Source organism: Pinus tabuliformis, chromosome 6 (assembly GCF_031772625.1).
Source record: "Pinus tabuliformis cultivar Carrire ecotype Pingquan chromosome 6, CPIR1, whole genome shotgun sequence".
NCBI classification, from domain to species: Eukaryota; Viridiplantae; Streptophyta; class Pinopsida; order Pinales; family Pinaceae; genus Pinus; species Pinus tabuliformis.
In genome coordinates this window covers 1782628354-1782700442 of record NC_142292.1, presented here as the reverse complement: position 1 = coordinate 1782700442, position 72089 = coordinate 1782628354, and the positions used below count along the sequence as shown (strand labels likewise).

Sequence of the window (72089 nt, the reverse complement as noted above, 5' to 3'; positions counted from 1 at the left end):
TAACCTTGACAGCCGTAAGATCGAGAGGTAGCAGATCTAGGGCTGAGGATGGTTGTGCTTGTTAGCGGTGGGACCGTGGCAGTTTTACCTCAGTTGTCCGGGTTATCGGGCATCCCCTGTAATGTCCCTTAATAATAAATGATAAATAATAATAAAAATAATAAATAATAAATAATATAATATAATATTAAACAGTAAATAAAAAATAGTAATAGTAAATAAATAATAAATAATAATAAAATAATAAATAACAATACTAAAGCTCTAAATAAATATAGATAGGAATAAAACAAGAAAGCAGTAAAAATCAGTAAAGCTATCAAAAAGTAAAAACAAAAGAAATAAAACAAGAAATCAATAAAGTTGCATATTGACACATGGAGTGTGTGCATGTGGTTCCCCTTCCAATGTCCATACGGTTCTTTTTCAACAAATTTTCCCCAAATTACAAAATTTCAGTTAATTTTCCTCGCCATCTAAATCGATTTATTTATTTTATTTTATTTATTTATTTATTTTTCTCTCGGGGGACAAAGTTTTGTGTGTGGTCTATGTACGGAACATACAACCTCCAATTAGTAGAAAATTCTTCAAATTTGCAGTGTACTATAGCAATCCTTTGAATTTTACTCAAAATTGCAACGTACGAATGAGTTCCCTATGAATTTCACTCGAATGTGCAGCATATGGACTCAATTGCAGTGTACTGTTGCAACCCCTCTAAATTTCACTCAAAATTGGAACATACGACCGAGTTCCCTCTAAATTTCACTCAATTCACAATGTCTAGATGCGTAAGGCTGTTTTCTTTACATGTTGGGCTATTTTCGGTTGTAAAGCAATTTCTCTGTCAGATCTGTAGTTGGAACAGTTGATTGGCAATGAGGGTTTGAAATCTAACCTTCTTCACTAAGGGCGTGCAAATATAGTTGGTTCTTTATTGTGCCTCATGACTTTTGTTGTTGGAGCCTACACAACTTGCACATCTTTGATGGAGTTGTATTGTAAGAGCCATTGCAGTCGTTGATTAGTGGCTTTACTTTGTGATCTTTATAAAAAAAAAATTGCAGACCAGCTGTATATTTGCATATTTGACTTAATTCTTATTGGATGAGTAGCTGATTTTCTTTTGCTAGAGCCATGGCATTTTGTTTTCGCCAATTCCTATCAGATTTATAGTATATGGACGTAATTTGGGCTTTGGTTGGTTCTTCATTGTGGCATTGTTTCATTAGATCCACACTTAATGCTTCGGCCTCTGTTTCTGCAGTTCAATTTCAATGCTTCCACCTCATCACACAAATGTGTGAAGTAACAAACGCTTGTCATTGGCCCCATTATTCCATACACCTCGTTGGCTTGGCTTGGCTGACAGTGATTATCCATTCCCTATCCAAATTCCCCGGTCTCCAGCCTAATTACAGTTACACCAGTGAATTACAGAGTTTAAATTGGTCTGTGTGTGTAATTTGTTTTGATTGAACCCTGCCCTTTTACGGACGGTCATAGGCAGTGTAATGTTTGCAACACGCAATTTGAGGATTAAAAAAGAAAATCACTCAGGGGATTCGGGAATTCCCCATTGCCAAGAGTCGTTCTACATTACAATCGATGGTCCACTTATTTTCTCCGTCGTGTTTATTTTCTTCCTCTGTTTTCATTTTCATTTTTTTTGCCCAATGGCGATTTCATATAGCGAAGGGTAGGTTCTGCTTTTTAATCTTCGAAACTCTCTATCACTTTCTCGCATTCTGCTTCCGCTTCCCATTTCTAATTTATGATTCAGGTCATCCTCCATAGCAATCCCTTAATAGAGAATATAAATTAATGTATCATTCACTATAGGAAGGAAGCCAATAACAGAATTCTTTAAATTAACAGAATTCGATAAATGCAGCCTAGAAGCCAAATTTTCTGCCGCGAAACCGATCCGGTTTTGCAATTTTCAACTCGATAATGGTGGTGCAGTGCCTACGATTTTGCAGTTTTGGACATGTTTTGAGTGTTTTCGCCCGAATTCGTTTCTTGAATAGAATGTTTTCAGCATCAAACAACTAAACTCGTGCAAAATGACTCGATTTAAATAGAATATTTTGAGCGTCAAACAGCTAAAGTCGTCCAAAGTGACTCGATAAGGAGACAGTTCACACAAAATTTAGGGAAAATTTTATGAATGTCTGCTAGAATTCATGTCTCGTGTCTTCTTTTGTCTTTGTGAAATCAAGGTTTGCTTTGTTATGTTTTTTTTTTCATCACTGATAGATGAGCAACATGTTATACTTTAGTTAAGAACTTCAGACCCTAGTGAGCAAATAAGCAGCACACCGATACTCTGAAACCATGAATTTGTTGGACTACGCTTGGATCAGTAGATCTATTTGAATGAGGTCTTGTAGTATGAAATTCATCACGTGTACAATATCACATACCAAAAATCCTGTTTGACAGTTTCACACTTTGATTGGCTCCACAGAGTCTGGATAGAATCTGTTGTTATATTGGAGAGGATTTATGTCATGCAATTAAGTGTACATTCTCACTATAATTCTCTGTGAAGCATCTTACAGTTTCGTGAATTAACTCTGGAGTCTTGAAGTAAGGAATCAAGATTGTTTTCATCTTAATATAATATAATTATTAATATTATATGTTTTTTCTCATGGTTGAATGAGACTAGGAATTATTGTTAATAAAAATCCTGTCCAAGCTCAAGAAGATAAGAAGATAACAAGACCAAAGTGGGAAATTTATAAATATTGTCAAATCACACTGCTGAATTGATAATTTGCATGATCAACCAAACAGTTTCAAATTTGGCAATGGTCTGATTGCATGCCATGCAGTAGGGGAAAAATATACAAAACAGGAGATTGAAATGAATCAAGAATCTTCAAAACTTTGTTGAATAAATTTGGCATGGTTAATACATATCTGGTTAAAAATTCACTGCATAATTATCACAACAATAATCTAAGTATCTTGGCTCTTATTTTATGCTTCTTCAGTGATGAATCTTGATATTGAGTGACTGATAGTATTATTACAGTGTTTGGTTGCATTATTCCAGTGGTGTTTTTTTAGCGTACAAGGTCTCTACATCAATTTTTTTTTTTTTAACAGTTCATCAACTTTCTTTCTCATCACATTTTGATAACTGATCTGGCTTTGGTAGACTGATATACTTGTTAAACTAGCTACAACCAGCTTATTTCTTTGATCTTACAGTAGAATCATTACAAAAGTCTGATATTAAATTATGAAAGTGAGACCTGAAATTCCAGGGGTATCACCATTTGTTTTGGAGGATCAACTGTAAGTGTTTGGCTATCATTGCATGCATATGCGGGTGACTTGATTTCACTGTTAGAAATCTGATATTTTTTTCAGAGGTCTGATATAGGTCTGATCTTGACATTACAGTGATATATTACCTTTGCATTTGGCACTAAGCTTGAATCTAGATCATTAGTACTCCTTATCTTGCATTCAGTGATCATTTGAGAAGTGATTTGGTGGACTGATTGGATCATCTAGTGACTCACATCACATTGCAGTTTTGCTTTAATTAGTTATTGAATTTTGGTATCTAAGGACTGATATATTCTTGGCAATAAGCTACAACAATTAGATTTCTTGACAGCAGACTAACGTTGGTATAACTTAAAGTTTGGTGCATTCATTAGTCCCTCATTGGTTTTCTCATGCATCATTGTGCCATTTTATAGACAACAGATTGATATTTGCATTAGTATTGGAATGAGCCTCCTTTCTTATTTCTTCTTTGGTTTGGATACGGCCTTTTCCTCTGTGGTTCTCTGCTCTCATTAGAATCTCATTGCATGGTAAAACCACTGATAGAAATCTCATTTTCTTGAGTTGTTTGTGCTTGCATCCTCTTACCATTTTCTAAACGTTGTTTCATAAAATGAACAGTGCTATAATCAACTACAACAGTTAAAGGTGTGACAGTGCTTCACTAATCTAAAAGTTTATTAATTCAAGGTGTTGCTCACATAGCTCTCTATGGACAACTTGTTTATCTCTAGCTACTTGTGCTTGTACACTTTATATTCCATTACAACCATATAACAAAGCGAAATTCTAAATGAGTCACATGATTAAAGGTATATAGTTTTGTTGTGACTCATTGATTCATTGGAAGAGGTTTTTTGTAATATGTATTGCAAGTGTTACTTTCACAAATTGGATAGCAGGTTATTCAATACTCTTGATCTACATTGTCTCATTAGAGCATTTTCATTGCATTTCAGTGTTGCATTTTCTGGTTGAATAATTGGTTTAATATTAAGGGCAAAGTCTTCTTTAGAGCAAGCATCCCTGTTTCTCGAGTTATTTAGATGAGAGTTTAGGAACAGTGTAGAGTATTTAAATCACAAGCATGAAACATATATTGTGCCCAGAAATGGTTCAGCCCCAAAAATACTCATTTATATCAGTCATAGTCAAAATATACCCACTTAGAATATCTTAGAAATTTCCACAAAGAAATCAATAAGAAGAGGCAACCTATTTTAGAACACAATGGAAGAGTTTGGTATAATCATAACTTGGTACTCTAAACGTATCACTATAAGGTCTATCTAAGGATGATGCACATAAAGAAGAAAATATTGGCAATCAACTAATGAAGTTGAATAATCATGGTAATAATGAAGGTCATTTTGAAGGAACCTCGAAGGTATGATGACATAGATCAAAGAAGTAAATCCGTAATAAAATTGATCAATTGGAAGAGATAAGTTGTGTGCATAACAACATCTATAATAGTTTTTCCCTCTAATGGGAGAGCCACATTGTAAAGTTTTCCATAGGTGACTAACTATATGCATGAATTATGGATAAAAAGATGTATGTGTTGGGCAATTTAGTTGCTTAAATTGCTTTCATTAAATTATCAACCAGGGAAACTCGTAAGCTTGTGATGGTGCCAGCAATATATATGCAGGAGCAGGCAACTAACTCTATGTCTAGCTAAATTATTTATGATTCAATATAATATGCAAGGGAAGAGGCTCCTAATTAAGGAGGTCCTGGTTGTCCTTCCCTATAGTATCATAGAGAAATCATTGATTACATAAAACCAAAAACTTGAAATGAAGACAAGAGAATGAACTTTAATTGTTGTTCAGATTCAAAGAGAGAGAAAGACTAACTTAGTCTCTTGATTTTCCCCTCATATACTAATCCAAACTAAACTAAGATTCATTCATAAGCATAAGAAATGAAATGACTTGAAACATAAAAGCAAAAGAATGAATTTCAATTATCATACAAATCAAATGGAGAGAGAGCCTAACTTAGACCCTTGGTTATCCCCTCATATGATACTTGAAACATAAAAGCAAAAGAATGAATTTCAATTATCATGCAAATCAAATAGAGGAAGAGCCTAACTTAGACCCTTGGTTGTCCTCTCATATGCTGATAAGATTCTAATTTAAAACTCATTCATCAATCACAAACAAATCCTCAAACATCTAAACAATTAAATGGAATAAGATCTATTATGAAATAAAATGTTTCTTTCATCCTTTTAGAGTGAGCTCAATTCTCCTAAGAACAAAGTGACAAATTATTCCATTTACTACACTAAGACAACTTATATCTAAAACTACATAATGGAAATATATGTAAAATGAAGCTTTATTCTATTCCATCATAAGTTGGATACATGCTCCAAGAGTCCTCCCCTTGGAATGGAGGAGGTACTCCTATTTATACAATGGGATGAGATAACAAACTCATAATGATGATCCACTAATCTCTCTTTAGTTCCATACATTTCTCAACCATCTAGACACATAACCCTATCCTCCATGATCTCCTCCATGAGGTCCATGATCTTCTCCATGAGATCATGATCTTTTCCATGAGGCTTATCTTATCAAATTCGAATTTGATCATTCAAGGCCACATAAAGATGCCCTGGAAGCTTCCTTTGTACCTACACATGTCAATAAACTCATTCTAATTGTTAGGTATAAGTATAAGCATATTATTTTCTAAAGTTTAGCCATAAATCCACTTAAAAATGTTAAGAATTAATAAACTTTGGAAAAGCATAGTTATGACCCAATAATGAGGTAAATGTAATGATGTGGAGGTGGAATGGAGGTGACATGAAGGTAAAATGTGAAGATATTGGGGAATAATGGAGTGAAAATAAGGACAATTTTGAAGCCCAACAGTATGATCAGGCAATTTTATTATGTTGATGTCTTAAAACAGGAAATGATAAGCGGATTACATTTGGTAGCCATCTTAATGAATTTATTTATAGGTTATTACCCTTGGGGAATAGTAACAACATTTCCAAAGTGTATCAATGCTATGCTTCTAAGAGAGGAGGAAAAGAAACGACAATGACTGTAGGTGAGAAATTAAAGTCAATTTTATAAAATAAAATGAAGCAAAGAAGTTTCCATTTTTGAAGCTAGTAGACATGGAATATTAGGAAATTAAGACTAGGAGAAAAATAAAAATATATCTATGAAGTTTTGTTCCCATAGCGTTAAAAGAGGTTGTTTCCACAGAACACCACACATTTAAATTTTTCATGGACAATGATGGTAGTAGTGTTTCCAACTGTTTCAAAATCTAAAATAAAGATACTATTTAATGAGCAAGAATCTCTTGTCCAACTTGAAGAAGGGTGAATTTATGATAAAGCAGTCAAGTGGTATTGAGATAGGAACTTGATGAGATAAGAAAATATTTTTGTGGATGAAAATGATAATTGTTAAGTGATGTATGTATAAGTCAACATGGATCAACAAACCCTCATGCAAGTAAATTAAACACGATATAAAATTAAATCATGATGACCTAGTGTTTATATGTAGTTGCATATAGCGGTATTGGAATCGATAAGCCAAAGGGTAAATGGATGTAAAACCAAGGGATTTTAATTTTGAGATAGATGATTTAAATAATGATTGTATAACTAGTAATATCTTAACAATGAATTTCACCAGAATTTCCTTGGGGAAGGAAGAATATATGACGAGAGATTAAGACTCAAGATGATGAGGCTCATGTGAAATTTAACGATGTACTTAGATGATTATACCTATGGTGTAAATGGTCAACTTCCTAGTTGAAAGAAGTGGAAATGATTATTGAAAAAGTAATTGGTATCTTGATGAAAACATAACACTAATAACATTGATGAGATAACATAGATCCTAGTTGGATGTTGAATAATCTTAGTTCATAGTTGAATGTTTGTAAAGTAAATGAAATTGATTTTTCTAATGAATCATGATAAGAATGCTTATAGAGTATTATTCTATATTTGATAAGTATTGAGATGTTTCTCATATTGATGATGTTTCATGATATGATGATATGAGGGTGATCATGCACATGTGGTTCATATTTATATAGTTGTTACAATAGTGATGATTTATCCTTATGATGATCCTGATATGCATAGGCATTATGATGTTATGTCAAGGTATATTGACATATTCATTTACTACGTGATGATAGGTATTTAATGTTGAATACTCATGATGGATATGATATGCATAACATGGCATAGGAATTATAATGCTATAATATGAGGTTTATTGACATGTGGTTCATTTATTATGTGAAGTCATGATATATCTTTGATGCAAATATGTTGATGTTATAACTTATGATGGTATTTCATGGGGTGAAGCATGTGATAGTTGCGTACAAATTTATGACATGCATGAGCATATGCAGTTCGTTATTATTCATAATGTTGCAATTAACAATAATGAATGTTCTCATGATGACATGCAAGACTTGGTATGTGGATTATTTTCTATGATACTATGATGGTATAGCTAATGCATTGGTTGCATGTTGAGGTGTGATGATTGACAGGACTCCACAAATGGGCCGAGAGGGACGGTTTATTTGATGATCTCATGTAAGCGGATACGCACAAGGGAGAATAAGTAACACCATATGGGTTGGGGACAAACTCAATCAACACTACATATGCTAGTGGTTCCTTTGTCTTGTGTAGCTCTTGATGGATAGCTCTTGAAGGGCTATGGGACCATCTTGAGGAGGCCAAGTGCCTGATGTTCTAGGCTAGGTGCCTGTTATTGGATTGGGATGCCGAAGTCTGGTGGGGGTGTAAGGACTTCGATGCCTGGGGTTGTGCGCCTTAGTGAGTTGTGGAGGGAGTGGGCCAACCTTGCGAGATGCCCAGAGTCATTGAGTACCGTACCAGATGCCTGCCTTGGGGAAGATGAGGTCTGAGTCGGGCGCGAGCCTTGGGGCCAGCCTTAGACTAAGATACAGACCGGGGAGGCTTATGCCTGGTTCCGAAAGTGGGAAAAGGGACAAAGATTCCTTGGGATTTCTCGGTTGTTGTGAAACTTTTGATGCCTGTTGGTTATACTAGTTCAACAAAGGGGTGTCGATAACATGAAGTAATAAATAACAAAATAAAATGTTAAATAATTCAACTTAACTTCGGGACGAAGTTCCTTAAAGTGGGAGAGTATGTAATGTCCCTTAATAATAAATAATATAATATAATATTAAACAATAAATAATAAATAGTAATAGTAAATAAATAATAAATAATAATAAAATAATAAATAACAATACTAAAGCTCTAAATAAATATAAATAAAAATAAAACAAGAAAGCAGTAAAAATCAGTAAAGCTATCAAAAAGTAAAAACAAAAGAAATAAAACAAGAAAGCAATAAAGTTGCATGTTGACACATGGAGTGTGTGCATGTGGTTCCCCTTCCAATGTTTTCTCTATTTAATAGATGGTGAGGAAGATGAGAGGCATTCCATCATTCCATGATTCCACCATCCATTCTCTTGGGAGAATAGTGTTGTGAGACAAAGGATACCCTGGCAATAGTACGTTGATTGAGGGCTCAGGGGTGGCTAGTTGTTGCAAGATTTTGTGCAATTGAGCCTAAGGTTGGGTGGAGAGTTGTCCCCAAGACTTTGTTGCAAGTAGCAAATTTCAACTAGCGTTCAACTAGCGTTCCACAGGTAAGTTGTCTCTCTTCACTCATATCTTTGTAATTTAATGATAAAGTGCTTGTTGATTATAAATCACTTGATTAATCTAATTAATTGTGTGTTGTAATAGTAATCGTAAATAAATGAAAAAACGAACCAACATACGAGCTCTGCAACTCGGCTCCCGCTGCAAACCCTCGAGCCCGCATCTTGCGCAATCGACAGACAGCGAGCGTGCCCGCTCTTGGCCGCCCTGTTCCCTGCGGGCGGGTCCGCCTGGGGCTCTCTTTCATCCTGCGGGCGAGCTGGTTCATGGAGGACCGCACTGTTGCCCGATAACTTTTGACAGGCCCATTCCCTAGGGCTTGCGGCCATGGAGGTACTGGGCACTCCCAAGGCGCCCCTTCCTTCTCCTCCGCCACTCTCGCCTTCTGAGGCCTTCAATCGGCTCCTGGCAGGGCTCCCAAAGAAGAAGATTTCTGAAGCCACGAAATTTGTTAAAAAGCTGGATGATATCCCTATGATCTCCCTCCCTCCAGAAACCCCGATCCAAGTTGCATTGTCTTTGGCCGAACGGGCTCTCATCGGCCAGTTCACTGGGCTATGGTCGTCTCCAAAAACCACTGAGAGCTGGGTCAACAGAAATTGGGCACCGTTGATCAAAGAAAGTGTTACCTCTTACTTTATGGGGAGAGGATACTTCCTCTTCGAATTCACTTCAAAGGATGACAAAGATCTGATCTTCCAAAACGGCCCCTACTTCATGGGTCCTCAGGGTTTGTATCTGAATAAATGGACTCCGGATTTCGATCCGGCAGTAGATGTGCCCAAAGCAGTACTGGTGTGGGTTAGACTCCCAAATCTCCCAGTGGATTGTTGGAATTGGGACTCACTGATGCACATTGGAAATACCCTGGGGAAATTTATAGACCGATCGAACAATAAGGACCAATATGACTGCACCAGGATCTGTGTAGAAGTAGATCTGGAGGTAGGGCTACCAGAGGCCATCAAAATAAATGTTGGAAGCTGGACTCACTTGCAGAAACTGGATTATGCGCAGTTGCCCTTCAAATGTCAGAAATGCCACCTTTATGGCCACTTCGCCAGAGGCTGCCCGACCAACAATGAGGTTGTGCAGGGGAAGGAGGATGGATGGAATCAAGTCAAGCGCCCCAAACCTCCCAAGTCACAGAAGCCGGGAGGCCCTAATGGCAAAGGACCTTATCAGTCTTCTGCTCAACAGATCCCGCCTAAGCCTGCTCCAGAAAATAAGTTCGATCCTCTTAGCTCGCAACCAGAGGACACCCAGGAGGCCGAGGTCCAAAAGGAGACAGAAGCTACTCAGGAGATCGAGAACCAAAAACCAGTCTCTCCAAGCAAAGGTACATCTTCAGCCTCCCTTAAAGGTACAAGTTCTGAAAATCCCAAAGGTATGACTTTAGAAGATAATGAAGAAGAGCAGGACACAGATGAGTCAGAGGAGGAAGGAGAAATAGGAGAGTCCCAAACCTCAGTAAGAAGATCTACGAGAGGCGGTAAAACTGACAAGGAAAAAAGAGAGCAAGAGACGTAGATAAACTACAGGGCAGCTAGCCAACTCTGGAAAAACTGCTAGAATCAAAGCCTAGGATGTTGAAAAATCAGCCCCAAGGCTCCAAGGGAGCCCACCAGAAACATAAATAATGAAGGTCATCTCCTGGAATTACAAAGGTATGGGGAGTAAAGTTAAGGAAGAAGCCATGAGAAGTCTAATAAGAACAGAAACTCCAGACATACTTCTCGTCCAGGAGACTAAGCTGGAAGACATAGTCTTCCTGCAAGCAAGCAAGAAACTTTGGTTTAAAAGTGAAGCAAGAGCAGTCTTTGCCAGGGGCGCCTCGGGAGGGATTGGCACTTTATGGAACGCTAACAAATTTGCAGTCATCTTTGAGGCTAGTAATACCCACTGGTTGCTACTGAAAATGCAAAATTTGGATACTAAGGAAATTCTTTGCCTCTTCAATGTATACTCTCCAGTCAATGCGGGGGAAAAAAAGGATTGTTGGGATTCGATAAGGCACCAAGCAGACTTAATGAACCTGGAAAATATTATTATTGCTGGAGACCTCAATCTCACCCTTCACTCGTCTGAAAAAAGGGGAGGTAGTGCAGTCCGAGATCCGGCAAGGGAATGGGCGGAGGATCTTATGCAGGATTGGGACTTGCTAGATATCAAGCCTTCTTCTGGTAAGTACTCTTGGTCTAAAAAAAGAGTAGGCCCTGGTCATATTGCTGCCAGATTAGACAGATTTTTCATTCAAAGCTCCTATTTGTTACTAGGTTTAGAGCCCAAAATGCACATTCTTGCTAGCAGTATCTCGGACCATAAGCCCATAAAGCTAGATCTTCTAGCCCATCCTGATCTGGGTCCTATTCCCTTTAGATTCAGTCCCCTCTGGGTCAAGGAGCCAGACTTCATGCAAATAGTCAAGGATTGTTGGAGTCAACCTATCAAAGGATCTCCTTTCTATATCTGGGAGGAAAAGCTTAGAAGGGTAAAAGGAGTACTAAAACGATGGGCTAAAACCCTGTCCAAACCTGATACAGAAATAAAAACCATTAAAGTCTCTCTTGCCACTCATCAAACGGATATGGAGAACGTTATAGTCACAGAGGAACTGTTAGGTCAAGAGCCCCATCTGCAATAGTGTTATCATAAGGCCTGCTTAGCTGAAGGAGAATACTAGAGATTAAAATCTCAAAATCTCTGGCTCAAAGCAGGGGACAGGAACACTGCTTTTTTCCACAAACAAGCCAAGGCCAGAAAATGCTTCAACACTATCTCTGAGATTAAGTAGGACAACAACACTCACAAGGATTTTGCAGACATTAAGAAAGTAACCTTTTCTCATTTTCTAAACCTGTACAGTGAAGAAAAGGATCAGCATCAATACTCAGATCTGTCAGACACTATTCCTTCTGCAATTTCTCCACGTATGAACGAGATCTTGGAGGCCAAAGTCACTAAAGATGAAGTTAAAAAGGCCCTTTTTGATATGGATCCGGATAAGGCCCCTGGGCCAGATGGCTTCTCTGCCAGCTTTTTCCAAGTTTGCTGGCTGATTGTTGAAAAGGACCTGCTCAAAATGGTTCAAAAGTCACAAAATACACAGAAAATAGGCGGCAGCACAAACTCTGCTTTCTTAGCCCTCATACCCAAGGAAAAAGGCACCAACAACTTCAGCAGATTCCGTCCGATTTCCTTATGCAATACTGGGTACAAATTAATCACCAAAGTAATTGCAAATAGATTGAAGCACATTCTTCCCAAAATAATACCGGAGAATCAAGGAGGCTTCATCCAAGGAAGGCAGATCATGGACAACTTCACCCTGGTTCAAGAGGCAATTCACTCAAGTCTTCTTTGAAAAGAACAAGGTATGGTGATTAAACTTGATTTAGAAAATGCCTTTGATCAAGTAAATCATAGCTTTCTTTTAAAAGTCATGAGCAAGTTTGGTTTTGGAACAAACTTCAATAACTGGATCCGGGCATGCATCTCAGAGCCATGGATTTCTCCCCTTGTAAATGGAAGAGCCACGGATTTTTTCAAAGCCACGAGAGGGCTTAGGCAGGGGTGTCCCCTTTCCCCTCTGCTATTTGCCATCCAAGCCTCTGTTCTCAGCTTCCTGCTAGACAAAAAGATGCAAGATCAAGATATTAATGGACTGTGTATTGCAAGAGGGGTCAAAAGCATAAATCACACCTTATTTGCGGATGACACTCTGCTTTTGGGTGCTGCCTCTCTTTCCTCTGCCTCTAAATTTAAAGCAGTTTTGGATGAATTTAGTGAGGCCTCAGGCAGCGTTGTAAATAAGAACAAATGTCACATCTTCAGCTGGAATACTTCGCCTAGATTGCTCTCTGCTATTTCTATATGTTTGGGATTTGCAGCCTCCTCTTCTTGGACTTCTTTCAAATACTTGGCCCTTCTTGTAGTTCATAAGAGACTTGCAAGCAAAGACTGGCTCCCTTCTCTTGAAAAACTCAAGTCTAGGATCCAAACCTGGGGTTACTCCTGGCTCAACTCTACTGGAAAATCCGTCCTAATCAAATCTGTGCTTTCCAACCTCCCTCTATTTCAATTTGTTGGGCTTCTCGCTCCAGCATTCATATTTAAAAAAATGGAAGAGTTCATGCGGAGGTTCTTTTGGAAGGGAGGAAAACAGAATGAAAACAAGATTCCCTTTATCAGTTGGGAAACCATCTCCAAGCCACTTGTGGGAGGGTGGTTTGAATTTCAAAAACCTTTGTTAGCAGAATGTGGTTATGGCAGCTAAGATTATCTGGAGGATTATCGCGTCCAAGCCTGGCTGGGCCCAATTGGCCCTCTAGAAAAAATACTTCAGAGTTCCTCACTCTAGCTGTTTAGACAATGTGATTCATTTGCCTAACTCGTCTTTCCTCAAGTTGTATGCTAAAGCTGATCCTTTAATCAAAGCGCACACCTACTGGATCCCAGGAAATGGCAAAAAGATCAACATCTGGACTGATAAAATCATGCATATGGACCCGATTGAAGACAGAGCCTCCATTAGAGCGTTGCGATGCTGGATGGATAGAGAGGGGTTGTGTTCGTTGTGGGATATCTCTCTTTGGAGCGATTCTGATTGGGCAGGATGGAAAAGAATTGAGGTGCCGGCCCATCTGACCAACGAATGGTCCACGTTGCTTGACCTTCTCCATGGATTGGCGCCCACGCACAGGAGGAAAAGAGATGCGAAAGGTTGGGGGCCGAATGCCAGAGGCTATACTGTCTCCACGGGATATGCCAAGCTGAATGAGAAGCCACACGTCCCCCCCAATCCAGCACCTTGGCAGGGGGTCTGGCGTTTCCCGTCATGGCCCAAAGTCGACTTTTTTGCCTGGCTCCTTTGCCATGGCAGAATCCTAACGTATGACACATTGCAGAAAAAAGGGTTCTACGGTCCCTCCATTTGCTCGCTATGCAATGAAAATGCAGAGACAACAATCCATTTAATTCTTGAATGCAACTTCTCTAAGCAGATCTGGTTCTCCCTTATTCACATCTTGGATCCCAATTTTCTGCTCCCTTGTTCCATTGCTGATCTTTTTTCTAATTGGGCAATCAGATATCCTGGCCCCCCTCCTAAAAACCAGATAATCAAAACTGCATGGGTATCCTTCCAAAGGTTATTTGTTGGCAGATATGGCTAGAACGAAACAGAAGAATTTTCAGAAATTCTAATCAGAATCACAAGGCCTTAGAAATCAAGATCAAATGTCATTTAAAGGAGTGCTTGACTGATATAAAAGATGATTCTAGCCTCAGCCAACAGGATATCGCTTGGGGATCATTCCTTGACTTGCAATTTCAACCAGCAGTTAGAAACGTCCCTCCTCTTAAAGACTGGCAAATAAGGAAATCTGAAGCTGACTTTCAAGACTGGCTCAAATTGCATTCAAGGCACTCTCTCTTTTTTGATGGGGTAGCTAAGGGCAATCCGGGCAAAGCTGGAGCAGGAGGTGTTGTTGTAAATCCAATTGGGGAAAAAATTCATTCTTTTGCTTGGGGGCTTGGACACTCATCCAGCATTCAAGCTGAGGCTTTGGCACTCTTGCAAGGCCTCAAGATCCTTAAAGAACTAAACATAAATGAAGCAAATGTTATAGGTGACTCCCAGATCATTATAAACACAATGGTTTCCAACTCCCCAGATGTGGATCTTAAACTAGCAAGGTTGATATCCAGAATTAAGGGCTTGGAAAATGCTTTTCAGAAGTTGAATTACTACCATGTGCTGAGAACTCATAATAAAGACGCGGACATTGAAGCCAACAAAGCTGCCCTCCTCTCTGCTGGGGTCAAGATGAAAGACGAAGAAGAATCATGGGAACCCATCCCATAAGCTGATTATTGCCATGTTTTACTGCTTGATCTTAAATAAATTTGTTTGTATCTCCAAGTGGGGAAAAATTTCGGAAATCGAATCTATAGAATCCTTATCAAGGAAGAAGTCTTCAAGTTTCAGCAGCATTCTCATTCTCAACAGTGAGACGCACCAGGATATAGACATCCTCAATGTAATCAGATTTTCGGCATTCAGGCCAAGATGAATATAAATACTCCATAACCGTTTCTGTCAAAAAAAAAATAGTAATAGTAAATAAATAATAAATAATAAAAAAATAAAAAATAACAATACTGAAGCTCTAAATAAATATAAATAGAAATAAAACAAGAAAGCAGTAAAAATCAGTAAAGCTATCAAAAAGTAAAAACAAAAGAAACAAAACAAGAAAGTAGTAAAAATCAGTAAAGCTATCAAAAAGTAAAAACAAAAGAAATAAAACAAGAAAGCAATAAAGTTGCATATTGACACATGGAGTGTGTGCATGTGGTTCCCCTTCCAATTTTTTCTCTATTTAATAGATGGTGAAGAAGATGAGAGGCATTCCATCATTCCATGATTCCACCATCCATTCTCTTGGGAGAATAGTGTTGTGAGACAAAGGATACCCTGGCAATAGTACGTTGATTGAGGGCTCGGGGGTGGCCAGTTGTAGCAAGATTTTGTGCAATTGAGCCTAAGGTTGGGTGGAGAGTCGTCCCCAAGACTTTGTTGTAGGTAGCAAATTTCAACTAGCGTTCCACAGGTAAGTTGTCTCTCTTCACTCATATCTTTGTAATTTAATGATAAATTGCTTGTTGATAATAAATCACTTGATTAATCTAATTAATTGTGTGTTGTTATTTCGGGGCTGTTACATCCCCAAAACCATAAGCGGATTTTCGGAAATGTCTCTGATTCCATTGTTCAAGTGACATGTGGCTCTAGACAAATTAAGAATACCGCCTTCATCGGGCGGGTAATCATCGTGCATTTAGACTAGCCAATATCCATCACCGCCGTCGGATCGGATGGCAGCAGATCGAGGGCTGAGGTTGATCGGGCTGGTTGGTGGTGGGACCGTGAGGAATTTGCTATTGTCTCCCAGGTAATTGGGCGTCCGCTTAACCACGTGCGAATTTTTGGAAAAGCTTCCGAGGCCATTGACCATGCAACACGTGGCTCCAGGTATAATGAGAATTCCGCCCACATCGGGCGGGTAATCCTTGTGCATATAGGTCGGCCGACATCCCGCTCAGCCGTTGATTTCTACGGACGGGGATCGACGACTCTAATTTGCTGTGTATGTTTTATCCGAATTTCTAAGGGAGCCACTCCTTAGCTTTGTTGGTTGTTAGGTGTGTTGGGCCCTTAGTCGGGTGAGTGCACATGTGGCTTAAGCCAGCATGTATATTATGTACCCTCTTTGTTGTTTTATTTGAATAGAAGGTATGATTCTTGCTTGAGCAAAAAAAAAGAATAGGTGATTGTGTTTCTGAAATATTTTTTTCAAAGCACTTTGTATATCCAAAAAGTTGAGTTGAGTGTTGCTCACTTTTTCCTATTTTTATGTTATTGATTTGAATCTCAAATACTATAACTAGAAGTATCATGCACTTTCTTTAGCTTTCTTAACGCATTTGCATTAATCTTTGATGCAATGGAGATAAACATAGGAGCAAAGATACTCAATCCTAAAGGGAGAGTCAATAGTGTCACTAGAGTTGGCCTCTAACTGATTTGGTTTGGAATAAGATATTAAACACACAATTTGGTGGAAAATGAAATCAAATTTATTATAATGATCACATGAATGATGTACATAATGTACATATAGATACAACAAAAAAACCATTGATTTAGTTTTCAGGTTTTCTTGGACTCTAATAACTAATCACCATAACACACACTAACCCAAACTACAATCCTGAGGATTAGGTGTCTAACATTCCCCCCTTAATTTGAAGGGATGTATCAAAGTCCAAGAATGAGAGCTAAAATGAAAAAATGCATGACAACCAATGGTTGAGTAATCTCTATGGTGGTTTAAGAGAAAACAACAAATGATACAAAAGACGAGAGAACTCAAGGTCTCAACCAGTGATAGTTTAAGGATGACCATCGACTCTGGAACTATCATAGCAATTCCTCAAACAAGCTAACTTTCGAACCATTAGTTCCTGGAACAATTCCTATCCTGACAACTTCTGCTAGTGAAAATGCTCCATCACAAATCTTAGCATGCCAAAAATATGCAATCATGTTCATAAAGTATAATGTTCATGGAGCATAAATCAAAACAACTTTGTCTACAACTTTGAATCTAATTTATGAATTCAAACTCTAGGTTGTAGCAGTAAACTCCGATTATCTCTGACTCAAGCTCGCTTGACAAATCTTTGAACCTGTAGCAGACCATCAATTCCATCGATTTCCCCCTTGTTAGATACAAGGTGAGAAGATGAAGTACTTTTCACTGTAATATTGGTCAATACTCTCGAACATAACCTGTGGTATGACCTGTAAATATTCTTAGCAATTTTAGACCAATCCCGAGAAGCAATCCATCCAAAATTAATTTTCTCTCTTGCAGTAGGTTTATGCTTGAAACATTTGTTTGAATGATGATTCTTCTTTCCACAATGTTCACAAATATTAATATCATAACAATGATCTTTCTCATGTCCAATTCTGTCACAATGTTGGCATCTTTGTGGGACAACATCATCCAAAAATCAGGCACTACGAAATTGTATAGGCTTGGAAAAATTAGGAACATGAAAAGAAACATCCTTATTATATCCCAAACCATTTTTTTTTGTGCATGATTTCTTCCCAAGGTCTTATAAAAGTTTTGGAAATAACAGGTTTCATATATGTATGTAAACGACCCTTGCATACACTTGCTTTGTTGGTGCACTAAACTGCTCCACTATCATTTTTTAACTATTGACTAATTTCTGATAGGTTGTTTTGAACAAAAACAAGTTCAGAATCACAATGCTTCTGCTGAAGTTCATCTTTCTATAACTGTGATTCTATTTGGAGAAATTCATCCATCTCTTGTGCATTTTGAAAACAATTTTTAATGTGAGACAAGGTGTGTTTATTAATTTAGATTATATCATAAACAAAAAAGATCATTAGAGTATTTAATAACTCTATCAAATCATTAATTCTCACCATTTTCTCCAACTCATTATCAGAAAACAATTTACTTTGAAAAGGTGTTAGCCCCCACTTATAATACAATATAAAATAGTATATGTAGTCAAATTTGACAAATAAAATAACCAGCTTTCAAAATAAAGCACCACTCTCATACCAAAAGGTTTCTTCTCATAGAGATCCTCTTGCATTTGAAGTGAATAAATTTTTATCAATCCTTAATTCATGCGCAAAATCTTAAAATCATCATGCAAATCCACTTGGCTTGGAATATTACCATCACTTTTGCCTCTAAGTTTAATCAATTTCAAAATTAGCCATATTTACTTTTACTTTCTCATTTCACTTTTCTTTAACTATTTTCTAATCAATTTTTACTCGAAAATTTTAAATATAAATATATTTTAATAAAAACCTACTATTCCCTAAAATATAAATATATTTTAATAAAAACCTACTATTCCCTACTTAATTTTTCAGTCTTTCATGAGGAACATTTACTTCTTTTAGTGCATTTCAAGAAAATCAATGTTTTACCATTGAAAATTTTAAGTAATATTCAATAAACCACTAATAAATAAATAAGTTTTTACTCTTAATGCACTAATTCATTCTCATCGAGCGATTAATTGATTTATGTCTGTTCGTCTTTAATGGTAACACAATAGTAATATTATATCATATGCCCGGGGTGCAGCGTGGGCGGAAGTCCAATTTTTATTTTTGTTTTTTTATAATGTATTTTTAATCATTTTTTTAAAGATTTTTTTTAATTAATTATGTTTTTTTTGAAATATGATTTTTTTTAATAGTTTTATTTTTATTTTTTTGTTTGTGAATTTGTTTTTAAATTATTTAAAATAGTTTTGAGTTTTTTATTAACTTTTTAGGTTTGTTTGTTTGTTGTTTTTTTTTATTTTTAAATCAAGCTTGTTTTTAATATATATATATATATATATATATAGGTTTTTTTAATAGTTTCTTTAAATTTGTGTATTTTTATTTATTTATTTTTATAGTTATATATATATATATATATCTATATTTAAAAAATAATTGGACATAAAAAAATTTAAAGTGTCAAAAAAATAATATTTAAAAAAAATATCCACACTTATTACATTAGAAAATTTAAAGTGTCTAAAATAAGCCCTCCAAAAAAAGGGTTGATGTTACATCAACACGTTTCAAAATCAGCATGAAAATCATTAACATTTAAAAACAAATATTTATATTTGCTACATAAGAAAATTTAAAGTGTAAAAAATATGCTCTGAAAAGAAGTGTATTCTGAATCATTGTTTTTCAAAATCGGATGATTTTTTTGCTACCTCAACAAAATGGGCAAACGTATAAGCTCCTGTTTCAAAGTTTACATTGTTAATAATATTGAATGCATATGGAGATATGAAACATTGCACGAAAAAAAGTTTATATTCCTTGTTCTATACACCCGTTATGTTGCAATTGTTACTATTACTTGTGTGAAACTATTATATACCACAATCTCAATAAATAGCAATTGAATATACCAAAACCAACATTTACATAAAGTAATGGAAATAAAGCTCGAAATTCCAAAACCATCTTGTCTATTTACTATGCACTTTGCTCCTGCTTTAATATCATTGATATATGTGTCATAAGAAACATAAATTATAATATAAAATAAATATGAATTACCTATGATCATGACAATTAACTAAGAGATTGCCAATAATAATTCTAAATAGAATATTTTGCAAGGAAAATCACAAATAAATATTATGCAGAGATGTGTTCAACTACCGTTTACCATGAATCGACTTGATGGTTGGCCTAGTCCCCATCACTATGTCGATGTCGATTCATTTTATCTGATATCAGATTGCAAAAAGAAATAAAGCCAAATTTGATTTATGAATGACCTAACATGTGGTTTTGAACATGACGATGCAAAGCTAACTGTCACAACATGTTCAAGCTAGTTGCATGGAGCCGCATACAATCCCCCCCCACATTTCTTTTGCATACTACCTCCAACACAATGTTAAGCCCAAATATTTGAAAATAGACGAGGAATTTTCTCTTTGCATTGACATTTTCAATGCAAAGACACTTAATTTAATATTGCATAATAATAATAAGTATTTAATACACATGTGAAATCACAAATGCACATATGATTCAGAAACCTTGAATACCAAGATTGGTTATCCGCTCTTTCTAGTTTTGAAAACCACAAAGCCATGTCGATAAATGTAATACATGGCTTGTTGTCACTGTCAGAGCATTAAATGAAGAAAGCCCCTCCTCCGTCTCGCACCCCTCCACGCTTATGTAAAGGACCTACTCAGAGCATTCTGTCAATGTCAGTGTCAATGCACTCACCCTCCCACCCCCTCAACGCTTATGTAAAGGACCTACTCAGAGCATTCTGTCAACGTCAGTGTCAATGCACTCACCGATGAATGACCACTCACAAAATCAGTTTTTTATTATTATTTACACTCACCGATGGAATGACCACTCACAAAATTAGTTTTTTTTTATTATTTTAAAATTATTTGTTAGGGATTAACAAATACCAAAAATAAATTGTCCTCCACCAAGGGAATTATGTTGCTCACTCACAAAATTAGTTTTTTTTTTATTATTTTAAAATTATTTGTGAGGCACTAACAAATACCAAAAATAAATCGTCCTCCACCAAGGGAATTATGTTGCATAAAAGCTTGCTCACCTAATAGAAATCAAAAATAGAATTTCCATAAATTAAAAAATTATTTTTGAATTTACAAAAAAATAGAAATATTCACTTTTCAGAAACCTTATTTAAAATTACAAAAACTCAACAAAATAATACAAAATCAACCCATTTTATAGCTAAAACCAATAAACTAATAAAATAATCCTCTAACTATCATAGTGATAAAAAAATAAATAATATTTATTCAATATCATTATATCATTAGTTAAATGTACCATTATAATAATAGTATTAAGAAATCTAAAAAACAATATTTTTTCAATGATTATCTCTTTATATCTTTACTTAAATGTACGTATTATAATAATAATAATATTAATTGTTAAATTTTTAGGAATTGATGTTTTGATGCAAATTGCAATATCATAAGCTTTTAAAATTCGGTAATCTTAGACGTTTGAAATAGATACTGACACTATTGATATTTTCTTATATTAAATATAATTCAACTTTTATTTAAAATTGTTTAATATTTATATTATTTATATGTTATAAATACTAAACAATTTTAAATAAAATATTTTAAAATCTTTAACATTAAACCTCTTAAAAACATCTCTAACATGATTATGAAACGTGTATCATTTCACGAGTCATATCTCTATATTCCTAAATATTATATTAAAAAATTTGGAATTTGTTTATACTTTACACAATTATATTGAAAATGCTAATCATATATTTTTAATTTTTTTTTATATTGATTGGTAAAAAATAGGGTTAATAAATTTTTATTTTTCTATGAATTATTAGCAATTTGCTTAAATTTATTTTATTTTTTATCAATTGCGTCAAAGGGATTAAATCTATTTTTATTTTAAAAGAAGTTTACATATTAAGAAATTTGATCTCATGATATTTGGTAGATCCGGAATTAAAATAGATCTAGATTAGTTTAATTATTAATTATAAGTAATTGTTTTGTTTTTTAGTTTGATGTACTTTGACCAAGTCAAAATGCTTTATTGATAATTGTAATTATTAATTTATTTTAGGTTGTTTGATTTTATTATGTTAATTTTTTTTGATCAAGTCAAACTGTTTACAAGGCATTACATTAACATCTCTATGGTACTATACTAAAAAGTGGCTCTCAACACAACAAGACTCAAGAGCTAGGTGGTGGCAATAGATTAGTTTAATTATTAATTATAAGTAATTGTTTTGTTTTTTAGTTTGATGTACTTTGACCAAGTCAAAATGCTTTATTGATAATTGTAATTATTAATTTATTTTAGGTTGTTTGATTTTATTATGCTATAATTATTATGTTAATTTTTTTTGATCAAGTCAAACTGTTTAGAAGGCATTACATTAACATCTCTATGGTACTATACTAAAAAGTGGCTCTCAACACAACAAGACTCAAGAGCTAGGTGGTGGCAATATCATTGGTTTTACATTTTTCACATAGACACCACGTAGCTTTTGTTTATTATGTCAAAATAGCATTTCAAAAAAATCTAAAATATATTTATTAAAAAAACACTTACTATAATATTCAATTTAATAAAAAAACATTTAAAAAAAGAAGAAGTTTGTATTGTTATAATAAGTTTAATATTTTATATTATTTATTTATTTAATATTTATTTACTTTTGTTGAATTGACGCTTCTGTGATCCATATCAATTTTATGAGAGATTTTTCGGCATAAATCACATGAAATTTCATTGTTGACGCGTTTGGAACCCACCAGTGTGGTTCATCGTCAGGACAAGTATGCATGTTAAATACTTAGAGCATAACATCCAACGGAGGACAAGTATGCATGTTAAATACTTAGAGCAGAACATCCAACGGGTATAATCTTTGACCAGGCAACGACTAACTTTGACTAGGAAACCGATAGTAAATTAAAAATTAAAATAAGTCAATTCAAGGGAAGTATAAATTTACATAAATTTTTTAATAATTTTAAAATTAATTTAATTTTTATTATATATGTATGTATAAATATATAATTATTAAATTAAATTAAATGATTATTAAATTAATAGTTAGTCATACATAAATTTATTTATTTTTGTTTTATGTCCAAAATTTACACATTTTAAATATAAATAAATGTTTGATTTTAGACTTTACTTTTTCAGTTTTACGTGAACATGCAGTGAAATCCAATCACCATGTCTGCATCGATGATTTTCGAGTCATCACTAGGGTTGATCACTTCCATCATAGGAAGCTTAGACAAGCCATTGAAATTGAAAAGCGTGGTATTAATCTTAACATGGATGATGGTTGGAAGTTAAGTAGAAATGAACATGCAGTGAAATCCAATCACCATGTCTGCATCGACGATTCTCGAGTCATCACCAGGGTTGATCACTTCCATCATAGGAAGCTTCGTGCTATTAATCTTAACATGGACGATGGTTGGAAGTTAAGTAGAAATTGGATCCCCGCCATCTTTTCATAATTTTTTTTATAAAATTAAAAAAAATATAATCATCAATAATTAATAATTTTACCTTTATATTGCAATATATATCTTCTTTGAGCTCCCTATTAAAATATTATCCAATATTTTAATATAATAATATTTAAATATAATGGTTGAGCATTATTCATTTTTAATAATAACCATATTAAACTTACTTTTAATTATATATTTACAAATATTCAATCCTTATTATATTATCATTAAATCAATACAACTAATTCGAATTCAATATATATTTAATTAAAAGTATTAATAAATTAAAATAAAACATAACAAAATAATAATAAATTTATTCAACTAATTTGGGCTGATTCCCAATAGCTATTTTCTAATGGCTAACTCTGGAACCAGATGCATCCTTGTTATTTAAACATTTTAACTGGCTGATTTTTTCACCTTTGCCATGAGTAAGAACCACATTACATGGTTCGAAAAGTTGACAAAAACTCATGATGTGATTAATCGAAATAATTTAATTAAATTAAATTTTTTATTTTTTATTTTTTATCATATATTTATTTAAAAAAAAATTATGTTATTTATATATTATATATTATATAAATAAAATTAATAATAAAAAATATTATATTTATACATAATTTAGTTATAATTTATATGGGTGAATATTAAATTATAATTTATATTGGTGAATATTAAATTAGTGATTAATACACAAGTCAAATCCTATCATTTTAATTTACCGCCATACCATAAATTGATCCTTAAAATCTACTAAATATACACACAATAATATAAGTAATATCCATTTATAATTTAATCAATTTAATTTTACATTTTCAAATTTATTTATTTAAAATTCAAATATTATATAATTGATTAAATCATATTAAATGATTTAACTTTAAAAAATTATAATAATGCTGCAAAACATTAAAATGACAGCTCTTCTTCTTTTCAATCTTTGGTATATTGCTTAAAATTCAAATATTATATAATTGATTAAATTATATTAAATGATTTAACTTTAAAAAAATAATAATAATACAAAACATTAAAATGACATCTCTTCTTCTTTTCAATCTTTGGCATATTGCATTAAATATAATATCCACACCAATTTATAAATATCAATTTCAATTTGTAATTATTTCATAATTTTACTTCTATTTACTTATTTTAATTTTAATTTTTAATTTTATTTATTCAAAATTTAACTACTTTATAATTTAAAACCTATTAAATAAATTAAAAAATATATTTTTTAAATGAGTTTCTAAAAATATGGGCTTATGTGTGAAAAGGGAGGTGCAAAATCCTTAATCAGATTTTTGTCTGTGACTGTTCACTCTGTATCTTTAATTTCGGGTCCCGGATGAAATCAGGGTTCAAGAAAACACGGGATAAATTTCTACTGCCCTCTAACGGGTAAATTGTCATCCGGTAAAATCTTTCTGTAACCCCTAAAAACATAGGGAAATATTTGGTTTTAAATTTAAAAAATACCTAAGATATATTTATATTATATTATATATTTATATTATATTATATATTTATATTATATTCCGTGTAGTCTAACGAAGTTGAGGAGTTGTTCGGAAAGTTATGAAAATTCTAGTCATATAAACATAGGGAAATATTTGGTTTTAAATTTAAAAAATACCTAAGATATATTTATATTATATTATATATTTATATTATATTTCGTGTAGTCTAACGAAGTTGAGGAGTTGCTCGGAAAGTTATGAAAATTCTAGTCATATTTAGAGAATATTTGGCAAGGATTTTTGTAAATCCAAGTTATAGTTGTTAAACTTCAAATTCCAGTTATATTTCCAGTCATATTTAGAGAATATTTGTCAAGGATTTTTGTAAATCCAAGTTATAGTTGTTAAACTTCAAAATTTTAGTTGTCCTAGACATTTTTAATGGCATTGAATCTATTTCCACCATCAAAACACAATTCAAACATTGCCTTTACAAAAAAAAATTAATTTTTTTTCCTAGATTCCAATCACTTTTAACCATCCATACAATTCCTCCACCTCATTAGACGACTCCTTTATATTATATATTGTAAAATTAGGTTTCAAGTTAATATTAATTAAAAAGTTGAATGTTTTTGTTTCACTCTCTCATGTTCATGATATACATAGTTCATATGTGTCACATACTTCTTTACTTAAAAAAAATATGTATTAAAGCACATCCATCAACATGGTTTTGACTTCCCTGGGTGTGTAAATAGATGTGGATAATGTTGCAATGGCTTCACCATATATTATTGTTGCTCTATGACATTTATGTTACAGATATTTGTAAAAGAAGTAAAGAATATATCGAAAGTCAGAAATAAAACAGCAGCATATTGAATTGAGCTAATCACAATCCCTTTTTCTTAAATTAGATTTCTCCCCCCTATATGTAGTCTTTTCATTGCATTCAATTGAAGTAAGTTAGTGAAAGCTTAGCCAATAAAAAATACGGAGAACAAACCTCAAAAAGGTTTCGTGTTCAAACGAGAAACCTTCCCATCAAGTATTAGCACAGAATTAGATGGGAAAAGAGTCGAATCAATCTCGTAGGTTGCAACAGCTGTTATCTTGTCATCTTGACAACATTATTGGTGGTGATCCATGTGTGAACTACGAAGTAACCTCCATATGCGGGGATAGCTCAGTTGGGAGAGCGTCAGACTGAAGATCTGAAGGTCGCGTGTTCGATCCACGCTCACCGCATTTTAACAAAAAAAGGCCGGCACTCATATTCAGATATCTGTGGCTCAATGATAGCTTTTAAGGCGCCGCCGTCTAAATAAAAAGCCGGCACCCACATTCAGAGATCAAGCCGGCCCTCGTATTCAGATATCTGTGGCGCAATGATAGCTTTTAAGGCGCCGCCTAAAGTCTAAATAAAAAGCCACGCGACGTGTGAGCAGCATTACGGTAAGTGGCTGAAAACAAGCTGATTACGCAGAAATCCTAACTAAAAAGCCAAGCCACGCCACGCCACGCCACGTATGAGCAGCATTACGGCAAGTGGCTGAAAAAACGCTGATTACGCAGAAATCGTAACTAAAAAGCCACGCCGCGCATGAGCAGCATTACGGCAAGTGGCTGAAAACAAGCTGATTACGCAGAAACCTAACTAAAAAGCCACGCCACGTATGAGCAGCATTACGGCAACTGGCTGAAAGCAAGCTGATTACGCAGAAATCCTAACTAAAAAGCCACGCCACGTATGAGCAGCATTACGGCAACTGGCTGAAAGCAAGCTGATTACGCAGAAATCCTAACTAAAAAGCCACGCCACGTATGAGCAGCATTACGGCAAGTGGCTGAAAACAAGCTGATTACGCAGAAATCCTAACTAAAAAGCCACGCCACGTATGAGCAGCATTACGGCAAGTGGCTGAAAACAAGCTGATTACGCAAAAATAATGGTATACGGTACTCTCATATTGCTGAAAACAAGTTGATTCCCAGAATAATGGTATACGGTAAGTTGATTACCAGAAATAATGGTATACGGTACTCTCAGATTGAGTGGTTTGAGTGGTTTATAGTGTGATTTATATTATATGGGAGTGTTTTTAGTGTGATTTTTTGGATTTTCTGATGTTAGAATTTGGTGGAAAATTTTAAAGTGAAATCTTGATTTGTGTTATTTAAACTGATTTATATATATATATATGGATTCAACACCCTAAAAAACTCTTAGGACACTTCGATTGAAGTTACCCATCAAGCTCGTGATTTCAATAAATTCCTACCAGATTTTAGAGAAATTAGACAGGGAAAACACACCAGAAAAACTTCCAAACAGTCTCACTAAAGACAACTGGTGGTGCAAAGTTTAACTAAAAACCAGTACTCATATTCAGAGATTTGTGAATAGCTACCTATAATAGAATTTGATGGATAAATTGAAAGGTCATTTACTCATCAAATATAATTAAAAAATTGTAAAAGTGTCAATTTTTCTTAAAAATGTAAAAATAAATGAAAGAGATGTGAAAACCGTCAAATTTAACTGATGAATTTTTTTGAAATTCTAACCTGAAATCCCCCCAAAATTTAAATAAAAAACCACTGTATGCATGTAAGAGGCGGGCGTAGGGCTTTTTGGTGTTTGTTTAGAAATTTTAAGCTTGAGTGCCGCCAAAAATTTAACTAAAAAGCCACGCCATGTCTGCATGTAAGAGCCGGGCGTAGGGCTTTTTGGTGTTTGTTTAGAAATTCTAACGTTGAGTGCCGCCAAAAATTTAACTAAAAAGCCATGCCATATCTGCATGTAAGAGGCCTGGGGCTTTTTGGTTTTTTTCTTTTCGTATACAAAGAAAGGGACATATAGATAACTAGCAATTGTCCCAAAAGGTACAAAGAGAGGCCGATAGGATTATTAAAAGCAAGAAACCTTTACAGATAGTGAAGCATATACAAAGCTTGCTAGTGACCAAGACAATAACCACCATGACCATACCAGCAGATTTCATACTAAAACAACAAAACCAAAACCAAACCATTCATATCAATATATTAAAACGCCTTCATACTAAAAACTCAATGGCAACACACTTTATTTTTTTAAATAAAAAATAAATTACACTGTTTTACATGATAGAGAAATTTGTGATTTGCAAATATTAAAACAAACCACTTACATACGACGAAGACATTAAGTAATTGTAATATGCTTTTCCACATTGTAATTTAATATTTTAAAATAACCACGCGTTATCTAATCTATTTCTATCTTCAACTTGTAAACTCATTAATTATTTCTAAAATTGCTGTCCACTTATACCATATATAAAACCACCTTAATTAATAATGATAACCCCTCAAGTGAATTGTTGAATTTCTATAAAAGATTAAAAAGTACAGGTATTTCTCTAAAAAAAATATTAAAAATAGAAAATAATGAATATTGGAAACCACATAATTAAAATCTCAATTGTATTGTCAATTTGGGTATTAGTTAACTTTTATACAAACATATTTCCACAATTGCAACTCTTCTCTAACATTGATTTATATTCTTCGTGAAACCTGCCACACCAGTGCACTCCAATAAGAAATATTTTAAAGAAAGGTTGAGAAATTTTTCTTTATATATAAATATATATTTTTAATATGTTTTGAATTTATTTAAAAATGAGCAGTTTGTATCAAATCTATCTATGCTTGTCCCAATAAGATACAATTTTGATATTTCATTTACTTAATTATTCATAAATCTTTTTAATATTTCTACTCATTATTTGTTCACAATGGGCAGTGCAAACCATTGTCACTATGAAGCTCTAACAAACTGTATAATTCATACAGCTAGGCAATAATTCTTAAGCAAATGCTATAAACTTTGCATGGTCTTTCCATAAAATTGACTGCACCGAAAATGAGATCCATAGATTTAGAGAAGCCTACACCACTGATTGAGAAAATCAATTCATGAAACTCTTCAAGAAACTCCATTTCTAATTTTTCATTTTTCAATTCCCGTAGTGACATGTAGCATATTTCCTTCAGGTTGGCATCTCCTCACATATCACCTTAAGAGGGGATTGAGAGAGTGTGAAGTTCAACAATTGTTTTTGTGGAATTCTGAATTAGGATCTTAAATATATTAAAGTAATTTTTATAAACCACTGCCGTTGTATATAATTGAATTAAATGTAAACTTTATAAACCACATACATGTTGTAAGTAATCTTAAAAGTAACGTGTAAAGAAAGCCTATAACGTGTGTAAAGAGAGCTGTTAGGATTGATAAATTGAAAATATGGTTTTTTTTTTTTTAATCAATATATTAAATGAAAGTTTTTTAATACACAATTTAAGTTTTTTAGTGTATTAAATTTAAGTTTCATAGTATAATTTTATTTATTTATAATTGATAATTATATATATGGTGAAGGTAGGCAAGAATAAAAAAATTGTAATTCTTTTATTTCTTGTCATTTTCGTTATTCTTTTATTTCTGGTCATTTTCAATTTTTTTTTATAGTAGATTTTAATTCATTTTATTCAAAATTATAATGTAAAATAATAAAAAAATAAAATTATATTTATGAGTTTAATAATTTTTTGGGCATATAATATAATATTAATTTCATTAGTTAAACAATTATCAATGTACCGAGTATAATTATTGAACAAACAATTAGTATTACTACATCAACTAAATTTAGTTAGTCACAAAATTCTAAGAAATATTTAGTCATCCATAAATATAAAAAAAAAACAAACAAACATGGGAATTAATTTAATCTATGAATAATTCTAAGAAATATTTAGTCATCCATAAATATAAAAAAAACAAACAAACAAAAAACATGGGAATTAATTTAATCTATAAATAATTATAGAGAATGTGTTAAACAAACAAACAAACAAAAAAAAACATGGGAATTAATTTAATCTATAAATAATTATATAGAATATGTTAAAATTAAGTTCTAAGTGATAAAAACTGAACTAAAAACTTATTATATTAAAGATACTTTGCTCTTTTAAATAAAAATACATTTATATTAAAAATAATTTACTCTTTGAAATAAAAATGCATTGTATTCAACAAATACAAAAGAAAAATATATTTATTTAATACACATATTGTGTAAAAAATAAACCAATTTTAAAAAATCAAATAAATAAACTACCAAAACAATTTATTTCTTTAATAAATCCTCTTTTCCCATATTTCAGAAAAAGTGGAATCAATACCTCTATTCTTTTGTCTTTAAATTTCAATTGTTAGTCAAGACTCAATATGAGATTTATGAATTTAACTGCAACGTAATATGTACAGCAATTTCTGTTTTTTTTAAAATATATTTATTTTTTACACATATTGTGTAAAAATTAAACCAATTTTAAAAAATCAAATAAATAAACTACCTAAAACAATTTATTTCTTTAATAAATCCTCTTTTCCCATATTTCAGAAAAAGTGGAATCAATACCTCTATTCTTTTGTCTTTAAGTTTCAATTGTTAGTCAAGACTCAATATGAGATTTATGAATTTAACTGCAACGTAATATGTACAGCAATTTCTGTTTTTTGTTTTTGTTTTAAATTGAGACACAAGATAACATCAATCTTTATTCAAATTCAATTATAAATAGCCTAATTCTCTCTCAATCTTTATTCAAATTCAATTATAAATAGCCTAATTCTCTCTATATATAAGTATTATAAGAGACTTTTAACAACTTTTGAACGCTTTTCCTTTAAAACTCTCTTCCAAAGGTATGAGAGGTTTCAGAGCTAGTATAATCTCATAACTCCTTTTAGAAGAGCACAAATTTCTTCTTGAAATGTTTTTTTAATCACAATTTAGATATAAATTAGATTATAAAATACATATAAGACTTTATACACAATGATACGAGGAATCAATCGAGTAGTGCTCGTCATTCATTTATGGTTGAATTAAGGGTTTAGAAACATCCACGTGTACCTTATCAGGTTTTATAAAATCAGAAGTAAAATCATCGAGTTAGGAATATAAACAGAGTTCAGCAAGTGCATGCAATCATTGCCACAATTCACCTCCTTTACCCTGTCTTGATTGTCTTACACTTGTAAAACATTTTCAGCATGGTTTTCTTAAAAAAAAATACATAAGCTTTTCCATTTCATGTCCTAAATTCTGCAAAATAATCAAATATTTTCCTTACTAAAATATAAAGAAGTCATACAAAATCAGTGCAAGGAAATGGTATTTCCATTTTGCAGTAAATACATGCATAAATTCTTTTTAGAATAAAGAATAATATGGATCAGCATGGAATTTAAATTAATATTTTCCAATATAAATATGTCACTGAAAGTTGTCTTCACAAATTGCATTCAGCATCCGAATCTGCAAGACTCCTATTCAGTTAAATGAAAATCACGTCATAAACCAACTAAAAGAGTGGGCTTACATATTGTCATAGAAAAATGTAGATTCCTCCATCCTAGAAGAGGGAAGGAGATATTCATCAATAATTATAACAACGTCATTGCAAATCTTACTGGGTTTTTCCACATTGAGATGGTACTCCGTGATGCATCTAACATCAAGTTCATTACCACTTTCCTCTTCTTTCTCCTTCATGATGATAGCATCTTCCATGAAGCTATCTAATTCAAGCACCCATAGACATGGGTTTGATGAGATGCAGGGTTTCAACCAATTAACATTTCATTGAGTATGTATTTACAAATCAGTGATTTTGGAATCAAATCCCACAAAGCAATTCTATACCTGCTCTTCAAATTCCTTCAAGCTTTTGAAAGTAAAACCAATGAATTATCAATATAATTTTACCATAAAGAAACCTTATTGCAGGAGGTCCTTTTCCATCCAGCAGTCCAGCATCTTCCAGCTTTCATAACAGCAACTCCTCTATTCCAAGGAAATGTGGGGAACAGGACTATGCTATTGGCCTAATTCCCCACAGTCTATACCACCTGTCTCCCTCTACCAACTCAAATCACAGTCTTACAGCCATCATAGCCATCATCCAATATTCTTTTGTCTTCCAATTCTGTTTACAGCCTATTAAATCTGAATATAAGTTTTTTTTACATATGATGTGAAAAATTGATTTACTTCTATTTTTGTTTTCTGTTTTCTGTATTTCAAGTTTTTCACACACTATCCTTTTGTCTTCCAATTCTGATTTACAGCCTGTTACATCCAAGTACAAGTTAGATTTAAAAAACTAAGGTGCATGGCAGGTGGATAGAGTACAATAGCATTTTATTTAACAATTCTTTAAAAAATTAATATAGCAACTTTTTATCCTGTTCATGGAAAATATCTGGACAAAACCAAAAAACATCATCAAGATAAGTGGGTTACTCAAAAACGTTACAGCAGCAGCTTGAATCCACATTTTCTACGACCCTGTACCCTTTCCATTGGTTGATTCCTCAGTAACCATGTTCAAGGTGTCGAGCTCCTTCATGGCAGATTCCAATGTCCATGCCTCTACCCCATATTCCTCTTTCAGCTTCCTCCTACGCTCAGTGTTCAGGTAAAAAGTCTGGTCATGAATTAGATGAATAACCTCTTCAAGACACTGATTGTTAATGTGCCTGAATTCTCTTTTGTGTTTCTCCAAATAAGCACACAATTTGGGTACATCCTCTCTCCGGAAAATATCCCATAGAGGACCTCCAAATTCTGAGTTCAGGTTTTTCATCTTCTCTTAGATCTCAGGCCAGTGATGTCAAACTGCTTGTTTTGGTGCTGTTACATCCAAAATGCTTATTGATGGTCAAGAAAGGCAAGGTGGGAGAGGCTAGGAAGCCCTTCTATGAAATGCCTAACGAAAACATTTGCCCCATTGTGGTCACATACAATGCTGTTATTGATAGTTTTTTTTGTAAGAAAGGCAAGTTGGAGGAGGCCAGAGAACTCAGTCCTACCATATGTTGGAGTCCCAAACCAATCCCACTTTCTTCATTGTAGATCTGGCTATACTTGTAGTGAAACTCAAATGAAGGCATTCTAATTTGGGGTTCAAGGAATCGTAAACTATTACTTCAGGGTAATATTAGATGCAATAAATCTTCCACTCGTGCATTTTATTGACAAGCTTCCTTAGACAAATGATCTAATTTTTGTCCAATTTCCTTATGTATCCTCGTATCTTTTCAAAATCCTTCTAGGGAATGGTTCTAGTTCCCAGTTCCTCATCGTGTATAATCTTGACTTATTCTTCATTAATATCACAAATTAAAATATATTATTGCTACAGAGTTGCCTCAACTCAACTCATAATATCATATAAACGAAAAATTCAGTTTTCATGGGCCATGATTCTACATTTTTTCAGTGACACAACAAAACCAATAATTTGGTCAGTATGAACAATGCATAGGGAGGAAAAAAAACAAGAAACAGTCTGGGAAAATTTGGGAAAATTGTTGGAAAATTTGTTAATTGGGTTCCAAAACACTATTCCTTGGCCAAAATTATAATTTCACTAACAATAGTATTGTAAGGGAAAGTTACCATAAACAACAAACCTCAAGAAATATCGCACTCAAGATTATTCTATGTGGCGTTCCTGACAACATTTGTTAGTGAAATTTTACAATTTCCTCATCATTTAAAAGATAGAAAATTGCACAATTTTAACCCAAGGCAAACTTCCTCAACATATGTACCCTCAAAGTTGAATTCTCTTCCGCCAATGTCCAATGCACTGCTTGCCATCCCTTTTGGCAGGGCGTTCTTTAAACAGGACAAACAATTGTTAGATCTAAGTGCATAAAAGGTTGATAATGAACTGGGAAAGCATTTAGAGTATCCTCTTCACTACAGGAAGTACTAAGTTACTAACTATGCAATGTCCCTTCACCGGATTCAAAATTTAGATTTGATCTTTATTTAATATGAGAAAAATTAAAAGTAGTGGGCCCGTTTACTTCATGAGATTTGGGAATAATGCTGCCAGCAAATAATGTGGATAAATAGATCTGTATGAATGTCTTCTTATGCTAACATTTCCCTCAAACTCAATTTCGGAATGCTACAATGGAGTATGTCCTGGAACATATCTTCAGAAGGCTTATTCTTTAACCAATCCATTAGAGTCTCCAATAACTCGACTTATTCTTTAACCAATCCATTAGAGTCTCTAATCACTCCTACTACATGCTCCCTTGCTGCTATAATAGTCTATAGGATTGGAAATAAATAATTAAGGAGAAGCTCCAATATGTGAAAGCATTAACAAGCTTGTCACTACATTGATCAGAAGTGATTTCCAGTTTGACCCTATTCTTATATCGACCATAAGGACACCTATTCATTGTCCTCTTCAAGAATTTCAGATTATAAGGTCATAATTCCAGCAGTCAATTTTAGGCATCTTAAATAATGATATGCTTCAAATTAAGAAATGACTTATATCTTAAATAATTATATGCTTCAAATTAAGAAATTTGTCATGAATTTCTATATGATGCAAATACAACATACTGAACCCATGATTTTACAACTTTACAGTTATAACCAAATTCATGAATCTAGAAAGCAGCTATCCAAAATTCTAACCATGTTCATATACGAAGCCATCAAAACTCAAGCAACTCAAACCGTCATTTGGCCAGAGGACAACAAGAATTTTAGTTTCATTGCCTACAATACAAAATTATGGTAGAGGTTCATAGTGGGTCTCTCTTGCCTCCTCTCCTGCAAACAACTCATCGCTAAAAGCATCATTTCCTTCATGATTTCCAGAACAACTTGCGAAGTGTTCTCCTTCAACCGAGGATTGACAACATCCATGATCCTTCCCTGTTCTGATATATTAACCACATACACTACCAGATTCACAACATCAGATTTGTTGTAGAGATCAATGGCCTTCTGTGATGTCAGCAGTTGCAGCAAAACCACACCGAAGCTATACACATCACTTTTATCAGTGAGCTGGTAATTTCTGTAATACTCAGGATCCAAATACCCCACTATCCCTTGAGAATATGTGGAGATATGTGACAGGCCTGACTCTGCTAGACCAGATAGCCTGAAATCTGAAACATTGGCATTCATTTTATTTTCAAGCAAGATGTTCACTTTTATCAGTGAGCTGGTAATTTCTGTAACACTCAGGATCCAAATACCCCACTATCCCTTGAGAATATGTGGAGATATGTGACAAGCCTGACTCTGCTAGACCAGATAGCCTGAAAACTGAAACCTTGGCATTCATTTTATTTTCAAGCAAGATGTTTGTGGAATTGACATCTCTATCATATATTGAAGGGCAATCAGTGGAATGGAGATAATTCAGTGCTTCTGCAGTTTGAAGAGCAAGATTCAAGTAAGTTCTCCAGTCCAGGAACCTTCCTTTGGAGGTCACGTGGAGATGTTCAAATAAGGTCCCATTGGGAATGTAATCATAGATCAGGAGGGGAATGTAATCATTTCATCTATGCCATGCTTGGCTCTTATGCAACAGGAAAGACTTGCTAACCACAAAAGTTAGGTAGGTTATTCTTTGACAGTGTATATAGGTATAGCATGTTTGAGATACAGGGAAAAGAAATGCTCGACTAATGTCTACTCTGTTGCTTATCTTATCCTGAAGAAGTGGCCAGATTATAGCAGGTTAAGTCTCACTAAAAAGGAAACAAGCTATGTCATGCTTGGCTCTCATGCAACAGGAATGAAATAATGTAGGAATGAAATGGGTCTACAGAGATGTAGATACTCTACCCCTACGGATTTGAGCCACCCTCTACCCCTACGGATTTGAGCCGGTTACTCTACCCCTATGGATTTGAGCCCCCTCTACCCCTACGGATTTGAGCCGGTTACCTCTTAGGAGGAAACGGGTGTTCTTAACCATTAGGCGTGCTCAAGCAGTAATAAGTAATAGCATGTTAGGCTTGACCCTTTCCATTGAAGTGTAATGTCCAGAAAAGTTAGAAGGCCACAAAACCCATTCCCACAGTCCTGCAAGGTTACCAGCCGCTATTGAATCTGGCAATTAATACCACCATCCATCCAAAAAACCATGGAAGGGTGTGATCAATGTGCCAATGGCAACGTACTAAAATCCTCAGCTTAATAAAAAAGAATGTATATTTGTGTATTGAGAACATTCGAAGGGAAATTGCCGGCAGTATTTTCCCAGGTTCTGTTGCACAGAGTGTAGTGTTTGAAATTCAAAAAAGTATGGAGTGGGAAGGAATGCATGACATATAGAAAACAAAAGTTCATAGGTTTAAAAACTGTGTATAGAACCCACCCTTTGATATGAATGGAGTTCAAAGACTATATGGGTAGGCAGGAACAGATCGGAGGAATGGGTAGGCTACTTCCAGGAACAGATAGGAGGTCGATGGCCAATGGGTTTGGTTAACCGGAACAGTAGGCTATTTCCCCGAATAGATCGGAGGCTTATGGCCGATGGGTGATGGCTGATGGCCGAAGGTGAGAGGCAGGGGATAATTCTTTCGAAAGTCTGAGTACGGGAGTTTGTTTTTTGAGCCAAAGCATCAAAACACTTGGAATATCAGTTGAGCTGAGGAGGGTTTTGCGTTTCCCAGGTTTGGTTTCGTTTTGTTGCACACAGAGCAAGAGATTAGTGAGATTAGAGCCAGGATAATCAGTTTCTGGAGCGGAATATCTGTGATTGAATAGGTGAGGAATATCATAAGCATTATATGAGTATGGGTTTATTGGTTTTGCTAATCAGAAAAAACCTAATATGAATTTGTTAACGAAAATTCTCCAAATCTTTGCACGGAATTATAATATATTTCGGAGAACAAAAAAACCATAAACCCTTAAGAAATTGTAACATGCACAAATATCTTAAACATACCCATCAAACAAATATGAGAATCTGGAAAAATCCCAAACAGAAATCTAAAGGTAAACCTGAAAGAAACCCCAAACAAAAATAAAAAATAAAACTCATCTGTAATAATAATTACGAAAAATCCAAACCGGCTACAGTTATCCTGAGAAGCCCGTGGAGCTGTGATTCTGCCTGCATTCCAGGACTAAAAAACTTAGAATATTAACATTAAAAAAATAACCCAAACACAAATAGAACCTAAAACTGAAAGAAGCCCCAAACAAAAAATCAAACATAAAACTCACCTCTAATTATGGAAATCCAAACTGGCTGCAGCGGTTATGGTGAGCAGCATCTGGAGCTGTGAATCTGCCTGCACTCACCCACCGAACAACTGAGAATATCAACATCAACAAAATAGAATAAAATTAACATAAAAAATACAAATACAATCATCAACTAATAACTTACATCCTCATTTAAAGTTTTAAATAACAAATACAGCCGTCCACCTCTACCATTACCCACCCACCCACAACATCCTCCGTCCTATTTTATGTTTCAAAACGACCAGCCAACGTCTGACCCAGAGCCAAAAGAGAACAAGCCATCCAAAAAAACTAAAAACACACACAGAATAAATTAAACCCAAAAGAAAACGCAGTCTTGAAAGCACTAACCACTGAACTGAACTTTGAACAGAACTCTGAGCACCTGAACAGGGTATAGCAGAATAGAACAGGTATAGCAGGATAGTGAATCAGCACTGAATAACGGAGAGCAAAATTCATTGTTATGGCAGCAAGGCAGGTCGTGCACAGCAGAAACCGGAAGTATTATGGCAGCAGGTCGTGGAACGGGAAGCATTATGGCAGCAGGTCGTGGAAGAGCAGAACGCGGAAAGCACGAGGAGCAGAAATCGGAAAGAAGTTTTGGTGAAGGAGAAATAGTCTGAGATAGTTACCCTGAACAGTTGTCAATCAGAACATATAACCAGGTGTCAGCGTGAGAAGGAGAAGGACGACGAAAGGTCCCTTTCAAAGGAAGGCCTATCGGCCTAACTAATGTAAAGAGCAATATATATTGCCTGAAATATCTAAATTCAAGTTTAGTGCTAGTGACATTGGACAAGATGGAATGAATAGTCATCCGATGATATTTTATAGTGTAGAACAAACGAAATGCAACCTTCTCAGATTTGTAACAAAACGGGACATGGTTAATCCATAGGGATTTCGTTACCTATGGTTAGCCAAATTCTAACATGCCTCTTTAACACGCTTTCATGCTTTTTTCAAAAAAGATGGAGTCTTCATCTATATATGAGGCCTTCTTAGATAAGAAATATAATATATTGTTCCATTCTCTATGAACATGATGGAAAGAGAGGAGATGGAAATTTTCTTTCTGATTTAAGACCTAATATATTAGATTTAAACCTCAATATTTTGTCTTCCACCGAACCAATTAATAATGCACATTCAGTCCTCATAAATTTGCATAGAGTCAATTTTACAATGTGAGGAAAAAAACAAGAGCGCCTAGTGTGCAACAATCTCTGCCTTGGTGTTTGTGCCAAGACCCAAGTTTGGCTAGATATGGAAGGAGATGCCCCTAACATCTTAAGTGTGCACCTGCACCATACCTACCATCTTGTGTTGCATCATCGAAAAACCAACATTATAGGACTGACGGCTCATAGGAAACTTGAAAGATCGACCAATTTTTTTCTTTAGAGGTCTCAACAAGTCTTTAAAGAAGCCAAGGATTTGTGCAAGAATAATTGGTTGATAGATAAGATGATTTTCAAAGATTAGCTTGTTTTGGACCTTCCATATGCCCCATGCTATGAAAACAAGTAGAGATTTGTAAATACCCATCTTTATATCCCACCACTGGAGGCAAGACTCAAAGGAAGGATGAATTCCATCAACCTATAAATTGAGAGAAAGTAAAACATCATACCAGAGAGCATACGGAAAGGTGCACTTGAAAAAGAGGAGATCTACTGATTCAACCCCTCTCAAGGATAGATAACAAACATTAGGACACGTGAAGCCCCTGTGTGGCAAGATATCCAGGTACGAATACGCTTCTCTAGAGCAAGCCATGCAAAACATCTAAGTTTTGGTGTTAAGGTCCATGCCCATATCCTCTTGTGCCATCAAATGTCCCTCTTGTTAAGGAAGGTTGCATAAATGGAAGCATAGGGCTAGCTGGAAATGACCTGCCTCAAAGTGGTATTCGAGCTCAAAATGATGGAATCTTCTTCATTTTTGAGATAGAGCGTGCTAGGCGATAGATTTTTTCTAAGAGTCTCCCATTCTACATCGATGGATCCCTGCAAACCCAATCTTCTGAACTTTTCTAGCAAAAGAGAGATACAACTGAAGAACTAGAGGAAGAGGTATGGCAAAGACAGGATATGTCAGAGGCATTAAGTTTGGAAATAAGCTCTGGAAAAAGCTGATAGTTAAATTACCCCCAATAAAAGGGTCTTTCCCAAGGATTACCTTGTGGTCATTGCCCACCTTCTAGGCAAGCCATTTGGAAATCTAGGGGAATGCCTCCAAAAGACCCCTCCAAGTAATTGAACTTGAATGGGGTCTTTATGCATGAAAGGACTTCATCCACTTTGGAAAAGACCTATTATGAAGATATTTGTCATAAATAATCCAGCTCCAACTGTCAATACTTGAAAAAGCCCTCCAAAAGATTTCATATCAAGCGTGAGGCCAAACCAATGAAGGTTTTTAAACCCCCAGCTCCCTAGGACCTTTGGCTATGAGAGCAATTCCCATTTGACAAGATGAAAGCCAACATTTATCTTCTCATTGGACTAGAGAAAATTAAACATACATTGAGGAATCCTTCTGATGATTGCGTTGGGAAGCTTTGATAGAGTAAGCCAATAAATCGATATACTTTCTAGAATAGATTCAACCAGTGTCATTTGGCCACCCATAAAGAGCCACCTGCAGCACCAATTGTTGATCTTGCCTTCAATATTTCTTATGAGCCATGACCAGTCTTTAACATGGTAGAAATTTGGTTTGAAATGGTAACCCAAATAAATGAATCCATTACCTAAAGGGGCCACCTTGAATGAAAGAACATAGGTGGTGGAATCAATGGCCTGCACTTGTACAGTGTACTGGAGAAAATATTATTCATGCATGTTGATCTCCAATACAGTCGCAGAGCAGAAGGTAGAGAAAATGTGATGAAAATGAGTCAATTCAGAGACAAAACTGTCACAAAAAATCAAAACATTATCTACATAAAGTAGATGTGTTAACTAAAGAAGCCTACAAACTTTGACGCCCTTAATTATCCCATCACCTTTGGCCTTGGATATCATCTTGTTGAGACCTTCGATACTAAGAAGAAATAAAATGGGGGATAAGGGACAACCTTGATGCAGGCCTCTGGAACATGAGAAGAATGCAGTTGGGGTATCGTTGACCAGGTGATCTAGGTGGCTCCAGAGACACACACAAGACAAAGAGTGCTTATCGAAGTTAAAAATCCAAAGTGATCAGAATTTCAAACCAATACCAAAGCCTAGATCTTGTCGTCCTAATCGCAACGGTGTGAATGGTTCGTCAATTCGAGCTCGTATGAGGGAGAACAAGCCAGTCAAATTTTTGGTCAAAGTTGGATTTTGGGTCAAGGTTAAGTCTCCTACAATTTGACTGACCTCGGGGCATGAAACCTAGCTCCCAAAAATGAGCGAAATTGTTGACTCTTTAATTTGTCTAATAACCCTTATGTTAGACAAAAAAAAAGAAGGTCTATGTAATAAAATTAATATATATATATTATGAGGTGGCGAGCCATGACCCCTGCCACCTCCCTTCCTAACCACATTACAAAATTTTAATTTTAATTTGGATCAACGGGCCATGACCTCATCGGCCCCCATAACCACCATGCCATATTAATAATGGGGTGCGGGCCACCCTCGGTGGACCCACCACCCACGGTGGAACCACCGCCCTATTAACATATAACGAAGCCCAAAACTAAAATATGCGGCGGGAAGATTTGTTAAGGGTGCCAACAGGAGTCGAACCCGCCCGGCCCACGTGGACGGCCCTTGAGCGGGCGACCCCATAAGTGTATTCAAATTACAACGACCCACTCCTACACGAAAGCTTCGTTAATCTGTGCCAGTGGCAGATGGGGGAACAGGCCACCGGGACCCGCGAACCCGCCTCCCAAAACAGTTATGAAAACTCTATACGGTGGTAAAAAGGGAGGGGTGGGTTTTGATCCCCCGACCCCTCCTCAACTAATTCTGATAATAACCAATGCACCAAACCATATTATTGTTTAATCTGCCCACAAAATTTATATAAACCCGTCCTTTTGTCAGTGCATCTAGGCATGGAGGAACAAGGAGCGCGCACGGAAACCGAGGATGAATTTGTTAGGATATTCTAACACATAGGAAGTAGTTAAGTATAACTTGGTCTAGTATAGAGTTAGGTAAAGTGTGTTTCTTTACTATGTACTTTTTGTAACTTACAATCCGACGGTCACGATATGTAGTGATCCGAGGGTTCATTCTCTCCTCGATATTACCGACACTTGATCCGTGGCTTAACACCCGATTGGTCCATGATCTCTATTTAAAGAGCGTGGAGGATCATTTGTAGGGTAACCATTCATGAGAGAAGCTTATGTAAATTTTCATTCTTTTATTAATATATTGCCTGAAGTGGCCGCGTTGGCTCAGGTCGTGGACTGTTTCCCTCTTTGAGGGTTTTAACCACGTCAAAAATACTGGTGTATTGATCTGTGATCTGTTTGTGAGCGGTGTCCTTTGGTGTTCTGTCTGAGGAACTTACCCTGTAAATTTCTACATGGTATCAGAGCTATTTGAGGGTCGCGTCCATTGGTGATCCAAATTTGAAGCCGGTAGAACTGCATTCGACTGTCGTTTCCTAGATCACTGTCTCTGACTACTTTGGAGCCGAGAGGACTGCTCTATTGTGTTAGGAGCATCTGTTCCAGTGAGGAACCCCTTTTGTTTCATGCGAAAAGGTTTCCGGTAGCCCTAGCTATGTCATTTTTAAGATCTGGAGGTATACAATGTTTATTTGTAGTTTACAGTTATTTTCTCTCTGTTTATTTCGATTTCGGTTTATTTAGCTCTTTTTTATTACCGGATCTATACCTTTCATTTCTGCGTATGCTCTTTGCCCCGCGATTCTATGCGATCTGGGCAAATTAGAAACAGAAAGGAAGGATTTTTCTCATGCGTATGCTCTTTTCCGCGCGTCTTAGTGTGATCTCGGAAAATCAGAAACATTGAGGAAAATATTTAGTTTCCAAGTAAAGCTAACTTCAAGCCGTGAGGTTTGTTTTTTTTTGTATGTCCATGTTGGGTTTTGTGTTTTCTGTTTTGTAGGTAAAAAGAGTTTTCTCAAGTAAGCATGCAGCCTAAAGCTTCAGTGACTAAAAAAAAAAAGTTTAGCTCACTTGGTCCAAAGCTACTTTATGAGAGTAGAGGTCTTGAGTTCAAGTCTTCTTTTTGTTGAGCTAATTAGATTAAGTTTGGAAAGTGGGCAGATTTTTTTTTTAACATTATCATTCATTTCCGCACATTCCCGTACTTCGTCGGCATCTTCATCAACTTTTCTTCAAAAAGCCATAACTTCTTCATCCGGAAGCCGTTTTCAGAGCCGTTTTTTTGAACCAACCTAATTTTTCAAGATCTTTCCATTGGAACACTTAGTTTCAGCATCTATAGCTTCAGTTTCTGTTAAAATGGAAAGTCCATGCCAAGTTATTCTTGAAAGCACCAACTACTTCCAATGGTGGTCCTACATTGTGGATTTACTTAGAAGTAAAGGTCTCTACAGAATAGCCTCAGGCCAAGAAACCAAACCGAAAGATGAAGATAAGGCAGCTAAATGGTAAAATAGGCAAGATCAAGCATGAGGGTTGATAGGGATGTCTATTTCTCCAAATCTTAGATTCCATATTGCAGAACTTGATACTCCTAATGAAGCAATGAAACAGATTACTAAAGCTTTTGGAATTAAAAATGAACTTAAAGCCCATCAACTCGAAAATGAGTTGCTTACATTGGACCCCAATAATTTTTCTTGCATTGAAGATTTTTTGTCCAAGTTCAAGACCCTTAGACTTCTCTTGGAAGGTGTTAATGTTAAGAAAAAAGATAGTAACCTTATCTATTCCATTCTTACTAAGTTGGGACCAGCCTACTCTGTGTTTGTTTCCACCTTCCATTCTACAAGAGAAGCCTTCATTTCTCAAAGACAAGCCTACAGGTCCCCTTCCTTTGATTCCTTTTGTGATTCTTTAATAAAAGAACAAGAAAAACTCCTACACCTTGTCTTCTTAATCTTGGAAACTCTTCTAAGAAAGCGTTAGCCGCCCAGCAGCAACCAAATTTAAAGAATCCTAAGAAGTTGTATCCTAAAAGGAATGGTCCTAAACCAAACAAGGGTCCTAAGCAATTTCAGCCTCAAAATGAAAAATCATTTCAACAAAATGATAAGACAAAATAAAAGCAAAGGGAAGAAGACTGATAGACATTGCAACTTTTGTAATCGAGATGGCCACTTAGAATCCAAAAACTTTAAGAAGATGGAAGCCTTGGAAGCAGCAATGAAGAAGCATAACATCCATTTAGAGCACTCGTCAACTTCAACTTCATCTTCAGGAATAGCACTTTCTGCATGTGGTTGTCAAGCATCTCGGTTTGGCTATGCACTAAATGTATCTTCTTCTTCTCATTCTCATGAGTGGCTCATTGATTCTGGAGCTGCTTATCACATGGAAAAAAACAAAGCCATTTTTTTTTCTTTAAATGATTGTAACACCAAAAATATATATGTTGGTGATGATAGATCTCTTAGTGTTGTAGGGACTGGAACTGTTCATATAGACAATGGTCAATTTAATGATGTATTATGTGTTCCAACCTTATCTTGCAACCTTCTATCTGTATATCAGATAACTCATTCAGGTGAAGGTAAAATCGTTGAATTTTCACCTCACGATGTTGTAATTAAGGACCTAAGAGATCCTAGACAGATTTTAGCTACTGGCATTGCTGATAATTCTACAAGGTTGTATAAGTTTCACAACTTTGGGTCATCAAATATTCCCTCGGTATTTGTTGCTCATAATGATGAAGTGAGAAAACTTTGGCATGAGTGATTTGGTCACTTAAACTATCGCTCCCTTCAGAATCTATGTAAAGAAAATATGGTGACAGGTCTTCCAACGGTATCTTGCAGAGATGGTGTTTGTTCCGGATGTGTACTCGGAAAACATCATCGGGATAGTTTTGAAAAACGTGCTTCTTGGCACGTCTCAGCCCCTTTACAGCTTGTGCATAGTGATTTATGTGGTCCACTTCCAGTTGTTTCATTCTTTGGCTACAAGTATTTCTTAACTTTCATTGATGATTTCTCCAGATGCACTTGGGTATACTTCTTAAAACTCAAGAGCGAAGTATTTAACATGTTCTTGGCCTTTAAGGCCTTTGTTGAAAAACAATCTGGACATCAAATTCTTAAGCTAAGATCTGATAATGGCGGAGAATATGTTAACAACAAATTCATCAAATTTTGCACTGAGAATGGAATTCAAATGCAACATACTGTTCCATATACTCCACAACAAAATGGTGTAGTTGAAAGGAAGAATCACACCTTAAAGGAAATGGCTAATTGTATGCTTCAATCTAAAGGATTTGGTCTTAATTTTTGGGCAGAAGCAATTAACTGTGCAAATTACATAATAAATTGCACTCCTACTAAGGTTTTAAAGAATATCACTCCAGAAGAAGCATGGAGCTCAATTAAACCAGATGTAAGTCACTTTCGTGTTTTTGGAAGTGAAGCATGGGCCCATATTCCAGATGAGAAACATAAAGCTTTAGAACCTACGAGTGAAAAATGTATTTTTGTTGGATATTCTGAAGATGTCAAAGGATATAGACTTATTCCACTTAAGTCCAAGAATGTTACCATTAGAAGAGATGTAAAGTTCGCTGAAAATATATCGGCCTACGAGCCTAGTTTGGCGGATGTGCCACCTCTCCCTATCTCTTCTACTTTTGAAAATATTTCCTCTTCAGATGATGAAAGCGAGGATGACAATCCTCCCCCACCTTCTCAAGATCCTCCTTCAGCTCCTCAACTTCCAAAATGGGTCCGTGCTACTCGGGATGCAGCAGGTGATCTTGCTGGTGATCCTACAGATCAGCGACGTACACGTTCTCAGTTTGATAGAGCCTCTTCTTTACTGGCTCAAGCTTCAGTGAATTATGATCCTGACACCTTTGCAGAAGCTTCAGGCCATCCAGATTGGGAAGCAGATATGAATGAAGAATATCATTCATTATTGGCAAATGATACATGGGATCTTGTTCCTCTACCAAAGGGACGAAAACTTGTTAGATGCAAATGGGTTTACAGAACCAAGTATGGACCAGATGGGAAAGTTGATAAACATAAAGCTCGTCTTGTTGCTAAGGGTTTTTCACAAGTTGAAGGCATTGACTACACTGAAACCTTCTCCCCTGTTGCCAAAATGAACTCTATCCGCCTTGTTCTTTCCCTTGCTGCCTCTTTCAAATGGGAAGTCCATCATATGGATGTTAAATCTGCCTTCTTGCATGGGGACTTGCATGAAGAAATCTATATGGAACAACCTATTGGCTTTATACAAACAGACTCCAGCCTTGTATGTCGGCTTAAGAAATCCCTTTATGGTCTCTAGCAAGCTCCTCAAGCTTGGTATGCCAAAATGGATAACTTTCTTTTAGAAACTGGCTTTTCTAGGTGTCATTATGACAATACTGTCTACACCAAGAAAGTGGGCAAGTCTCTTATCATTCTTGTTCTTTATGTTGATGATCTTATCCTGACTGGTAGTGATCCCAACCTTATAAATCATGTGAATTCTAGCCTTAAAAGGAAGTTTGAAATGACAGACTTAGGACACTTACATTATTTTCTTGGTCTTCAAGTCTTGCAATCCAAGGAAGGTATTTCCCTTTCCCAGTCCAAGTATGCCTGTGATATTCTATGCCATTTTCACATGGAAGACTGTAAGCCAGCCCCTTCTCCCTTTCAGTCTGGAGTCAAACTTTCAGTGACTTGTACTTCTCCTGAAGTTGATGTTACCTTATACTGTCAACTTGTAGGAAAACTTTTGTATCTAACCCATACTCGTCCTGACCTTTCCTTTGTTGTTGGCCTTGTTGCTCGGTTTATGAAAAACCCACATGAAAGTCATTGGAAAGCAGCTAAAAGAATACTTCGTTATGTTCGAGGTACAGTTCAGTTTGGGATTCATTACAGTGTTGAAGCAACTCCTCTATTGGTTGGTTTCACTGATTCCAATTGGGCTGGTGACCTTGATGATCGGAAGTCTACTGCAGGTTATGTGTTCACTCTTGGTCTAGGACCTATTACATGGGCTTGCAAGAAACAAGGTGCCATTTCTCTTTCTTCAGCAGAAGCAGAGTATTGTGGTGCCGTAGAAGCTAGTAAGGAAGCCTTGTGGCTTCGTCAAATCCTGTCAGAGTTTGGCTTTCAGCAGCAACATCCGACTACACTTTGGTGTAATAATCAAAGTGCCATTCAACTATGCAAAGATCCAGTCCAACATCAGCGCAACAAACACATTGAACTGCACATGCACTTCATCAGAAAGCTCATTCATGACCATGTTCTTGAAGTGCAATATTGTTCAACAGATGATCAAGTTGCAGACATCTTTACAAAGGCTCTCACAGAGGCGAAGTTTACTAAACTTCGATTTATGGTTGGAGTTCAGGAAGTTGTCACTAAGGGGGGATAGGCTCTAGTGCCTCCTTCCTTCTCCTATTGTGTCATATTTGTACATCCTTCAATCCTATCCCAAGTTGTTCTTAAGGGGGGATGTTAGGATATTCCGACACATAGGAAGTAGTTAAGTATAACTTGGTCTAGTATAGAGTTAGGTAAAGTGTGTTTCTTTACTATGTACTTTTTGTAACTTACAATCCGATAGTCACGATATGTAGTGATCTGACGGTTCATTCTCTCCTCGGTATTACCGACACTTGATCCGTGGCTTAACACCCGATTTGTCCATGATCTCTATTTAAATAGCATGGAGGGTCATTTGTAGGGTAACCATTCATGAGAGAAGCTTATGTAAATTTTCATTCTTTTATTAATATATTGCCTGAAGTGGCTACGTTGGCTCAGGCCGTGGATTGTTTCCCTCTTTGAGGGTTTTAACCACATCAAAAATACTGGTGTATTGATCTATAATCTGTTTTTGAGTGGTGTCCTTTGGTGTTCCGTCTAAGGAACTTACCCTGTAAATTCCTACAGAATTTTTTAATTAATTTTTGCAGGTGGAACCATAATCCTGAAAAAGGGCAGGCAGAACCATGATTGAGCGAAATTCTCAAGAGGGTGAAAATTTTGCAGTGTCCAAATTGGACAAAATTATCTCTATCTTACACCTCTCAGTGACACGAACCTGATGGCACAGTTAGAATTTTGATCTGAGCAACAGATTTGCAGAGGACCCGGAGGAGGGAATCTTTAAGGAATCTAAAAGATTCCTTAAGCCCCAAATTGCGACTTTCTCATAATTCAGAAATTTGACAGTCGATTTTGCGCTATTTGACGCCACAAATCTGACGGTGCATTCAGATTTTCCATTTTCTCATTTCATTTTTCGGCCACTTTTCTAAGTGGAGTTCAGGGGTCAACATTCAACGTGCGAGCAGTCATTCCATGAGATTCGACGTTGCGAGATTGATGGTACAACCAGCTTCAGCAGTTTGACATCCTTTCCTTCAGATGGTCCCAGGATGTGAGGTATATGTAGTGTTCATGTACTTCTTTTTTATATGCATTGTGCTACACAAATCCTTGTTTGATGTTTGATGTGGGATCTTGTTCTTTACTTGTCTCATGATTCTTGCTTGATGTGATGCAGAATCATTTGTGGGATGTACTTATTATCATGCTTCGTCATGTTTTGTTTGAGATCCCTTTGTTGTATGTTGATGGGATACGCATGTGTCGCCATGTATGTTGCATTGAGATCCCATTTATGCCATGTTGGCAGGATACTCATGATCATCATGCATGAGTTTATGTCATACTAATAGGAGTCCTTTTGACTGAGAGTTCCTATAGTGGAACATCTCCTGGAGCTACTCCTGTGTGAGGGCATTTTCCTTTTATGATAGCAACGCCATCTCTTATGTACATCATCACTATTGACAACACTTAATGTAGTGACCTACACCATCTTGACATCAGGGTTCGGAGACGTAGTCCCTCCTAGACGAACTCCGTTATCAACGATTATGTTTTCATGTGTTGATGAATGTCATGTTCCTCCTCTTTACAACATACAAATGTATTCATTTATGTTCTTCTAAAAATTCAATTTAACACATCACGGAAGTAAAAGGTCTTGGAAGGGTCCTTTGTCACACCTGGACCCAGATCAAGTGGTATCAGAGTGGTCTTTGTGTGGATGTGAATTGCAAGAGTGAACAATGGAACGTGCAACGACAGAGGATGAAAAAGCAATGTACGAGGCCATGCTCAAAATTTCCTAAAGGGTGGAAATAATGTATGAAACTCTACAAAAAGAGATAGAGAAAAAGGAGTGATTGCAGCTTCAGTTGCAAGCCACGGAAGAGGCCTTAGAAGAACTGAAGTACAACAACGAGAATCTTCAAATAGATAACGTTGAATTGAAGATGCATTTACATGAAGAGAAAGAGGAAAAATAAAGTTTGCTACGACAATTGCAAGCTAAGGACAAGGCCTTGGAAAAGTTGCAGTGTGACCCATGTGAGGTAAAAAGTAAGTCTCTGAATGCATGTATGTTTCCTAATGATGATTTCGCTTTTTTGAAAATCATACCACACGAATTGGCTCCAAACTGTTGAAGAAAATGGTTTATGAAGGAAAAGGATTGGGCGTTAATGACCAAGGCATTTTCAACCCCATCAAAGTAGAATAATTACCCCATCAGGCAGGACTTGGGTATGTCAGAAAGGAAGTTGGGGAATGCGTCGAGACAGCTAGTGAACCACCAACAACAGATGATGAGAATCCCTCATCAGTTCTTTCCAAATCGACAGAGGAGGTAAAAGATGTTGATTTACTTTCGGTTTTGTCTTCACATAGTATGATTTCTGTTGGAGATTTGGAGATCCCAATTACCGGGACAAACATGAGGCTCCTTACAAGGATGAGGCACGAGGAGGAAGAAAAACTTGGTGTTAATAACCAAGGCATAACTCAACCATTGGAGGTTGTGTAGAGACTTCAATTTGCAGGCATGGGATACACCAAAGGAGAATGCTCGAAGGTGTCAGATTCTTCCAGTACATCGTCGAAATCGTCAAGGAAAGAGAATGATGGGAACACATCCCCAACATCCCATGGTAGTGCCCATGACAGGGAAAGAGATGAGGCAATCTCTCATTGCCATACTTACACCAAAGACAGCAAAGAAAGGTATAGCCACTCTCGACATTCGAATGTTCATTTCAATTATAATCATGTTGTTAAAGATGGGCATAAAACATGGAATCGAGAAACATGTACCTTTTGTGGATTACATAACCATACTTTTTCTAAGTGTTGGAAAATAATAGTAGCACACAAAAGGATGAGGTGTGAAAGACCCTCTCAACAACAGGTAAAGAAACATGTTAAGAAGATCTAGAGGAAGAAGACCTATTGCAGTCATTGCGACAGAAATGGCCATCAAAGAGCCACTTGTTGGAGGCTCCATCCAGAACATTGCCTTAAAGACAAAGTGTCAGTGCATGAACCAGATGAAACAATTGTTCGACAAGCAAAACCACCACAAGAAGATGACCCATTCACAACGATAAGTGAAAAATGGTTTCTAGATATGTTATCTTGTCATGGTCATGCTTTTGTAAATCATTTGTTTCATTTTAAAATGTAAAAGTGATGATGTGTTTCCATCACTTAAGCAACAATGAAGTCTGGTCTTATTTTGTGTTGCATGATAAACTGTGAAAGTGGTGTTGTGTTTCCATCACTTGTCAAAGAAAAAATAATGTTTGGCCTTATTTTTGTAAATCATGTGTTGCAGTGATGATGTATTTTACATCATTTGTTGAAGAAACATTGATATGTTGGCCTTGTTTTCGTAGTTGGGGTATTGGTTCCAGTTTGACTTAAACTTGACCACCGAGTATGTGTTACAAACTCGTGGCAAGTGTGGGATGCTTGGGTCATTAGTTGGTCATGAAAGTCAAGCATGTAATTTGCAGAATGGTACTACAGGTTGTAGAGGTTACAGGTGTTAGCTCATCGCTTAAGTCTCCGAAGAACAAAGGTGAACGAATTTCACAAAGAAATGAAGAATTTTTTTTCTTAATAACATATGATTTTACTGATCCCTCCACATGCAAAGACGCAGTAAAACATGTAGAATGATAAAAGTAAATGGTTGAAGAATACAAGGCAGTGATGGAAAGAAACACTTGGATACTTGTTGATTGTCCTAAAAATGTGAAACTCATCGGGTGCAAATGGGTTTACAAAATTAAGTACAAGTCAGATGGAGACATTTACAAGTACAAGGCAAGGCTTGTTGCAAAAGGTTTTTCACAACAAGAAGGAATCGACTATGAGGAAACATTTGCACCTATAACAAAATGGAACACCATCATATTAACACTTGCATTAACAACTCAAAAAGGATGGAAAGTACGTTAGATGGATGTTAAAAGTTCTTTCCTTAATAGAGATTTGCAGGAAGACGTATATATGACTCAACCCCCAGGTTTTGAGATCAAAGGGAAGGAACATAAAGTATGCAAATTGATCAAGGCTTTATATGGTTTGAAACAAGCTCCACAAGCTTGGTATGAAAAAATGGACGAGTACCTTCACAAGGTTGGATTTAAGAGAAGTGAATCTGATGATACCTTATAAGTGCACCAATGAGATAAAAATATGGTGATTCTAGTTATGTATGTGGATGACTTGATCAATACTGGGAACAATAATGATCATATTATGGAGGTAAATAAAGAGTTAGAAGTTGGATTTAAGATCACTGATAAGGTATTACTTCACTACTATCTTGGAGTTGAGGAATTCCAACATCCAAACAATATTTTCATTAGTCAAAGCAATTATTGATTTGAACTACTTAAAATATTTGGAATGCAAGATTACAAGCTCGTTTTCAGCCCAATGGAGCAAAACATAAAACTTTCAAAATTGGAATGGGGGGAATTGGTAAACAATACTACTTATAGACAGTTACTTGGCATCTTGATCTATCTGACAACCACTCATCTAGACATATCTTATGAAGTTAGTATTCTCTCATGATTTATGTATGAACCAAGGGAAATCCACTGGAATGCAACAAATGGGTTCTTAGATATATCCAAGGAACAAAATATTTTGGTCTTATCTACAAAAAGACTAAAAACTTTGTACTTGGTGGATATTCAAGTGCATATTTTATTGGAAGTATTGATGACTGGGCATCAACATCAGGTTATTTGGTGAACATGGTGCCAGACGCAGTTTCTTGGAGTTGTAAGAAGAAAACTATAGTGGCCACTTCTTCGGCGGAAGCACAATATATATCAACATGGGAAGCAACATATGAAATTGTTTGGTTGTGCAGAGTTTTGCAGGATTTGGGCGTTCCTCAAGAAGAAGCCACATCTTTATTCATCAACAACCAGTCAACCATAAAGCTTGCCAAAAAACCAATTTTCCATTCCAAAACGAAGCACGTGGACACAAAATATCATTACATTAGAAAAATCATTGAAAAGGATGTCATCAAGTTGATATATTGTCCTTCAAAAGAATAAATTTTAGACATCTTCACAAACCCACTTGGCAGGATCAAATTTACTCAGTTCAAGGATGAGCTTGGTATTTGTTGTAACGTACCTTTGGATAACAGGGGGGAATCTTAGATACATGATCCAAAGTAAACAAATTAATATTTAATTATTGAAAGTTTTCTTAGATTAATTATTTAGAGTCTTAGAGTCTTCTTAGAATAGCTATTTGTTATAAAAGATATGACATCTAGAAAGACGTCATTTCTTAGGAACTAATTTAGGAAAATAGTTAGGAGTGTTGTTACAAGTGCACTAAATTTAAATGGACACTTGTAAATGAAATAAGTGATCCATAACAAAAATAGTTTAGGACACAATCTTATTTAAAACTTGTTTCTCTCCACTTACAAGGGCGTTGAGTGATCGTGTGTAAGCTCTTGTTGATGTTATGCAATTTTTCTTTTCCTTATTAATAAAATTTGTGTGTTTGAGGACACTTTTGCTATTAGAATGATGAGAATATGAACAGAAACTTTATTCTTATCCCATAGACAAAGCTCCATTGATTTACAATTATTTTCAAGTCCATAATAAGATTTCCACCCTTCGTTTATCCTTTTCTCAATGCAAAAAAATAGTAACTAAGGAATTTTGGATCTAAAGTAAATTAACTTTCATAATATAGATTTCAATTATTTTATTAGATTCGTTGGGACGAATTGTTCCAATGGAATATCCATGATAAATTACAGACCATATTGGTTTTATAATAGGTTTATTTCAGGTATTTTTGGGAAGTTGCAGGGATTCATGAATCAGTTTAAGAAGAAAGTCATTTAACCCTAGATATGGTCGATGAGTTTGCTCACAACAACCCTGAAGATTACAAAAAAAAGAGTTATGAGGGGGGGAAGCACATGTTTCCAACATCAATCATAATATGAACCTCTTCATGGTATCTCTAACAAGCAATCTTGGATTGTTCAGAAAGGTCAAAGGTTATAACTGAAAGATATGATCAAAGGGGAAATAGGGAGATAAAAAAGAAATTGAGAGGGAGCAACTAAGTTTAAGTGTCATTAAACCTTTATAGTCCCTATTCAAGATGGAAGTGAAAGTGGACATATACCAAGGTGAGATAGGTGCATTAAAATAGAATCATTGGTTACAATAACTAGAATTTTATTTCAAATTCACCATAGAGATGAGGAACAAAAGAAAAATTGGTCAATCACTAGTTCTCTTGTTACCAAACTTGTAGAATCTCTTCAAAGTGGCGATAGAAGCAAGTAGGTATGCCATGGGAGAAGTTTTGAGAGAAGGAGGAAGGCCTATATGTTATCATTTTGAAGTAATTTCTTATATGGTTCTCAACTACCCTACCTATGACAAGGAGCTTTATGCCTTAGTACAAGTTGTTAAAAAGTGGAAACACTATCTAATGCCCAAGAATATCATCATCCATATAATCACCAACCACTAAAATATTTGCAAGATTAGAGTAATATATAATAGACCAAACATTATAAGTGGGCGAGGTTCTTACAATAATTTCGTCTAGTCATCAAATACAAGAGAGGAAACTCAAATAGGCTGATAGACATTCTTTCAAGGCCACCTACATCCAAAAATACAACTTTCGGAACTCTAATGCACATGGAGCCTTTCACCCATTATGCATAAAGAAATTCATACAGAAAAGATGAAAACTTCAAGGAGGTGTTCAACAGCAATGAGGCAAATATCATGTAGAAGATGGTGGCTAAAAAACTAACTATCATCTCTATAATGTCTTAATTTATAGGTCGGAAAATATTTTTGTTCCTAAAAGTGAGTGACTACAACTTATCTGAGAGGCTCAAACCTATAGAGTTGCAGGAAATTTTAGTGTTGGAATAATAATTTCCAATTTACAAAGGTATGTGTACTAGCCCATAATGCAATAATATGTAGCATAGTACATTAGAGGATGTATGCTTTGTTTTTCTAGCAAGCTCGATAATAGGAAGCAAGGTCTATACCATCCCTTATCAATACCCATTAGGCTTTATGAAAAAAATTCCATGGATTTTTTGGAAGGTTTACCAACAACCAAGAGTAGACACAACTACATGTTTGTGATAGTTAACATGTTTAGTAAGATGTGCATTCTCATACATTGTAAAAATACCATCAAAGGAAAAGAAACAGAAAACTCTTTCTTTTAACAAGTAACTTTGTGTGCATTTGGAATGCCAGGGAGCATTATTTCAGATAGGGACATTAGATTTTGGATTCACATTGTAGGAGAAAATGGACACAAAGTTGAAGAGGTCTACAACATTCTATCCACATATAGGTGGGTAGACAAAAGTAGTCAAAAGGACTTTGGTGCAACTTTCCAGGAGTTACAATCAAAATAATTTGAAGACCGAGGATGAAACTTTAATCTATATAAATTACTCTTATAATAGAGCACTCCACACTTATACTAGTAAGTCACCTTTTGAAACTTGCTTTGGGTATTTTTCACCTTCACCCTTGGATATTGTATATGGAAAACAAGGTGGAGTGAAGGAGGACTTTACAATAGATGCATTAAGAACTACAAATTTGTTGAGAAGATTAGGCGTATGCATTTGCAAGTACATGAGATGATGATGAAGTCATAAGAATGATACAAGGCGAGGCATGATCAACAAAATATAGAAAATTCAATTAGAGTGGGAGACAGACTATGGTTACAACTAAATAAAGAAAGACTATAAGGTCCTGACAAGAAGATCAAGATTATGTGGTATGGTCCCTTTGAGATATTGGAAAAGGTGGGAGATAATACCTATGTACTTAATCTACCCCAATACATGCCATTTACTCATTAGTGAATGTGGAGAATATCAAAATCTATGAGCACCCCATGTTGGATTAGGAGGGACAAGTCCTACCTTCCACAGAGGACAAAGCACAAGATGCTCAGGTATAGTTGGTAGAAGACACAATTTTGTAGAAGAAGTTTAGAACTATAAGGCAAGGGAAGCATGGCTTTCAAGAATTCTCTATAAGGTCCAAAAGGAAGCATGGCTTTCAAGAATTTTTTAGAAGGTCCAAGAACCTTAACACTCGTTAAGGGTTGAGGAAGTCAAACCTTACCTCTAGGTGGCTATTGGATCATGTTAAATACCAGGCCGCTAGGAAGAGAAGTGATTCTATTCCAAATTATTATATTTTGTTTCATAGTTGAGAAAAGCAATTGAGAGTGGGAAGTTAGAGAGCAAAATAGAGAGGGTTTAGATTTTGTAGTAGCCTTATAGGCCATAGGTTTGAGATAGCTCCATAGAGATTACCTCTTTCTTTGTACTTGCATATTTCCATACCTAAGAAAAGAAAGCAAGGCTACCTCACCTCCTAGTTGGGTTTTTTCTTATTAGGGTTCCTTAGGGTAAAACTTGTGTTTATTTCCAAATAGTGTGTGTCTTCTCTATTCTTCACATTTCATTTATTTCATGCATTAAGTAGAAAACCAATAACTAAATAATTTGAGATCTAAAAGAAATTAACTTTCATAGTATATATTTCAGTTATTTCCTCATATTTGTTTTAACAAATTGTTCTAATAAAATATCCACAACAATTCATAAATCAAAAGAAAAAAAAAACATAAAAACTCCTCCCTTCTTTAAAAAAAATATAAATTTGGTCCAACACAAATCACTTGACTTAGAAATCCCTTTGCAAAGAGAAAGGGTTAACACCCCACCTAGAATGAAAATGAGCACCCTAAAGATTCAATGGAAGAAAAAAGTGTAGAGTGAGCGGTATTTGGAGCACCTTGTGGATAAATCTCAAGTTATTGAGCACCTTATGGAGTACATTTTGGTATGTAATAAAGTTGTAAAATGATTTTGATATAATCCATCTTTGATAAGCGAAAAACATTACAACCGAAATACTGGTAAGTGGTTCATGTTATGGATGAAAATAAATAAATTTGTAAAACGATTTTCATATAATCTAGCTTTGATAACTGAAAAGCATTACAACCGATATACTGGCAACTGGATCATGTTAAAGATGAAAATGGTTGTTTGAGGCAAAGAAAACAATTTCATAAAAACATGGTTCACATTTTTCAATAATTCGACTCATACCCCATGCTTTTTCAGTGTCCACCACTCGAGAGTTCTCAGGATTTCTGCCAACATTCCATCTATGCCACGTGGCCACCACTGCAATGTATTGGAATGGGTTTTTTCGCGGACACCAGCGGAACCAGATCGGAATGTGTCCTTTCTTTGTGTCAACAACCCGAGAATTCAGCCACGGGCGCTTGGTCCAACGGCTAGTGTAGGATTAATTTTCCACAATTCTCGTGGTTTATTATTAACGGTAATTTTTTTTTTTTTTTTAACATTTGTGATATTATTTATGGATGCATGTAAAATCTATTTATTAAGTTAAGTCTTAATAAAAGATATTGAATATTTAAAGCTTTAGTTAGGGTGAATATTCTTGTTCTTCAGAAAAGAGAAATAATTATGATTAATAAAAGATATTGAATATTTAAAGCTTTAGTTAGGGTGAATATTCTGGTTCTTCAGAAAAGAGAAATAATTATGATGGGAATAAATTCTTATGTTTTTGTTATTTGGATTCACCAATGATACTCAATCAATTTTCTTTCAAGCTACTCCATTGTTGTGTAATTACTTTTTTTTGTATTTATTGTTTGTTCCATTTTTTTTGGACATATGAATGGTATTTGTATGTCTTTTTTATGTCGTACTTAACATGAAGACATGACATTGGGCAACATGGATCAAAATTGATAAGGGAGGCTTGATTTCTTATTTTAAAAAATTCAACATTAAATAAATAGTATTCAATTTTTAAAAAATGAGAAAAAAAATAATGTTATTTTTGTGCTCTTTTTATTTCTTTTATAGCAAATTATGTTGTTGTAGTTTTAAAATAGTTGTTTCCTTTTTATTAGATATTGCAATAGTATCAGTGAAATCCTTCAATTTCATCAGTTGGTATAAGGTAGCATGGGGTTGGGAGATACGTACGAAACGCCAATGCTTTGGGTGGTTGGCTATCCACAAAAGAATTTTCACTTGGGATAATTTACAGGGCAAAGGTTTCCAAGGACTGGGTATATGCTCCATGTGCAGGATGCATGATGAGGAGGTTGATCATCTTTTCATTGGATGCTCGTTCGCCAGGGAAGTTTGGTCTAGGTGATGACCATTCTTAAATTGGGTCATTTGAGATCTCAGATCTCTCTTGAAAACTACTTTCTTATTTGGTCTAAGGACAGGTCGGACTACCATTCCCTCCCCTTCTATGTTATCTGGGCCATATGGAGAAGTCGAAATGCTTGGTTGTTTGAACAAAAGGAACCGGTGGTTTGGGAGGTGATTTTAAAGAGCATCACTTTTTTTCTAAGATTGGTCCAAAGAAGGTTGTGAAAAAAACAAGGAAGCATATTTACAAGAACATTAAGGGGATTTATCCCAGGGGTTTTTTTGACAGGGCTAGCCAACAGAGAAGGTGTGGATGTGGTGTTGTCATCATCCTAGAACCAGGGCACATTTACCACTTCTGGTGGCAGGGAGGAAGGGGGGACTAATAGTAGAGTTGAGCTTATTGCACTCTGGGGTGTTCTCACCTTCACTAAATGGCTGGGGCTAGACAAAATTTATGTACATGGAGACACCAAGAGCATTATAGACTAGGTCAAAGATTACACTAATTTCAATCCTCATATTTTGTCAAATTGGATGAGACGTATCAGGAATCTGGAACCCTCCTTCCAAAGCATCACCTACACTCACATCTACAGAGAAAAAAATCAGATTGTTGATCTTCTTTCAAATAGGGGAATCGAATAAAAAACAAGTAAGTATTATTATGCGACATATGTTCAGGACATTCTCATGGATGGATGGAATTTTAATACCATTTAGGAATTAATCACAACATTGTATAGAAGGTTGTTCCTTATGGTGATATTGTTACATTATTAGGGAACTGAATTCCAACTTTGTGGATAAATAGAACATAGATTCTCTTGAATAGATATGATAGGCAGAATATGCAAAACATGATTTTGGTATGGATTTTATTGAAAACTTTGTAAAAATGTGTGGAAAAAAGATTTTTTCTCAGACAAGGAACTCTTGTATGGAATCTAAGAGAATGTACTCTCTCTTTTTAATGAAAGGAAAGCGCTTTTTCCGTATTGAAAAAAAAAATCGGTAAAATAATACTATATTTTTATTATCTTTACAAAAACTCATTTCAATTGTTTGAATGATTGGACCAATTAATTTGTAAGAATTCATTATAGAACAACTTCCATAAAAGAGATGAAAAAGTAACTAATCTATAGAATTCTTATATAAACTATATAAGTAAATGACCAAATTGAATTCTCTCCATATAATTTTTATATAATAAATGAAAATTTATATAATTTTTTATTTAAATAAATTACTATAATCTATGATTCGATGATAAATACAGATGATTGTGGTAGCTACAATGATGCCTAGAAAAGATTGTTACATAAAGATATTAATGTGAGATATCTATTTTTCTATAATTAAATTGAATGGGAAGCTAGATTCTGGAGATATTTGAAGTGCTAGATCTTTCTCTCTCGCCTTTTTATCGTTATAATTTCCCACTCCCAGTTCATACATATATTGGATATACACTTTAGTCCCTTTGACTTAATGAAATAAAATTATATATCCTTAACCCTTCAAATTGACACGTAATGCTTCTTCAAACTTAATCTTGCTATGCCCATGTATTATAATGATTTTGTCGTGTTGTTATTAATGAGTACTTATCAATTTAGAAATGTAATTGGCAAAGTCTTAATAAGGATGGAATTTGATGGGTAAATTGACAAAGTGATTTCTCTATCAAATACAACTAAAAAATTGCATAACTCTATTTTATTGAAACTGTAAAAACTAATAAGTAAAATGTAAAAACTTTAACAAGTAAATCTATTTTGAAATTCCAACCCTCATCAAGCATATGACCTGGCTGTTTCAGCTCATCAACTTGAATTGGAGTTGTTTGCTCTATAATTGTTCCTTGCCTTTGTTCTTCTTCCTGTTCATGTTTCTCTTCATGTTCCTTCCTCCTCAGCTCCTGTTATTCCTTTGGTTCTTGTTCTACTTGTTGCGAACTCAGTTCTGCTACCTGCAAGATCTACTTTTCACTCTTCCTCTGCTATGCTTTATGTGTCCTTTGCTTCCTTTTTCTTATACTGCCAAAGTTGTCTGCATGAAGATTTCATTCGCTTTGGTCTCCATTTATTATGTCAACAATTTCCTCTTTCCCTGATCTTGTGCTCGATTGATGCTTTCTGCCACTATTACTGGCCTTGCTACCATGTTGGTGTTGACTCCTTTTTTGTAAACAGTTGAGTGTCCGCATGTATTGGCAAGTAAATTAGCACTTGCTCAACTGCTTCCCCAATACTGCTTTTAGTGGTCTCTCTTGAAGTAACTCTCTTTGGTGCCATGGTACAATGAATGTTGGAGAGAAGTGCTTCACGAATGTGGTACCTATGGGATAGAACATACACTCATGGAAAACAAACTTGAGCTCTTACAAATCCAACTTCACAACATGATTAAGTAGTAACCAGGGCATATGATGAGGGAATTGCACAATTTTTCCTAACAGAAGTGACTGACTGACTATGGGAACTGTGCACTACATAGTCCCAACAGTCAGTGGGGAAGCTTGATAATGAAACTACGTAATGTGCAGTTCAGTCTAGGCCAGGACCTGGGAGAGACTGCACATTTCGCAGTCTCGGTGACCAAGCTAGGTGACTAGCTCCTGGAACTGCACAGTGCGCAGTTGGAGCTAGCCTAGGACAAGATCTACGCAATTCCAGAAGCCAAGGTAGAGCCTTGAGCTCCTAGATTACATAGTGCATGTAGTAAGATGTGAGATCCGGGCAAGGGGAGCCAAACCTGTTCATGGGGAGTGTGCAAACAAGAAGATCTGAAGGATGATGTGAGGATGAGTGCAGATTTAACTAAGTGTAGATGTATGCATGTAAAACAAGTGCAAAAATGGATCAAACTGAAGGAACACGAAGCATGTGATGGGAGTTGCCGCAAAGACGATCGTTGGTGCAAAAACGGGAAAACACATTCGACACTTGGGGAAGGCAATGTATAACTTGAAACAACACTTCTATAAGCTAAAACAAGTTAACGCACCAGTGTTCGTTTAACAAAATGAGTGAAAAAACACTCTCACAAGGTAAACAAACAAAAGCGACATAAAAAGAAGCAAAAGGCGATCAAATCAAAACTCACCTCGAAAAGCGATGATAATGCTTCAAAGGCTCTTTGATCTCCTAGGGAAGCTAGAGCTTGATGATCGAATGTATAAGTGATCTCTAGAGGCATCCATTACATAGATTTGAGCAAAATGGAGTTCATGACGTGTATGCTTGAGATCAAGGACAACAACGACACTTGGCAGAAACTTCTAAACATGGCAATGTGTCCCCTTCAGGAAACGAATAATAGATCCCTACTTCCTAGGGATGCTTTTCCTCTTATCTTCTTTCTTTTCTAGAGAACTCCCATGCACTGACTGGAAATATTGCGTAGCTCTGGGAAGGATCGGGCAACTCTCTGGTTCATGCACTGAGCAGTTTCTGAGCACAATAGGTTTTGCGCAATTTCTGGGATGAGTGGCTCTAGCTACCACTGATGCTCTACGTAGTTTCCCAGCTAAAGGTAAGTTGTCAACTGGGTCTGTGCAATTCTAGAGTCAAAGCTCACTGTGGAATTGAACTGCGCATTTCCTGAGAGCAAGGTTGGTTTCCCTCTAGGATTGCACAGATCACCAAGCAGTGCTAGAACCAAATTTCAAACAAGTGAAGAGGTCAACTTGTGGTTAGACAACAAAGAAAGTAAGCAAACACAAGCTGTAAAGAAAAAGATAAAACTCAATGAAAGCACAAGTACCTTGGTTAGTGCGAGATAAGATGTTACGATTTTAATAGGGAGGCTCCAAAACGAAGCGTGGGTAAAATTTTGGAGGGTGGTTGCAGTCGCTACAACACGCTGACAACCTTTATATGCCAAGTCATAAAACATGGACTTATACATGAAAATTGTGCCAGATCAATGGAAAATTTCACTGAGAGGCTATGCTCAAATTTCAACGGTGTGAACTATGTCTTAGGTTTAGATACAAATTATATTGAACACATACAGACCCACAAAGCTGTGGAATAAATACCTTATACAAATACCAATAACATGCAGACTTTGCGCAACATTTACACAGCAAATGAAAACACAGTCAATCTCTAAAAATACTCGATTGATCTCTAACAAAAACAACGGCTGGAGAGCATTATTCCTAACTCAAATACCATGAAATATTGATGAAAACGAGTGTAAGACTTACACAGACCCCCATGATGACTCTAGACCTCATGCACAACATTTGTGTAGCTTGGTCAGTTTACGCAATAGTTGCACAGTGACTTCTTCCACCTGAGCTTCAAACACCTCCATTCGACCTTCTGCAACCTTTCAAAACTTCTCAGAATGCGGGTTGCAAATGGAGTAAGAATGAGGATAGGTTCAAAAAAAATTCAAATGTATGCCTCCACATGCCTTGTTTCATGTCATGAGGATGAATTTTGAGGGGAGGAAGAGTGAAGGAAATGAGGTGACATGAGGATATCTTTTAATGATGAGAGGCATAACAAAATTCAACTAACTAAAGCTAATTGACATGACCCCCAAATGTGACTTATGATAAAACCTCATGAAATGACCCCTTTTTCCCTCTATGAGTGCAAAATTGAAAAACTGACCCACTCATGAACTTTAGACTTTTACAAATTTGAATTTTGGCTCAAAGACCCCCTTCATGACCCATATATTTACAAGAATTTGACTATTTTGACCTCTTTACACAAGGGACTCTTTAGACTATGACACATAGTGACCCATAGGCTAAACTTGACCAATAAACCCCCAAGATGAATAGTAAGAGGCAAACACACTTTGATTCCTAGACTATAGGACCCTAACAGGTACACTATACCATGTGCCCAAAAACTACCACTATGTAACCTAGTCAACCTTGACTCAAACCCCGAGTTAATTTTATCTAACAATTCCCCCCTTAAACTTGACTTGGGGTTCCTTGACTAAATCCAGCCAAAACTGCTAAGTGAGACAACCTTGCTCACTCTAGTCTTTACCCCCCTCAAAGTTTTTACTCGGGGTATTGTTAACTCGACATCCCCCATATCACTTAGGTCTAACCCAAACTTTATCGGTAATTATTCAGGGATACACATGCCTTACCAGGTCTTACATCGATATGCCCATTTACAGGCAATAAACATTGTATTATTCCAATAAAAGAAACATGTTTACCCTTGTTGTTGTTTTTATTTAACCATCCTCTCTCGCTTCTGTAGCCTTTGAGTGTTGTCCTTTTATGTAGACCATTTCCATAATTGCCATCAATAATCATCGATCTAAGTGCCAACCCACGTAGCTCAACATAGGCAGCACGACAACTCAAATACTCTTACAGCTCCACTATGCTCCACTTTTGATGCCTTTTATCGTGGAAACCTTAATTTATTTTCTTATCCATCAGTAATAGTATTGAATTCGCATATCACTCCAGAAATCTCATCACTTCACCCTCGTTTGCTGAGGTATATCGTTAAGGATGCCCTTAACATGGTCTTTCACATATTTTTCTTACTGTAACAAGCTTTTCACTTATGGTTGGTTTCTATTTTGACTGCCATCCTCTCTCCTTGTTATGTGGCGCGTCTCCTCACCACGAGGCCAACACTTCCAGCAAGATCATGCCCCTAATCTCTTAGTATTTCATGAATCAAACCTAAACTTTTATGCTACAACCTTATGCTTTAGTGTCCAACAACATGTTGCAACCCACTGCTAGACCATGGAACCATAAATTGCGACTTTGGTAACCACAATGACTAGAAAAATCACGTCCACACCGACTTTGAAAATTCAATTAACAATACGAGAATGATGATTTGATAAGGTCTAAACCACATAGTGGTGAAATCAACCACCACCAGGTGTTTGGTATTAATAAATCAAATAAGGGGGCTGCGTGGCAGCTAGTCCCTGCCCTAAGTAGGATGAACAGGGGAGTTGGAGTTGAAAATAACTGAAGTGCCAAGACTGGTGAAATCTAAGATATGCCAAGAATGCAGCCCTGGAAAACACCATCAGAAAATCTTACATCCGGCAACCCTGTAACCATGCTCTGCTTGCTGAGTTGTTGCAAATAGCGGTAGATGAGATGGCCAAACTGCTCATGCCACAATCTACTCACCTCATCTAAATGAGTGAGTAAAATAGCAGACAGAGTCTTGGGAACAAAGTTTGCAGCAAGTTCGCTCGCTCAACTAATAGGTTCACCGTGGACTTCAAGTGGTTTTCATTGTTTCACAATGGAGGCCTTACAAAGCCATTAATTGAAACAAGAAATCCAAAGAAATTCAAAGTCTCAGGATAAAAAAGTGGGGTTAACCAAATGAAGCTATGGTATGAGCTACAATAGTCAGGTAGATCATAATTATCAAGAGCTATGATAGTCAGGTAGATCATAATTATCAAGAGCTACGATAGTCAGGTAGATTAGAATTATTAAGAGAAAGTGAATCTTCACTCTAAAAGCATAGTTAGTCTTCACTCCGACAAACAAAGCTCAGGTAATCAGGGTGAAAAATCTGAGCAATCAGTTCATTCAAAGTCCAACCACTTCAATATCAATGCATACAGATAAGTCTTCACGACAAGCTTGACTGACTTGCCTCAGTCACCAACACCGCTTGATACGGTTCACGACATACTTGAACCGATGTATTTGCTTGTGTTTTCTATAGGTCAAAGATGTGATTTGAGCCAGTTGATTCATGAAGAGATGATGGTAGAATCGAGGGTGTTTGTGCTTGCCTTGATGAATTAGATCAATTGGATTGGGTTTATCCATTGTGATGAGAGAATATGGGCGTTCTATATGAAGCACTGTTCACAAATGGACCCTCTCCCTTTTGTCGAGTGGCCCCTATCCTCGCCCCTTTTAGAGCATTTTTACATATAATTGCCGAGCATAGTCGATAGCTTATATGATGCCAGGTGGTTATGCCTTCTTGTATGCTTGGGAAAATAGATACCCTATAATATAAGAGCAATTCGACTGTTGCAGTGATAAAAACCACTACCTTAATCTCTGAGTTTTCGTCCCTTAACACAATATGCCCATCATAAAAAAGTAGTGCAGGTAAACCTATCAATTGCGATTGACATATCATTATGAGCATGCCTAGCTGAAGGCCTATATATATATATATATATATATATATATATATACCCATAGCCCTAAGGATTAGCTCAACCAGTCAAATCAGCGCCTCGCCATACGGGAGGTCACAGGGTCGATTCTACCCGAAAGCCCTTGGGGTCAGGTCAGTACATAGGCCAATTGGATGTGATCCCCCTTCAGGGCCGATCTGCCCAGAATTACTGTGGACGTAGCGGCTACCCAATGACCAAGGGTACCGTGAACCACCGGGAAAAAAAAAGTACCCATAAGCCTGGAATTCTGGTCCTTTTGTTTAATAGCTTGGTTAAGTGCTTGGTTCACAACCAAGGGCCCTGCTCCTTTCATAATTCATCCCTGCTCCTTCTAACAACCATATCACGTATTTAGGTAAATAATAAGTTGCCATATTTCTTCTTGGATTTTTTGGAAAGGATGAGTACTAACGCTGAAGGGTAGAGTGGCGAAGTAGATACCAAGCCAAGCAATAGCGTTTTGTGTAGGATTTGCATGGGCTACACGTGCCTCCTGCCTCACCATGAGAGGTGTAACGATAATGAGTGCCTTGAAGAAACTAAGTTGCCAAACACAATTTTTCAGAGAGGGTGCACTGGGAGTAGGTGACCATGCCTCCTACCTCACCACAATAGGTATAATGAGAGAACGAGTGCAACATACAAAAACAGAACAAAGGCGGCATAAGCATCAAGGAAGTTCTTATGGGCATATTATTCTGCAATTATAACAATGAATAAGTATTTCTAGAGATATGGCTTCAAATGCAATTGACTGCTTGACTTTCATACATACTGGAGCAGATGGGTCTCCTCAATGCACGAAAAGAAAGACTCTACTCGACTGATTACGGGCCTACGCCCCACTGAAGCCCTTGTTCGGTGCTGCCATCTGCCAGTCGAAGAAGCAGAACCACCCATAGAAGAGGAGGTAGCATCACCGAAAGCAACGGAAAATTAGTCAGGTTCCAGGCTAGAAAAGAAAAGGAAATAGATTCAGAGGCAACTAGAGCAGCAAAAAGTAAAGTAACCTAAGTGTTCATTGTTTAGCGCCTTTGTTTAACGGATCAACGCTCTTATTCTGACCTGCTCGACATACATACATGGTAGTTGGTGCAGGTGGTGCAATAGTCGAGAGAGGTGGCTGGGAACACGTCCATTAACTCTCTTATCAGTGGTAACTGATCTGTTTCTACACCTGATTCATTCGCGACTTCAGTGATATTAATAAGGTAACCCTTACACTCTGTATCAGTTATTTTATACATATCCATCTTCTTTTCTTCATTATGCTCTTTATACAAGAATGCTCATCTACTTACTATGAAAGGGAAAATCTGAATAAATCTGCCACTACCAGGGGAGTCAGAGAGCAAATGAAACTACTTGGTCTTGCACATGAATTCTACCCAGTGCGGCTTACCATTACATAGAGGTATTGTCACAGCTTATTCAGAGCTTAGTCTATACGAGTGTTAAAATTTAAGTACCTCCTAGTTACAGTGCCCATCTTGTTCGAAGAAGTATGCATTCGTCCTCCGGAGAAGGAGAACAACAACATATATTCATGGCCTCTCGCTTCAACAACTTGGGAAACAAAGTGAAAGGGGGTCGTTTGACCCAAAATAGGCAAGTTCTCTTCGCTCTGCAGCATCTGAATCTTGATGGTTAAGATGGCCCGAACCTCCAAGGTGTTCTGCGCACAGGCCTACAACCCGCACAAGTAGTGACTGGTTGGCAGATGTTAGATTACATGCAGATGCAGATATGGATTGGTAGACACAACACACACTACAATAGACAACACAAGACACATCAACAACATGCAATAGCTGACACCTCAACAACATTCAACAACATGCACCACCTGGCAACTTCAACAGCTGGCACCTCAACAACATGCACCACCTAACAACCTCAACTTGGAAACTTACTTCAACTTGGAAACTTACTTTAGCTTAGCAGTATAGCATTCAATATTTGTTAAACTGCGAAACTAATGTTTACATTAGTGAAACAAATTTCTGAAACAAGTACACATAATATACGCTTTTGGCCTCTCCGCCTCAGGAAGAGACCAAATAAAATGGTGAAACGATATGTGCTTGAAAACTTTGGTTTATAAATGATTCTGACTAATAAATAATAGGTGAATTAATTGTTTAACATCGCCAACCGATTACTATAGTCCTATACCATTACCAGATGACAAAAACTAATAAAAAAAAATTAATATAAAAACTCCTCCCTTCTAAAACAATAAATAAATTTATTCTAACACCGTCACTTGGCTTAGAAACCCCTTTGCAAAGAGAAAAGGTTAACACCCACCCTAAATGAAAAGGAGCACCCTGAAGATTCCATGGAAGAAAAAGGTGTAGAGTAAGTAGTATTTGGAGCACCTTATGGATAAATCTCAAGTTATTGAGCACCTTATGGAGTAACTTTTGGTATGTAATAAATTTGTAAAACGATTTTCATATAATCTAGCTTTGATAACCGAAAAGCATTACAACCTGTCACTGCAACTGGATCATGTTATAGATGAAAATGGTTGTTTGAGGCAAGGAAAACCATTTCATAAAAACATGTTCACATTTTTCAATAATTCGACTCATACTCCATCTTTTTTCAACGTCCACCACTCGAGAGTTCTCAAGATTTTGGCAAACATTCCCTCTATGCCACGTGGCCACCACTGCAGGAATGTGTTTTTTCGCGGACACCAGCGGAACCAGATCGGAATGTGTCCTTTCTGTCAACAACCCGACAATTCAGCCACCGACTCTTGGTCCAACGGCTAGTGTAGGGTTAATTTTTCACAAGTCTGGTGGTCCATTAACAGGTTCCAAATTCCAATTGCCATTAACTTTTTTCATAATATGTTTTACTTATTATTATTTTATTTTATTTTTAATTAATGATTTTTCTCCACCATTAAAAAGATAAGAATGTTAAGGACTTTTTTATTATTATAATAGTTTTAAAAAATATATTACAATGTTTATACAATAGAATTCTATTGTTATATAGTTCAGGGATGTATTTATCTTTTATTTATTAAATATATATTTTAGTAAATTATATTGAAAATCAAAAGTTTTAGTTATTGTGAATATTTTTGTTGTTTAGAAAAGAGAAATAATTCTAATTTTAATAAATTTTTATGCTCTTGTTATTTGGATTCACAAATGATATTTATCAATCAATTTTTTTTTCAAGCTACTCCACTTGCTTGTAATTATTCTCTGATTTGTTTGCATTTATTGTTTGCTCCACTTTCTTGGATTTATGAATGGTATTTGTATGTCTTCTTTATGTTTGGGCGCACAGCTCATGTGGTCGGGACAGATGACTTTCCCGCTCCCCACCTGTGTTCGAATCTTGTTGTATTTATCGCTTATTGAGACCATTACACTTCTGTATATATTGTAAATACTGTGAAAAATTGTGAATCTGGGCTATATATAGCATCTAGATGAGGGACTCACACCCCCTCTCTTTGATAAAGACCTATTCAATTTTAAAAAAATAGGGACAAAAAATAATGTTATTTCTGTGCTCTTCTTATGGCAAAATATGTTAATAAATCATATTTATTTTATAGCAAATTATGTTGTTGGAGCTTTAAAATAGTTATTTCCTTTGGATTAGATATTGAAATAGTATTTGTAAAATAATACAATATTTTGATTATTTTTACAAAAATTCATTTCAATTGTTTCAACAATTGGACCAATTACTTTGTAAGAAGACAAATAGATTCATTATAAAACAACTTACATGAAAAAAAAAACAAAAAATAAAAAAAACAACTAATACTATTAGATTAACTTTGTAAAATTTTTATATAAATTATAAATAAATATTCCAATTAAATTCTCTCCGTATTATTTTATATAAATTTTAAAATATAATATATAAAATAGAAATAAAAAATTACATGAATTCTTATTTAAATAAATTACTGTAATCTATGATTCAATGCCATAGATTACATGATAATGCAGATGATTGTGGTAGCTACAATGATGCCTAGAAAAGATTGGAATGTGAGATATCTTTCTGTCTTTCTATAAGTAGATTGAATAGGAAGCTGGATACAGGAGATATTTGAAGTGCCGGATCTTTCTCCCTTTTTATCGTTATAATTTCCCACTCCCAGTTCATACATATATTGGATATACACTTTAGTCCCTTTGACTTAAAAATAAAATTAAAATTTCCCACTCCCAGTTCATACATATATTGGATATACACTTTAGTCCCTTTGACTTAAAAATAAAATTATCTATTCTTAACCCTTCAGATTGACATGTAATGCTTCTTCAAATTTAATCTGCTGCGTCCAGGTATTATAATGCTTTTGTCAAATACAATTTAAAAAATTGTAATTTTTTTTGTTTGAAACTGTGAAGAGGATTGTCTTTTATTAAAACTACAACACAAATTAACAAGATATAACAATTTTAACAGTTTTGAAACCCTATAGGTTCAATTCTAACTTTTTAAAACTCAAATTGAGATTCCGATTGTTTATACGTAACCCGGCCATTGCCTTTGTTCATTGCTTATTTTAGAATATTTTTGAAGTTATAGAGAACAATGAAGTCAAATAATTCACAAATAAATTTCTAAAGTCTATTATTCAGATAAGAATAACCATAAAATAAAGGCACCAGCACTCTCGTCTCAATCAAAATATTTTCGACGGCTGTAACGTTCAACTTGTGGGGATAGCTCAGTTGGGAGAGCGTCAGACTGAAGATCTGAAGGTCGCGTGTTCGATCCACGCTCACCGCAAGTTTAATCTTAGCTCTAGCTCAGAGATAAATTGAAACAAATACGTTTTCATGTGCGACTACGCATCACGTCTTCTTTTTCCTGAAGCTTACGCTTTCATGTACGCCTACGCATCACGTCTTTTGTTCCTGAAGCTTAGTTCGCGTGGACAGCTCTGTTGGGAGAGCATCAGATGAAAGATAATTTTCTAAGGATATTTCAATATTAAAAATCACAATTATATAAGATAACACGAGTAAAGATAATTTAAAAGAGGAATTTCTTATTATCCATAGCCAAATGTGTAATTATTTGCAATTGATTTCAATTCCATAAAAAAATTTAGCTCTTTGTTTACCTTATTTTCAATGCCATAATTCTATAATTCTAGTTAAATCTGGTTATTTAGTTAAATCTTCTGGTTATTTAGTTAAATCTTGTTATTAAGATCAATTCAATGATATTTATATGAATTTACTACCTCCAAGCTATTATTATCATACATGAAATTAGTGTAAGTGAATTTTTTAGATTAATTATGATAACATTTTTTTTGGCGGAGATAAAAGTCATAAATGTATCAGAGAAAATATCTTTAAGAACTTTTAGTTGCTTATAAAAATCATCGGGGCTCCTCACTATAGGAATAATATCATTACTATAAAGAAGAATGATGATTATGCGTCATAAATGTATCAGAGAAAATATCTTTAAGAACTTTTAGTTGCTTATAAAAATCATCGGGGCTCCTCACTCTAGGAATAATATCATTACTATAAAGAAGAATGATGATTATGCTTACTAAAACCGGGTCTTTATTGCAATTAATTTCTTTTGACCAATTCCTTATTATTCCTAAACTTGGCAATAATATTATTGTATGACCTTATCACAATAACTTTAATATTGGAATGGACTTTTACTTTTTCTAATCCATTCCAAAAAGTTAGTGTTAAGAGCTTTTTTAAAGTTCTTTTTTTAATCCATTCCAAAAGGTTAGTGTTAAGAGCTTTTTTAAAGTTAATGAAACAACATAGAAGATTGATTTTATTATTATGACACTACTCCACAATGATTCTAATCATAACAAAGTGGTCCATAATTGAATAGTAGCTCCTAAATCCAACTTGATCTTTAACTCTCTTCCTATAACTTTTTAGCCACACATTAATCTTCTTTCCAAAATAATTTCATATAACTTGACTAAAGTGGAGTTGTTCTTAATAATTTTATAATAAAATTCAAATTATATTATTAATAAATGATAATTAAAAATTACCATTTATATAAAAATACATTAAAATAATAATAAGTTATCTTTAAACAAAAATATGATAATTATACCATTCACAAAAAAACTTTAACAAAACGACAAAACTTCATTTTATGATAATAACCACTGTAAATAAGAGAAAGAAAAACCTAGATATGGAATTAATTTAACTCTCACATGGACTTATAATTTAATAAAAGCATAGTGATAAATAAATCTGAGATATATAAGGAAAAAGAACCTTATCAAAATCATGAATTTGTCACTGGACGTTGTGTTCTAAATCTTTTTTAATGGGTTGGAAATAAAACTATTAAGTTGAATCTCCAAATAATATGCATAACACCTTTAAAAATATATTAAAAAGTCTTAAAAATACTTTTTAAAATACATTGAAGTTCTATAAAAAATATATTAAAATATAATCACTTTAAAAATTATTATTAAAAAATAATTATTAATATAAATTAAATAATGACTTAATCATTAAATCCTCTGAACTAAATTTAAAATTCAACAAATTCAAATAAAATTAAGAAAAAAAAAATTGATATAAAAAAAGTGATATATTAATCTCAAGCCTTTCATCAATATTAAAACCAACTAATACAATTATGCAATATTTTAAAAGTATTATGGTATTATAAATTTTGTTTCGATTGTATTCATTACAATGACACCTTCATTGTTAAATTCTTTGGAATTAATATTTATATCAAATTAAAATTAGGTAATTAAAGTTTTGTTAAAATTAGGTGGGGATGGTGGTGGTTTTTTTAATTGTAATTTTGTGAAATATAAAATAAATATGAGCACAAAAATTTTATATTTAAATTTCAAGTTGATTATTTATAATTATATGATATTAACAAGGTGATTAATTAATAATTAATTTTTATCATATAAATATGACACTAACCTAATGGCCTATTCCTTTAAACACTTTAAAAAATAATAATATTAAACTATTCTCGCTAATAAAATTTATATTAAAATTTTTAAAAACATCTTTAATATAATTAAATAAAACAATTTTTAACATGATTATAATTTATTTATTTTTATATTAACCAGTATTATATTGAAAATAAAATTTTGTTTATATTTTCAATGTTATATTGAAAATGCTTATATCGTATAACTTTTCATCTTTTTTATTACAAGTTTATTTTATATGGTTAAGTAAATAACATTGATTTTCATGAGTTTTCAGTTCTCGTCTTGATTATTATGGGTGATGATGTCAAAATTAATAAATTTATGTGGAAAATTATAAAAAAATGTTATGGGTTAACTATATATAAATTTTAAAGTTTTATTAAATTTTTATTGAGTTATTATATTTTTATTGTCATATTGTTGGGTAGGTTATAATTTTTATGATACTATTTTATTATAATTGTAATTTTTTTATTGTTATATTGTTGTGTGGGCTAATTTTTTTTATGATATTATTTTATTATAATTGTAGCCTTTGTTTCCTATATATATATTAAGGAAGTCTTGTTTTAAAATTATCAAATATTGTTTTGTACATTGTAAAATGAAATTTCTCCTTGTAATTATTGGTTTCTTATCATTTTTAAGTAACAAGGATTTTAATGTCTTTTTTCATTTTTTAATTTAAAAAAAAAAACAAATTTACTTTTAACAATTTATAATTTTATGTTTTTTTAAATTTTATATTAACATAAAAGATAATTTCACCAAAATGTTTGGCTTCAAACTTAGAAAATAGGATATATATTTATATTACATATGTCACGTGGATTAAAGTTAGGCTTCAAGTTAACATTAATTTAGAATATTAAACTCACAAACTGTTTTTACACATCATCCCTATTTGGAAACTTTTGGGTGAAAATTTAAGGAACCGTTTTGAGGCCTCAAATGAGCACTTTTGTGCTTCTAACCATACTATGGAACTATATTCCATAATCAACACATCAATATCTTTGCAACAGTGTAAGAATTGCCTATATAGAAGCTCGAATGAGAAAAGTATGCCTCTTGGAACTTGGCCTATCGAGATTGACCACCATAATTCGAGAGGATGCCATGTTAGCCCTTGTTACTCATGGAGAAGGGGCTAGCCATGTGGGCTCTATGAATAAGAATCTAGAAGGGTAATAATTCATATTGAGGGTTTAATGGGTCAAATTTAATCTCTAGTTCCATATCAGGGTATGCTATAATCGAGTCACTAGGAGAAAAAAAGGTTCCATTATATTTGAATGCATTTTGTTCCATAGATGAGTAG

At 35.0% G+C, this 72089-nt stretch overlaps 1 long non-coding RNA gene and 2 other non-coding genes across 3 annotated transcripts; 2 read left to right on the top strand and 1 right to left on the bottom strand.

The window, feature by feature from the left end:
- The first annotated feature begins 25871 nt into the window (after positions 1 to 25871).
- TRNAF-GAA (transfer RNA phenylalanine (anticodon GAA)) lies at positions 25872 to 25944 on the top strand. The gene has a single exon. It is a non-coding gene; the product is annotated as a tRNA-Phe (tRNA).
- Positions 25945 to 35696: 9752 nt separating this feature from the next.
- Positions 35697 to 37549, bottom strand: LOC149266121 (uncharacterized). Its single transcript, XR_016260112.1, has 3 exons — positions 37206 to 37549; positions 36831 to 36898; positions 35697 to 36717 (listed from the first exon to the last, which is right to left on the bottom strand). It is a non-coding gene; the product is annotated as an uncharacterized LOC149266121 (long non-coding RNA).
- A 30955-nt stretch (positions 37550 to 68504) lies between these two features.
- On the top strand, positions 68505 to 68577 carry TRNAF-GAA (transfer RNA phenylalanine (anticodon GAA)). Its single transcript has one exon. It is a non-coding gene; the product is annotated as a tRNA-Phe (tRNA).
- The last annotated feature ends 3512 nt before the right edge of the window (positions 68578 to 72089 follow it).